The sequence below is a fragment of the Urocampus carinirostris genome, chromosome 1 (genome assembly GCF_059441175.1).
Source record: "Urocampus carinirostris isolate Australia breed hairy pipefish chromosome 1, RoL_Ucar_1.0, whole genome shotgun sequence".
Taxonomy (NCBI): Eukaryota; Metazoa; Chordata; class Actinopteri; order Syngnathiformes; family Syngnathidae; genus Urocampus; species Urocampus carinirostris.
In genome coordinates, this window is record NC_142349.1 from 52,559,706 (window position 1) to 52,631,794 (window position 72,089).

The following is a 72,089-nucleotide window of genomic DNA, read 5'->3' on the forward strand; positions in this document are numbered from 1 at the left end:
TTGCTGTTGAACAGAAAAGTGTGTTGTGTCACTCTGAGCTGAGTTCTTGTGTCCAGTTTCATCTGGACGGACGAAAGTATGACCAACTTGGGTGCCGGGGTGCTTAACTTGTTTGGGCATTTGGGTTGGCCATGGTCCAAAGATGTTTGTGTGTGTTTTTTTGCTACCTTTTCCTTTTTTAATTTTCTTTGCTTTTATATGTGTTTGTCTTGCTGTCGGTCACCCCTCTCGAGGGATATGACCAGGGTAGATTGATGGATGGATAGAAATGGGTTAAATTTCTCCTTTTCTCGCAGTTACTTCTGATTGTTAAAGCTCATACACACCTTCATTTTTTTCAAAAAGATTAGTTTCAAAACAAGATGAAGCTGAGTTATTTTCTAAAAATGTCACAAAATACTGCAAACGACGATACTGCCATATTTACCTTCGGTGCAGGCGGCGCTGTGTGCATAGTTTTCCCCACGCATACCGCTCGCCCAATCAAATTGCTCTGTGTGCTTGGTTGGCGCTTTTGGATTTTCACAGTTTGTTCTGTGGGTTTTCTTCATAAAGTGTCTCAACAGTGAACCTAAATTGTTTAATGAGTCTCCATATAAAGGATTCCTTTGCGAAGTATGGGCAAAGTGGAGTCTGTTTATGTGACACCTTGACTGTACAGTGTACGCTGTAGTTGGGGTTGTGCCATTTAAAGACTGGACTGAACCACCTATACTGTCTGTGTCACGTCTGCTATGCAGTGTTGGGCACGTAACTATAAAAAAGTTATCAGTTATAGTTACTTACTACTTCCAAAAAGTAAATGAGTAAGTAACTGAATTACTCTTTAGTAAAAGTGACTAGTTACAAGAAAAAGTAGCTATTTCATTGCCTTAAAAAGATGTTATTTTATGTCAAATTATTTGATATTTTCTGAGCAGTGTTTGAGTCAGTTGAATAGGTAAGGACAGGTAGTTGTGTTATAGAACCTTGTAATATTTATTGTACCTCAACAGGAACAGATTTATCCAACACTTGAATTGCAACAAATATCATCAGTAATCAATATCATAACACGGCAATTAGCAGTAAACCATATAAGGTGAGTTTAAAAAAATTGAATAGGGAAAAAAAAATACAATAACAAAAGGCACTGCCACTTGGTGAGAAAATTGTGGTCCAAAATTTGTAATTTGGTTGCTGATTAGATCGGCAATGCGGTCGAATAATCTCTTTAAAAAAATCCCATCCATGTAAAATGTATTCTGAGAATTGTGTACTTTCAATTCACCAGTTGTCCTCAATATGATAATATTTTGCGGAATTACCTATTACTTATGTACCTTTATAAAAGGTTTTGAATTGATACAGATTTTTCTTATTTTGAATTATTTTTGGTAATAAAACAGCTTGTGTTTGAGAACACAGAGGTACCGGTACATCTTTCTATTTATTGTTTATTACTTTTTTAAATGAAAAACAAAAACAGACAGTCACTTTAGGTGCTCAGCACCACAAATATACACAGAAGACTAGATAGGACTAGCCCATCTGAGTTGCGTGCCTACTGCGAGCTTAAGCTAGCCGGGTCAAACTATCAGAATCTTCAGGTACATGAAAACAAATCTTGGAAAACAGTCCTCTCTCACAGTTTCTAGACCTGTTTTATAGATAGATAGATAGATAGATAGATACTTAATTCACATTTCCAGCAGTTATAGATTTAACTCTTCATGTGGCAAGTGACATACTGTTGATGGTTACTTTAGTAGACATCAAAACTAGATGAATAACTTAAACTTTGTGATTTTTCTTTTAAACATATTTTTATACTATCGGGATTTTTTTTTAACCTAGACTAGCAAATGACCAGGGTTGGGTAGGGTTACTTTAACTTGATTACTTTCAATTACTTTTGGATTACTCCAATACCAAATATGCAAATAAAAGACAAAATAAACTAAATATGAATACAATTACTAAATTTTGTGCAGGGTTGGGGAGTAACGGAATACATGGAACGGCAAAAATGATGTTGGCAAGCTGCTTGGATTTATTTTCATTTTGTTTCTGTCGCATTTTATGTTAGTTTTGCCGGAGATCAAAGAGATCAAAGCCAGGAAAGAAAACTTACCACGTGTTGTGAGTCATAATTTTATTCATATTTAGTTTCCTTTGTCTTGTATTGGCATATTTGTTATTGGAGTAATCCAAAAGTAATTGAAAGTAATCAAGTTAAAGTAACCCTACCCAACCCTGCAAATGACCATATATGGTTATGTGTATATGCTTATTAATTTACCTTGATTTGCAAAATTAAAAAAAAAAACTTTCACAAGGACACACATAGTTTCTTTTTTAATGAGTTTTATGTAAAGTGTTAAAATTTTAATGCAGTCAGTTGTCACTTGCAATAAATGTTCATACATTGTTTTAATCAATTGTTAGTTTTTGATAGAAAAAAACCCGTTTTAATATCTTTTATTTAATTTGCCGCATTAACAGCACGTGTTTACGTTGACAAAAGAGTTACCTGCCTGAAAATCGATTGTAAAACGAGCTTGTTACAATTTCTTTTTAATGAACAGTACATACATTGCCTGAACAAGGACGTTGACCAGACCAAAATGGCCGCCGTGTAAACGCAAGTTAGAGGGCTACTTCGGCGCGCTGATATCTAGTGTTGTATAGATATCTGTGCTCAGCAACCCAAAACTCTGGATCCAAAATCGCTCCGGATTAAAATTAATGATATTTGTAGAAATTTTGGTATTTTTCGGTAATTTATGTTTTCTACCCTAGCATGCTCATTTTTTTCCTGTGTTTATTTTGTGGTACTGTTTATAATGTTACACAACGTTGCAATGCAATTTTTGTCTGAAGCGTTTTGTTCAATAAAGCATTCACAAAAAAAGAAAAAAAAGGGGAAAAAAAAATAACATTAGTTCCGGAAGTCTGAAAATCACGCGAACGAAAGGGATAAACCACGGATTTCTACGGAACACCTATCTGTGGGATTAACGAGTCGTTAAATGTTTATTATTCCTCTAAAACACAATTCCTAAATGGAGAGGGTTTCGGACACCGAGTACCTTCAACACTTACACAGGCATGGTCAGTATTTTACCAACAATAGTGTGCTTTATGTCAACGTGCACAATTTAAAAATATACAATTTTGTAACTCTTGCAGATCGTAAACAATGGCGCAACTGGGCCGGGTTTTGGTGAGTATCTTGTGTCTCCATACGATATTTGCTGTGTCCGAAACGTTAACAAACCGAGCTATAGGAACCATGTCGCATTACAATAATACTACCATATATTTTCAGGCACTTTAAACATGTCCCCCACCTGCAATTACTTAAGAACGTTGAGTTTTTTTGACATTCATTTTTTTCATTATCAATGGTTACAAAACAAGGTGCAAGCAGGGTGCTTTTGTAAAAATGTCACAAAATACTGGAAACGAGGGCACTGACGTATTTACCTTCCGTGCAGACGGCGCTGGGCAGAGTGTACTGTGTGCAAAGCTCCGCCCACCCTTACCACTCACTTTTAAAATTGCTCCGCGGTCTTGGCTGACGTTTCTGTGTGTTTAAATTTTTTTCTGTGGGTTTTCATTATAAAGCGTCTCATCAGTGAACCCAAATTGTTTATTGAGCTTCCATCTTAAGGTTTTATTAATGACGTACAGCCAAAACGGGGTCTGGTGATGTGACACTTTGACTGTAAAGTGTAGTAGGGAGTGTGCTCTTCATATGCTGCACCGATCCATGCCTTTTACACTTGATACGTCAGCTCAGCGCTTACTAGACTTGATTGTGTCAACAGTGTTCGGGACGCTACTTTAAAAAAGAAATGAGTGACAGTTATTCACTAGTTCTTCCAAAAAGTAACTGAGTTAGTAACTGAATTAGTCTATATTATAAGTAACGAGTTCCCAGGGAAATTAACTACTTCAGTAACTTTAAAAAGAAGTTGTATGTCAAAGAATTTCAAATTTTCTAAACAAATACGAAACATCGCGGTGATGCCCCAATAAGCAGGTAGGTGCCTTGCTTGGCTGACCCCCTATTGGTGTGTTAGTGTGTGTGTGTGTGAATGGGTAAGTGTGAAGCACATTATAAAGTGCTTTAGGAGTTATTCATTAGCTTGAAAAACGCTGTATTAATGCAGACCATTTACCATTTAAAGAGATGGGAATTCTGACTTTTTAGAGAACTGTTTTTTTACCCAGCTCAGCTCACTAAGAAAATGTCTTTTTTTGTGATAGGTTCAAGTTTGCAGATGATATGATAATGGAAAGATGCATATTGTACTTCTGTCTGTCAAGACGAAAATTCAATTGACTATTTTTGTGCCCCCCCTTTCCTTTTTAGGCTGGTCGGATTGTGCAACAACTTTGCATACGTGGTCATGCTCAGTGCTGCTCAAGACATCCTTACAAAACAACAGTCTCCAAACACCACCAGCTGTGTACGTTTGTATTTTGTCATTTTTGATGTTTTGCAAAGCTACTCTATGTTGTCTAAAACAATTGAGACACATCTTTAATGAGTTGTTAGAACACCCAGCATAATTATTTCCAAAAATGTATGTACATGCCACTAGTAAATCTATCAATCGCTACATCTAGCCATCCATTATCTGCACCATTTAGACTCAGTAGGGTCGCGGGGGTGCTGGAGCTCATCCCACCTGAAATGTTTGCCAGCCAGTCACAGGACACGCAGAGACAGACAACTCACTTGCTCATTCACACCTAGGGACAATTTGGAACGGCCAATTAACCTGACATTCATGTTTTTGGAATGTGGGAGGAAACCGGAGTGCCCGGAGGAAACCTACGCAAGCACGGGGAGAACATGCAAACTCCACACAGGAGGTTCGATCTTATGACTTCAGAACTGTGCCGCACACGCGCTAACCACTGCACCGCCGTGCTGCCCTCCCTGCCCTCCCTTCATCTAGTTATACTTAAATTTAAACACTTCACCTAAAGGTGTAAAAAAAAAAATCATCCTTAATCATCCCTAATGAACTTTTAAAACTTTTAGCAATTTTAAAATGTCAATCACTAATAAAAAACAAAACACACATTCAACCTTGTGTGTATGTGAGTATTCCGGTATTTTCTCCCATCTCGTGAAAACTTCATTAGTACAACAATCGGCCTTTTCTCCGTCAGTTTGTTATTTCAGCAATACATACATTGTTACACGGGCTCTACAACTCACTGCTACATATTCTGGAAATATTAACTAGATGTAAACGGACAAAATATGAAAATAAGAATATCCAGGATAAATACAATTTGCCTTAAATCAGTTATCAATTCGAGCTCAGTTCCCAATTATAAATGACTAAGCTCACCCAGACCCTAGCTCCGGTTAATTGAGTGTAAGACCCTTCCATAGTGGAATCCCTACCTAGTACAGCTGCCATGTTTGTCTGGCAACTTGCTGCTGCTCTGTGCTCTTTGGCACTGGTTTTCATTTACTATAGACAATACAGTACCATCTAGTGGTCAAATATTACAGATTGTGGCTTTAAGTATTTACACTTCTTCAATGTTTGTGGCGGGTCTTATTATGTGGTGCGCCCTGTGTGTGTGATGAAGATGTGAAGTTGAGGAAACCATGAGGCTACAAAACACAGAAATACTACAACAAAATGCCCACAGAAAGAATAGGAAGAGTGCAAAAAAGAAGGGGAGATCAGATAAATATTATTTAAAATTTCTTATTTCCTTTTAGTGAAGGGTCTGCAACCATAATCTTATTCTCAGCCCACTATTTGCAACCCACTAATCTTGAATATTTTGGTGGAAATAAAGAACACATCTCAAACCAACCTTGTTTCTTAACAGGACCCTGCTTTAAAAACATTGGCTGTGGAATTTACAGATGTGAATGCTGGTAACAGCAGTCGATATGATTGCAATTCTGTCTCAACAGCGGTAAGTAAAAAATACATATTCAACTTTATTTGGAGCTTTAATGATGAAATATGTATTCAGTGGAAAGGTCAGGAACCTATGGTTTGCGAGCCATATATGGCTCTTTTAATGAGGCCATATGGCTCGCGAGCTATATATAGCTCTTTTCATGAGTACATATGGCTTTCGGGTCATGCGTGGCTCTTTTCATGAGGACATATGTCTCGAAGATAAAATAGAACTCGCGCTATGACTTACTGTATTCTTCAGAGTTCGTACGGGTGCCGTAAATCCTTTAAAATGCTTGAACTCTAATGTTGTTTTCAAACAAAAACTTAATAAATGGGGATACAATCACATATACATTTTAAAAAGAACACAAAACAGACATATCTTTCACATCTCAGAGTTAGGGCAGACAAGTGCTGGAGGCATCTGGCTCAAGCTCCCATAACTTGTCTTTTTAATGCACGGATCAGGACACTCAAGAATGGTGGTCCTGCTGCCTGGGGGCGGACCAAAGATGTTTGTATACGGCACAACACACATCACGTAGCAGACAGTTTCCCCATGAGCACCCAAGGAACTATGTTATCATAATAGATACTCTAATTATACAATATCCTGAAAATGTATGGAAATAGCAATAATGAAAATGATGATGGTAAAATAAGTGAAGGAAGTAGTGATGGTGATAATGATAATGATGATAATGAAGAGATTGTGTATCCACAGAGCCAATGTAAAAATGTTTACTCATAAATGAGCTTTTTACATGTAAATACACAGGGGATCTAGATGTGGGATGAAGCATATGCTACTTCTTACTCCCTTTCGAACATGTACCATAACATTGTTTGTGAGTTTTGTTTTCTTTTTTTGACTTGCTGTTTTTGGTCGGCTTTTGGCCTCCAAGTGGCTCCTCAGATTTGGGGATTTTTTAATGGTGTGTGAGTGTGTGTGTGAATGGGTAAGTGCGAAGCACATCGTAAAGCGCTTTGGGAGGTCTTCATTGACTTGAAAAGCGCTATATAAATGCAGAACATTTACCATTTATCAATAATCATAAAACTTAATGCACAAAATTATGCCGTAATTAGTAATTTCATATGTTTTGCAGGGTCCCCCTGAAAACACAATATAAATTGAAACTTTCCCAGATCTACAACATAAATGTGTAAAATCCAAAACAATTTTAGCTTTTTACACACTGAACAGATTTAAAGTCGAATAACAACACAAAATACCGGAAAATACAAAACAATAGAATACAAATTAAAAATATTAACTCTTCAGTGCTATAAATAAATGATAACAGTCAAATAAAACAACTACCGTATTTAAAATTCTATTTAAACCAATTTAAACACAGATCTTCTGAAAAGCATACAATTTTTTTTATGAGCCACTAAAAAGATTGAAAGATTGAATGCACTCTGCTTCAGAGCAATCAATATCACAGTCAAAATGCGTGTGCATTGTTTAATCAGAATTCCTCTCGGTTCATAGCAGCCCGTTGACACAAAAAGATTGTAGATCATATATAGGCACAGCTCAGAAAAGCACAAAGTACAATATGTACAGTAGAGTTTCTTTATTGCTTTTATATTTCTTTTCCCAAATCTCTATAGATTAACTTAAATTAATGATCTACACAATATATGGAGGTTATTTTTGTCAGTTATATGTCTGCATCTACTTGTAACTGCAGTCTTCTTTGCAAATTTAAACTGTGTAATATGTATAAGGGGTATCAATTACATTATTACATTATTATTATGGCTAAAAATCACACTTTTTCTAGTTCAACTTTACCTATATTTATTTGATTTCAATGTCCTTTGTGGCTTTTCCATGATATTTTTTGTTTTTAATACATTTATTGATTAGTTTGTTTTTAGCAAACCATTCATTGACTGTACTGATTGACATTCTCTCTTGTTTGATGAGGGCATTAGTAACATTCTTTTTTTGTCATACTTTATATAAAGTATGTCATCCAAAGTATTTTACAGGCGTTCTATAACAACAGCCCAAAACCATTAACATCTGAAAATTTAACCCATAAAAAACAAAATAAAATCCCGTAGACTGTTTAAAAAATCACACAACTCTCCCAAGAGCTTTTCTAGAGTACGGTAATACATGGTTAAGAATACAGTATTTCAACCAGCCATCTGCACTAATACTAATAACTAATTAACTAATAACCAAGGAAACGTGAAAGAATTGTATTTTACTTTATCCAAATGAGATCAAATTATTATGGGTTAAATTTAAAGGGACATTAGCGCCTCCTACTGGTAAAAAACTTTGATTTATTAAAAAAAAACAATATTGATTTAAATAAGATTCAATACATGAATGTGGAATTCTTTTTCAAATAATTATAGGTTGAGATATGTATATATATTTTACATAACATGGAGCTCACCTAGAGGGAGTTGTTAGATTGTCTGCTATTTTGTTGCTACAGGTGCTCCCAAAACAAAATACCCTGTGAAAGGCTGCGGGAAAAAAAGAAAAATGGTGCAGTTTGGTCAAATTAGTTCTCTATAGTTTGTATTCTTCTTTGTGCTTTAAAGCACTCGTTTTTGGCTGCACTATATAAAACAGCAACATCTAGTGGTCACATCTGCATAATTGTGGGGAGGAACACTACTTGTTCAGTGCCTTTACTTTATGATGTACTGAACACAATATAGTGATTTTTACTGTACTGAAGTTTTTTTAAAAAGTCAAGTTTATCATATGTGTAAAGACTCTTGATTCATTTTGTTTTCCCTTACAGGCCGTGCTTTTGGCTGACATACTGCCAACACTCATCATTAAGATGTGTGCTCCGCTTGCTATCCACAAAGTTCCTTATGGGTAATTAAAGAAATTATACAATACTTATAATATATGGTTTTGGAAAATATCAAAATGAAAAAGATGTCGATTTTTAGTCATTAGATATAACACATTATATTTTGAGAAGCATATCTAAAACAAAATTCAAATAGAACATTAACGATTCAAACCAGTAAGTTGTTTTACGAAAACACCACATCGTGTCAGTGTCTCTACCTCCTCCCTGTACGCCGCTTCATCCCCATCAGAGAAGAGGCCTTTTTAAATATGCATACTGTATACTGTAATTTAGTTGATTGTGATTGTTATAAGCCGGAAACATGTGTTAGGTTATCATGTTAAACAGCTTCAGTATGTTCACTTTCGTTACAGATTTCGAGTCTTATTCTGTGTCACTATGGCTGCAACAAGTTTCCTTTTTGTTTCCTTCTCTTCAACTGTCTGGATGAGCATTCTAGGTAAGGGACTAAAAAAACTGTTCGTTATTGGGAATAGGATATACAAGTAGAGTTCTTTCCCCAATATAAATACCAAATCCTTTATTTTTTATTTATTATGGATTTATTTTATTTATTATAGATAAGGCTGTATCTTAGCCTGAAATTGTACCTCAATGGTATCACTATCTTAACGTGGTGAGGCACTTTGTCCCTCACATATGATCCTTACCTCATATGATGCTGGTTGGACTACGGAGTGGCACAAATTTGGTGGAATTGTCGATATGAGCTTTAAAATAAAATGCAAACTCCTACCCAAAAACAAAAATGATGGGTGCTGCCAGGCTGTACTTGCCCAAGACACACCACAGGAAGTAGTGTTGCTACGACACTGGTGATTAAGGGATCGGTGCACCATGCGCAGCATTCTCCTTTTTTCTCAGACAACTTAAAAAGCCACGAAAAGGAGATGCTATGAAATGCCTTCAAAGAGATGCGATCAAAACGAACTTGCTGCAGAATACAGGTACAAGTGTAACCCAGGGCGCCGAATCAGGTGCGTGATGGCGGCTGGTGCATGCGCAAGTTGAACCGAGCTGATGGCAGTCAGCCAGGCATGTCCAAAGTCCAGCCTGCTGCCTCTGTCATAAATCAATAATATGTGGCCCACCATAATGTTGACCGCAGTATGAAATACATTTTTACCAAAACAATTCTATATTTCACCAGATGATGGCAGTAGCCCTTTGGGCACTTTGCCCTCAGCTTTCTGCCACATGGTGACTGTAAACAAAAAATGGAAAGTTGACTATCAGGGCTGCAGGTTTCCAATACATATGGAAATTTGAGTAATTTTTTCAACAAAATTCGAAACAACTGCGTTTGCCTAGTTTGCCAACGAACTGTGGCTGTTTTCAAAGAATATATTGACAAGTGGCACTGCCAGACTACGACAAGCTAAATGTACATGAACAATGTAAAAAGGTGAAGGAACTAAAAGCTTTTTTAACAGCTCAGCAGTGCTTTTTTACAAGAGCCTGCCAGTCTAATGAAAATGCTACAAAGACGACCTACTAGGTCAAGTCAAGTCATGTTTATTAGTATAGCCCTTAATATCAAGTAGTCTCAAAGGGCTGCACAGACCACAGATTTTTGCAAACCACAGACTATTATTACACCATCCCCTGATCTAAAACCTTCATGAGGGCAAGGAAAAACTCAAAAACCTCAACATGAGGAAAATTAAGAAACCTTGAGAAGGGACCGCACATGAGGTAATCCCCCTTCCAAGGATGACCAGGCTGCAATGGAGATGCTGATAGCCAAGCACTGCAAACCTTTCATGAAGGGTTATTTTATTAAAGACTGTTTAAATCATGCCCGGGCTGTATAGTCTACCCTCACACATTTTCATCAGATTTTTTGATGGTACAAAACCTGGCCCCCTTTCTGAAAGGTTTGGACCCCCTGCAATGGGCGGTCACAAGCATTGAGCAGTCACAAGTGGTCTGAAGTGGTAGCCTCTGGGACTGCTTGTGAACTGGAGCTTCTGAAAAGTACAATATAGTACATTTAGTAACGTATAGTACGTAAAGGTACTATTAAGTACAGATAGAAAATCTGACTCACTGAAAGACATTAGACCCTGCCAGTCTAATTGAAAATGCTACAAAGGCGACCAACTAGGTCAAATCAAGTCATGTTTATTTGTATAGCCCTTAATCCTAAGGAGTCTCAAAGGGCTTCGCAGACCACAGATTGTTGCAAACCACAAACTATTATTACACCATCCCCTGATCTGAAACCTACATGAGGGCAAGGAAAAACTCAAAAACCTCAACCTGAGGAAAATGAAAAAACCTTGAGAAGGGACCGCACACGAGGTGAGCCCCCTTCCAGGATGACCAGGCTGCAATGGATGTCGCAATAACAGATAATACACAGATATTGTCAACATGAAATATAGGTCATTCAAATGCTATAGAATATAAGTGGGTTTAAGCCTAGATTCAAACAGTTCCACTGAGGTTGCAGATTGAATCTCAGGGGGAGCACCAGGGCCCGAATTGAGTACGCTCTTGAACCCGCGGTTCTCTTCTTGGCTCTTGGAATCACTAGTAGACCAGCATTTTCAGTAATATCTTCAAACACCCGAATGAAAGTTTTTTTATACCACTAGCAGGCACTAAATTTTATACAATGTCCCTTTTAAAGTACAGTAGTGGTAAATTCAGTTTTGTAGGGAAAACAAATTTAAATGTGTATTCTATGCTTCTAGGTGTGGTTTTTGCCAGTACCAGCGCAGGATTTGGAGAGTTATCCTTTCTTTCCCTCACAGTCTTCTATAACAGGTAAATACCTTTCAATTGTTATAACTCTTTTTCACAGAGACATATTTTGCCAGTTAGCATTTGCAGACACATTTACTCATCAATAATTGATTTTGTGCCTTTCATTGTCAAGCTGTGTGTCTGTCTTCTTTCTGTGTAATGTTTCTTAACCAAAAACTTTAACATTATCTTTGCACTTGTTGTAGGGATGTACTTGGGGCCTGGGGTTCAGGAACTGGTGGAGCCGGTATTTTGGGGGCCTTCCTTTATTCAGGCCTGACTCAAGTTGGCCTTTCACCCCAGGTTACACTCTTAGTAATGCTGACCATTCCATTCATTATGCTGATTAGGTAAGTGTGAACAAAATCCATACAAATTACACATTTATAGAGAAAACACAAAAAGAACGATGGTATTCATGACATGAGATCAGCTTCATGACCAATTACATTTGTATTGTTGTTGAGATTGTTTATTATCGCACCATCTCACTGGGGGTGGTATCGGATATCAGCGTTCTTTTAATTGATGGTACAAATGGAAACGTATTGCGAACCCTTTTGTAGAGCGTTGATTGTGACTTCCTTTTGCCTGGGACACCTCAGTTACCACAACGGTCCATATCTGATAAGTAAACGGGTAAAATCCTTTTTTTCTGCCAGGAAATTAACAGCGTCACAGATTATCTTTGTTTACACATCAGGCAAGCTTAATGAAGAATGGACTATCCTTGACTTACCAGTGCTTTTCTATTATTTTCTGTCATTACAATAATGAAATCAAATACATCAAATTTAGTTTAATTAAAAACAATTAAAATAAATAAATAAAGACATAACTAAATTGATTGTATTATTAACCATTTGAACTAAAATACATGAGTGAAGTTCAAATAATACAATGAAATTATTGAAATTAAGTTGATCATTAAATTACGTCCTGGCTGTCTGACTCAATAGAGCACTCTTTTTAATGCGTAAAAATGACGCCGATGGTGGCTCCAGTCCTCATTACCGAGTTGTCATGGGAAGCGTTACATCCCCCTGCTGTCGCATCCAAGATGAGGGGGTTTAACAGACTAGTCATGGAATTTTTTTTTCTTCTTTTTTTTGGGACATTTTATCAGAAATAATAAAACGTTATGGCCCAAATTATTTAATAATTAATAATTTCATACATTTTGCTCTGAATCCCTGCAAAACACATGAAATATGAATTTAAATATTCACAGATCTTCAAAAATTTTTTTAGAATACAATACAATTTTAGATTTTTATCCACTGAACAGATTTAAAGATGAACAACAACACAAAGTCCCTAAAAATGCAAAACAATGAAATACAAATGTAAAATATTTTAAGTGCGAAATAAATTCTAAAAATCAAAAGATCAGCAGTCTCTAAGATTGGAAGATTTAATGCACTTTGCTTTGGAGCAATCCAAATAAATGAGTCAAAATTTGGCTCTTTTTTCTGCTTTTGATACATACAGTACTTTCTTCTTTTTGTCCTTCTCATTGTCCTCCATTATGACCCAACCCCTATTAAGCATTTTCCGTGTTTATAAACAAGTATGACGTATCGAAGCTGCATGTACATTGTTTAAGCAAAACGACAGAAATCAAGTCAGTTAATAGAATCCAATTTACCCCAAAAGATTGTAGATCATAGATAGAAGAAGACGCAAAATAGCTCAAAGTACGTGCTAGCAGCAAGTTAGCAATTTTAGTCATCAAAGCCAACACCAAAAAAGAAGGAAAAAAATTACAAGGTCAATTATTGCACTACTGCACTGATAAACATAGGCAAGATGTTACAACTTTGTAATGTAGAAAGTCATGAATTTTATTTACATTATCATTACTATACATTGATTTATTCTGCGTTGTCTCATCTCCTAGTTACTTTATCCTGCTGGTTCCACCGCCTTTATTTACTCAGTGGAAATGCAGAGAAAATGATGACGCTATCGAGACTTCTGAAGAGCGACAGCAGCTGATGGATGAGAACGAAGAAGAGCAGGAAACAAATAGCAATGGTATGGACAAAAAGTCAACACAAAAAAAGAAATATAAGTTAAGTTCAGTGCTTGGAAAGATCATCTCCCATCATAACTTATTCAATTTTCAATTTACAAATTGTCATAATGGCTTAATTTGTTTAGTTTGTATTTTCCTTAATGTGTTGACTGCAAGCTGTTTAGCCAAAGGTCGAAAACTTTTATGACGCAAAGAGCCATAAAAGCAAATATATTTTGATATTTTTTTATGAGAGAGAGAGAGAGATGCCATATAATAGGACAAGAAACCTGCTAAAACTGCTTTCCAGACACAAGCTAAATATTCAGCACATTTTATTTTACTGTGTGACGTTTGATTTGATCCAATATATGAAATAAGAACATGCCAGAGCATGTGTCCCATACCCATATTAATATACAACTTAAAATTTGTCTCCCTCCCGCAGTAAGAGTGTAGAGACTCATTTTGAACATAGTTTTTGTCCTAAATCATGTTTTCAAAACAAGGTGCGAGCAAAATTATTTTGTAAAAATGTCACAAAATACAGCAAACAAGGATACCACAGATTTACCTTCAGTGTAGGAAGAGTTTTTGTATAGCGCCACCCATTCCTATCGCTCACCCATTTAGATTGCTCTATAGTTTTTGTGTGTTTGCATTTTTTTCTGTGGGTTTTTGTTTTGTTTTAGTTTTTTGTTATTTTAATCATAAAGTGTCCAACAGTGAAGATTATTTAATAACCTTCCAGCTAAAGGTTTCTTTGGCAATGTACAGCTTAAACGGGTTATGTTGGTGTGATAACTTGACTGTTAACTGTAGTTACGATGATGCCCTATATATACTGAACTGGACACTATGCAAAGATAGTGGTATCCTGGCTTTCTTACGTGCTACATTCAGCTGAGCATCTAACATTACAGTAAATAATTGCACAGGTTCCATTTTATCTCTGAGCCAAATGTACTCATAAAAAGAACCATATATGGCTTACGATCCCTGTGTTCATCCAATGCCATACTGGCATTTCCCTATATTTGCCTGTGCCCACCCATTTCTACCAATCTTCTCTTCCAAGGCCAGTCTTTACCTATCTTCCTTTTACCAATAGTTTCTACATATTATTTTGTTAATGTTTTGGGCAATGACAAATTATCTGACATCCCACGTCTAAAGTAAGCAATCATGAAGATCTTTAGGGCAGTGATGTTTTGGCTCTGGTCTTTAAAGCAGTGATGTTTGGGCCCTGCCGTTGGTAAACACAAACTTTCAACTCCCTCCCAAAAATTTCTACTGGATTGAGATCACAAGACTGGCTAGGCCACTCCAGGACCTCTTACAAAGCCAATCCTTTGTTGCCAAGCTGGTGTGTTGGTGATCATTATCAAGCTGAAAATCCCTACTACAGTATACATGTCTACATTACCGTTCAAAGGTTTGGAGTCATCAATATAATAGTGTGTTCTCTATAAAAAAAAAAATCACACTTTTATTTATTGAATGAGTTTTACAATGTCCGTGTTCTTTTGTTGGCCAGTCTCAGATATGGCTTTTTCTTTGCCACTCTGCATTGAAGGCCAGCATATCTGAGTCGCCTCTTCACCATAGATGTTGACACTCGCGTTTTGCCGGTACTCTTTAACAAAGCTGCTGTTTGAGGATCTTTACGGTGTTTATTTCACAAACAGATTCTAATGCACTTGTCCTCTTGCTTGTCTGTGCAGTAGGGCCTCTCACTTCTTCTACTTTTTTGTCCTTTTCTCTGAAGGAAGTAGTACACACCGTTGTAGGAAATCTTCAGTTTTGTGGTAAATTCTTGCATGGGATAGCCTTCATTTCTTAAAACTAGAGAACACGGTTGGGTTTCACATGTAAGTTATCTTCCTTTGGGCCATTCTGAAAGTTTAATCACACCCCATATGCGATTTTTTCCATATACTTGACTAGTACAAAGAAAGGTCCGCTTCTCTAACCAGCTCAATTGATTTCAGCTGTGCTAACATAGATTCACAAGGGTTTTCTTGTTGTCCATTAGCTGTCTAATGCAATTAGCAAACACAATGTACTATTACAACACTGGAGTGCTGATTACTGGAAATGGGCCTGTATACACTTATATAGATATTGTATTAAAAAGCAGACATTTGCAGCTAAGATAGTCATATACAGTACTTGAAAAGGTATGGGGTATATTTATGATTAATGCTATCTTTATTGAATAAAGCAGTGCTTCTTAGCGACCCCATATATCTATATCTATCTAACACACAAACACATATATATATGTATAGATAGATAAATATATCTGTATATATATATATATGGAGGAGTGCCTTTATTCTGGACATAAATAATGAAAAATTATTATTATTCTAACATTTCTTAATATTAAATGAGCAAAATTTCTCTCAGAGGTGCTTTTGTTTATCATTATAGTTTAATAATCATAAGCATCACAGTTTTCCTATTAAGCATGAATACTGCTTGGTTTTAAAAACAATATATATATATATATATATATATGGTAATTGGATTATTTTAAATATTTGAATGAAAAAAGTTTGGATCTTAAGTTGTGTAGTAGAACACTAAACGTTATATTTTTCTTTCAATGTTACAGAGGAAAGGCGGTCTGGGCTGCTTACACTCAGAGAAAAATTGCACATTTTCAAAGTAAGTTCAATATAAACCTCACTGTTAGTACTAACCAGGGGAAGTTTCAGGTTCAGAGCTCTGAGGGTGCCGAGTGTCTGGCTGTTTTTGTTTTTTGTTTTTCGTTTCATTTAAAGTGGTTTAGGATCATTTCACTTTTACAGGGGTGTCACTTCCCTTTTATAAACATCACATTAGACTTTGTGGTTGGCAGAAACACTACTGCTACGCCATACCCAGTTTTTATTCAGTTCCTGTTTGTGTGTATACAAAACATTACTGCTTTTTTTTCGAACCTGTCCAAATTACCATAGTAATAATTGTTATTGCAAATTATTCATGCCTTCATTTAAAATATTTCCCCTGTGAAATAATATCACTCAAAACAAAATTAGAAAGCGAAAAAATATTTACACTGATTTTCCTTTTGCCCATTTTCAGTGTTATTTTCAAAATCTCACCGCCCAACTCTCATATATCTTGCAGGTGTTAATACCGTTTGTTTGTGCTTTGGGATTAGTCTACTTTGCTGAATACTTCATTAACCAGGGCTTGGTAAGTTATGTATCATACCACTATCACTGTGTTTTTTCTGTATTTGCTTTGATATGGCAGGTATCTCATGTTAAATACTACAGGTGTATTGCAAATCTCTTTCCAGATGGAGCTTCTATATTTCAGGACATCTTTCCTTACACATGCAGAGCAATATCGATGGTTAGTAATACCCTTGATATATCCAGCAATTTATTTTCTACTGTTTCAAATTAAACTGGGATTGGGTAACTGTTTACAATTTACTTCAGGTGTCTCAAACTCGCAACCCACCTGATGATAGTTCAAGGCCCTAGCCTTAATATGAAAGTCTAAAGGGAGAGTGCACCTCTTGGTGGGAAAAATATAATTTGTTAAAAAAATAAATACCTATTGAAAAAATAAGCAAACATACCTGACTTGGCTTTGAAAGTCCTTTGAGTGCTTGAATGTGGGCATGAAAAATGTGTACGAACCCTATTCTTCACCTTGTAATTATGGCAGACATTGACTCATTTGGAATTTGATGTTTACCACATGTTTAAAAAAACCTTATAGTGAGAAGGTTTAGAAATGCTTATTAAATCCTGATTTGGAAAATCCAATGGGTGAACTGGCTAACTGGGAACAGGTGGGTTCTATGATTGGGTATAAGGATTTCCTGAAAATTTGCAAAGACATTTGCAATAAGTGGTGACCCTCGCACCACCTTTGTTCATAATGACTGAAATTTTCAGGGAATCAATTTATGAACAATTATACAAGTTACAAAAAACTGCATTGACATGGTAACACTTTATATGAAACTCATCAAAAAAAACTCCCTACAATTCAAAATCAGTGTTAAAAGGATCATTTATTTAACCAAATATAATCACTCGCCCCCCAAAAAATTCTGTATGTATGAAAACATTTTAAAAAAGGGTTATTTTGTGAAAATGTTAAAAAAAACTGCAAACGAAAAGTTTAGGGATGTACTTCCCTTTCGCGTAGTGGACGTGTGTGAGAGACCGGGGGTGATGCTATGTCTGCAGAGGTCCGACCCCCCCTAGCACTTACCCAATCAAATACGCCTACTCATACCGCTCACCCAATTAAATTGTTTTGTGTGGTTGGCTGGCGTTTTTTTTTTGTTTGTTTACAGTATGTGTTGTGGGTTTTAATCACTAAGTATCTAAAGACTGAACATACTTTGTTTAACAGGCTTCCATATTTGGGATTTTTGAGCTTTGTACAGCCAAAACCTGGTATTTTGGACCAAACTACTTGAATCACCAATGTTTTTTTCTGTAATGCACAAACTTTAACTCAACTTGGAGATCATCAAACTTGGAACACTGCAGATAAAATTGGCACTGGTAGCATTTTATCTCCGAGCCATATGTACAGATGTAAAGAGTCATATCTGGCTGCGAGTCATAGGTTCCCAACCCCTGATATACAGTCAGGGTAACATGCCACATGAAGGGTTAAAAGTTTAATATGGTTCTAGAAACCCTAAAAGAGGACCGTGTTACATCATTTTTTTCTTGTACTTTCAAGGGAAATCAAGGGAAGTGAGTCTGGCGAAGTGGTGCAGTCATATTTTTAAAAACATTGCAAGAGAGTCTGGAGCAGCGGTTCCCAAAGTGGGCAGTACTGCCCCCCTGCTGGCTGTGGACAGATCTGCGGGTGGGGCGGTGAGAAAGAAGGGGGCAGTAGGGGGGCGGTAGGGGGCGGCAGTCCAAAGTCAGAATTTTTAACGTTTGTTTGACTATTCCTACAGGATGCGTTAGGGCTGCAGGATTAACCGAAATCAAATTGACATGGCGATGTGATGTAGTGCGGTTGTGAAACCGCAAAGCACTGCGTTGTTTTTCAAAGTTTTGTGGTGTAGTGAGTTTTGGCCAACCACAATTGTTACTGTTCGAGTTTTAAAAGCGCCGAACAATCAGAGGCAAGTTTTATTAATGTCACAAGCCAATAAATGCGATTCAAAGTTTGCAAGCGCCACACTATGCCACACCCACCGTGCAAGCTCTTTGAGTGTCATGGCGGACTCCGTAAACATAGTCCCAGAGTCAACAAACGAGAAGGAAACGAAGCTTGCACCAAAGAAGGGCGGTACATCACTTGTTTGGACCTATTTTGGTTTTTAGGAGGCGGACGTGGAACAGAAGAAAAACACCCGTCGCAGAATTTGCTTTTGCGTAGTCGCTAGGTCCAGAGAAAACACAAGTTATTTGTACCAGCACCTTAGAAATGGCATGTAAAAAGGATTACAAGTAAAAGACGAAGAAGGTGCATCTACAAGTGGACTGAGACGTAAACAAATCTCCATCAAAGCAGCATTTGCGACCTTCACGCCGTACGAAAATTTTTCGCAATGGCACAAAGACATAACCAATGCTGTGACTCCAGCTAAAAATATCTAATGGTTTCCAACCCCAAAACCGCATTATCGATTCGAGGTAACACTTTTTTTTATGCAAGTTAATTCGTGAAACGTTATAATAAAAGTAATAAATAGCCTGCAAAAGTTTGTGAACCATTGGTCTGGAACTACTGAAGCTCTCAACAAGATTAAATAATGAATTTATAAAAAAGGCAAACACATTTTTACCTATGAAAGGTGATTCCAGCTTTCCGGAACTCTACGGTACAGCGTTGAGTGTATCCATAGGCGGCACAATGAGCCGGCATTCTCTTTTTGATGTCCGATAGTTTAGGATCAAAGTAGCCAAGCGGGTCAAAGGGGGGTGTCCTATCTAGTCTTCTGTACATATCTGTGGGCGCAGCAGTTAGTGCGAAATGGCAGCCATGTTTTCTTCAGCCTACCTTAGTGCATGGCATTTGTGGCTACATATGAACACACCTTACAACCACAAAAATATGAGAACAAAAAAATATGATTACATGCCTGAAGAATGTTTCCATTGTGCCTAGAAGAGTGCAACTATAATTTGAATGAGTATTGGGAATGTGTTTTACTGACATCAATCGCATATTCCATTTTGTTGTTTAGTTTTGTCATTTTTTGATAAAAATTCATTGTGGTTTCTTTTGCTGGTAGGTATCAGACAATGTATCAGCTTGGTGTGTTTCTCTCCCGTTCCTCGCTTTGTTGTATGAAGATCAGAAAGCTTTGGGCCCTTGCTTTACTGCAGGTAAGCAAATATGAACATATACAACACAGAATCATGGAGAAAAAAAATTGCATGCAGGGGTGTTACCAGGGGGTCAAAGGTTTGGGCAGAGCCCACACACCAACATGCTCCTCCCACCCAAAGAAAAGTGGATGTAGTAGTGACTGAAGTCTGGGCAGCGCATATGTTTATCCCATTGATATCAGATTGTGAATTTTAGCAAACACTGGTTTGCTAAACATTCTACAGCAAAGTCTGTGCGTCAGTCCCCACGGGAGCAGCCTCTCATGCTCCCCGTATTGAGATGTTAACCTTCGGCCTCCAGGTTGGAAATGAATTGTGCAACTAGCAAAACGGCTACCGTATTTTCCGCACTATAAGGCGCACCATGTTATAAGGCGCACCTTCAATGAATGATATATTTTAAAACTTTTGCCATACATAAGACGCACCCCATTATAAGGCGCTATAAGTGCATGCTGGCTTAAGATCAGGTAATTGTGCAATTTTGTAATTGTAATTCTGTGCAGTCCTTCGAGACATTTTTGTGATTAAGGGCTATTTACGGTAAATAAACGTGACTTGACTTGACTACAGTAGAGGATGTAGTTACGTTATGCAACCTCTAGATCAGGGGTGTCAAAGTCAAATGGACGGAGGGCCAAATAAAACATTTGGCTACAAGCCGAGGGCCGGACTGTCCAATCTTTACTGAAACCAAGATTTAACCTACTGAAAACATAACAAATATATTACAATATGATTGGATAAATAAAGCAATATTTTCTTATGACTCTGTCAGTCATTTTTAATTTCAGCAGGCACAAAATACAAATGTCCTTTATATAAAAAAACATATCTCATAACAACAACTCATAACAATTTTCTATCATTCAATCATCTGAAATTATTAAAAAGAAATATTGCCTCGAAATACAATAAAATAAAGTGCAAAAATCTCTTGTTACTTAAAACCAATAGCAATCAACACACTGGACCTCATCTGTCCTGCTCAAATGTACACTGACTTTCCTTTCTGTGCTTTCTCTGGGTTAGTGTGAAAAAAGGAATTACTGATTAACAAATAATAACAATCAAAAGTAATTTTCTCTGCTAAATAGGAGACAATTTTATCAAAAGACTGTTGTCCACATCAAGATCTATTTTCCATGAAAAGCCGAAAAACAAGAAACACTCCCAGGAACGGAGTCGGCAAACAAAAACAACATAGTCAACATAGACAATAAAGCTTTAAAATTCCCGAGGGGAACAACCAAAAACAAGACCTTCTTTATGTGCATATTTAACTTTTAAACTTGAACGGAGTAAAAACTTCAAATGTGTAATTGCACAGGAAACATTACTGTATTATTACTGTATTTACCTACATTTATATACATTACTGTATTACTACAACACTACATTACTTGTTTGAGGCTGACGCTGATACTTGGCAGTGCTTCATCTTTTGCACAAGTTCATCAATGTTCGGGGTCAGGCTCTGAGCTAAAGAAATCCTCAGAACTGAGTGAAGGTGTTCAGCAGTAAGTCGACTTCTGTGTGATGTTTTGTTCAGTTTCTTTAAGGAAAACAGTTGTTCACACAGGTATGTGCTGCCAAACATACACAATGTTTGAGCAGCCTGGGTGTGCAGCTGGGGCATTGTGTCGGGGAGGAAGCGCACAAACTCCGCAGCACCCACTGCTGCGTATTTTGCCTTTAGCGCATCATCGCATTGTAGCTCAATCAACTCCATTTGGAGGTTTGGCCGTGAGCTTTCCACATCAACGGCAAATGGATTGCTGAGCAGTGCAAACCTGCTTTTTTGTGCTTCAAAGTCAGCAAATCGGTGTCGAAAGTCAGCAGCGAGTATAATAATTTTATCAGCAAACTCTGCGCTCGGGAAAACACTGGTAGATAGCTCATCTTTCATGGTCTGACTGCTAGGAAAGTGACTCAAGTTTTCTTTCCGCATTTGTGCCTCCCACAGAGTCAGTTTGGCTTGAAATGCTTTCACTGTAGTGTACATTTTAGAGATGACACGAGCCCGACCCTGCAGCTGCAGGTTCATTGCGTTCAGGTGACTCGTAATGTCACACAGAAAAGCCATTTCACACAAAAACCTTTCGTCTCGGAGTTGTGTTGTGTCTTTCCCTTTGCTGTCCAAGAACAAACAAATCTCCTCACGAAGCTCGAAACACCTGCGCAGCACCTTTACCTGGCTTAGCCACCGGACCTCAGTGTGATAGGGCAAATCACCATGCTCCGTTTCTAACTCGCACAGAAATGACTTAAACTGGCGGTGATTTAACCCTTTGGCTCTGATAAAGTTAACTGCGCATGTGATGGTGCTCATTACATCTTTCATTTTCAAGGCTTTACCACACAAGGACTCTTGGTGTATGATACAGTGATAAGCTGTCAGCTCTCGTGTGACGTTTTCCTTCTGCATCTTCTCCCGTATCTTTGCCACCAGTCCACTCTTGTGTCCACACATCGCAGGTGCTCCGTCTGTTGTCAGACTCACGAGTTTTTCCCAAGACAGCTCCATCTCGTTTACACATCTTGAGACCTCTTCATACAAATCATGTCCAGTAGTTGTGCCGTGCATAGGACGTAGCGCTAACAACTCCTCTGTCACGTTGAGGCTGGAGTCCACTCCGCGGATGAAAACTGACAACTGGGCAATGTCAGAAATGTCTGTGCTCTCGTCCACAGCCAGGGAATATGCGATGAAATCTTTCCCCTTTGTAACAAGCTGCTCTTTTAGATTGTTATACAACAGGTCTACGCGATCAGCAATGGTATTTCTGCTCAGGCTGATGTTTGAAAAAAGTTGTCTTTTGCCTGGGCAAAGTTCGTCACAGACTTTAAGCATACAGTTTTTGATGAAATCCCCCCTCGGTAAAATGGCCGGGCTGATTTGGCGATCTATTTTTGCTGTTATGCTAATGACTGCTGCTGATCGACTGCTGAATAAATTAAACCGCCTCCCGCTGTGCTCCCGCTTGGTGCGTCCCCGTTGCATTGTGGGAAATGTAGTATTCGTGCGTACTGCGGGCTGCTGGCTTGCAGCGGCCTGCGGGCCGGATCTAATAATATATTGATATCGTCACGCGGGCCAGGTAAAACCCTCTCGCGGGCCTAATGTGGCCCGCGGGCCTTGATTCTGACATATGTGCTCTAGATGGTGCCACGCTAAAGGGAATGTCAACAAAACAGTCAGATAGGTCAGTCAAACTTTATTGATAACAAACAAGCTTTCCACAACTCCATTCACTCCCAAAATAAATAAACAGCTGTTTTGTTATTTTCTCTGAGGTAAAGCATTTTCGTGACACATCTTTAACATCTTTGAACAACATCAAGGCATGACAGTTTACTTTTCCTCCATTTAGTCAACACGCAAAAAAAACGTCTGATACTGTTATGGTAAATAAAAACGTTAGTGCAATCACAATATAGTGACACTCGTAATGTGCAAAAATAATAAGTGCAAAACAATAACAGTAAAGCAATAACATAATAACTGTAAAATGTAAAACGTTGTAGTGGGTTTTACATAATTCACCCATGGAACCATTGTTCAGTTAGCGAGTTCCTAGGGGGACTCTTAATTCTGCCGGCTCGAGCCACTCTCGTGTTCGATTCATTAATGTTAAACTCCCTCGCTGCTGCTCTATTACCGTGTCCTACTGCGTGACTGATCGCCTTGAGTTTAAACTCTGCGTTGTAAGCGTGTCTCTTAATAGGAGCCATTTCAGGGTCTTTATACAAACACACAAATAAAAGCGAATCGTTGTTTAATATTTCCCAGTATGCACGGCGCACTTCTTCTACGCGAAAAATGGAGTCGGTGGCTGCTTCTCTTAGTTGCGAGACCTTGTAATTCAATATTGATCCATATATAAGGTGCACCGGATTATAAGGCGCATAGTCAGCTTTAAAAAAAAAAAACAGATTTTATGTGCGCCTTATAGTGCGGAAAATACGGTAGTTGCATTTTGCAGTGCAAAGTGTGTGTGTGCGCGCGTGTGCCGCGCATGTTGTTGGGATAAGTCCCTGCTAAACCCACACGTTTCAGAATCGAGGGTATAGGAAGGTAGAGATGTATCTAGGATTCATACGGGTGCTTGAAATCCTTGACAATGCTTTAAATTCAATGTTGTGTTTTCAAGGTTTGAAAAGTGCTTGAATTTGGGTGAAGGGCCTGCAAATGCTTGAAATCGTTGCGATGCGTCTTGAAGGTCTGACTTGATGGAACATGCCTGAAATGAAGAAATATATAACAAGTCTGCTAGAAAATGCCAGAGACTGCTCTCTGGTGGCTATGCTTTGCCATTGCATTTCTTCTTCCATTGTAATTTACAGCAGATGGCACATGTTTATATGACGTTGTCATGCGGAGCGTAATAACCCTCTGACTTTGCACCCAAGAGGACAGGTGAAAATACAGAGAGGCCGCGAGGCTGCTGTTTAAACGAACGATGGATAGAAAACGGTAAACAAGAAAGCAATGCCTAAACGTGGATTTTGTCTTATAATGGCACTTGGAAAATTGTCTTAGAAAGTCCTTGAAAAGTCTTTGAATCTGTCTATGAAAAGAAATTGTACAAAGCCTGTGTTGAAAAGATTACAGAACAAGGTAGATTTCAGTATATTTTACACTGATACATTTAAAATTAGGAGATGCTCAGCTTGACTTTGTTTTTGCTCCAGTTGGTTTCGCTTGAGGATTGCTGCGTGAATCGATTTCAACCCATCACCTGGAATTAACATGTTTTCTTTACTTCACAGGTGTTGAATGCAGTGTTGCTGCTGCTGGAAGTGTCTTACCAATTCATTCCCAGTGTATGGCTGGTGTTTTTTATCATCTTCTATGAGGGTCTGCTAGGTGGAACCGCATACGTGAACACCTTCTACTTCATAAGCAAAGAGGTGTGTCCGTCTCTTCCACAGGGTTTGTACGGGTGCTCGAAATGCTTGAAAATGCTTGAATTTTAATGTTGTGTTTATAGGTCAAGAAAATGCTTGAATTTTGGGAGAAATGCTTGAAAATGCTTGAAATTATTTCCATTGCAGTCTGACTCGATCAACCACGCTTTTAAGTGAAGAAAGAAAAAAAAATAGAGTGCATAAAATGAAGCGGATGGTGGTTCCAGTCCTCATTATCGAGTTGTCATGTTAAGTGTTACCGCCCCCTACTTTCGCATGCAAATGGACAGGTTCACAAGACTAGTCATGGGAATTCCTGCTATTTTTTTTAAAGCGTCTCAATTTCTAAAATTAAATGCACTCTGCTTCGGAGTAATCAAAATAATTTAAATGAGTCAAAATTTGGCCCAAAAATGTGCTTTTTATACATACAGTACTTTCTTTTTTTCGTCCTTCTTATTGACTTCCATTATGAACCAACACTTATAGCCTTTTTAGTGTTTGTAAACAAGTGTGACATATTGAAGCTGCATGTGCATTGTTGTGGCAGAATTCATGTCAGTTCATAGCAGCCCATTGACACAAAAAGATCGCAGATCATAAATAGGAACAGCGCAAAACAGTACGTAAAAGTATGTGCTAGCAGCAAGATAGAAAATTTATTTTAGTCGAAGTCAACGCGAAAAAGGTTTACGAACCCTGCTTCCTGGATGGGTTGAATCTTATTCACGCACATTAAAAAATATATACCGTAAATTCCGGACTGTAGAGCGCACCTGATTATAAGCCGCACGCACCACATTTTAAGAGGAAAATCGATTTTGTACATACACAAGCCGCACCTGTATATAAGCCGCATGCGCCCACATTAAATCATGTGATACAACCACAAATTTAACCCAGCTTTCATATAACATTGACAGTCCAAAAACCACAGCCGGCAAAAGGAACAGAAAATGATACAGGTACTTAATGTTTGATGCAGACCTCCAGAGTCCGGGTCCTGTTGAAAATAATTCAAGGGAAAAAAATGTATATTTCCAAAGGTAAGGGTGGGAAAAATATATATCCACTATTGTCCGCTGCGTCCACAAACACGTCTCGCCTTTACTCGACTTCCCATCAGCCCCCGTGTTTTTCTTCTTGATTCGCCCGTGGAAAACATATTAGAATAAGTCTCTAAAATAAATACATTACAAAAATATACAGTTGCAAATACATATTATACATGGTTACACATATTTACAAAGAAAGAAAGACGGTACACCGAGAGAGTTTTCAAAGCTTTAATAATAATATTATAACTTTCATCCCAAACCGTGCCTGTGAAGGGTAGCAAAACGCTACTAGGAACACGCTCGCAACACAACAAATGGTTCTGTTAAGAAATAACCTGTACTTTTAGAAACCACGGCTATCCGTTCTCATCTTCCTCCTTATAATTGACGTCTTCAAAGTCGTCTTCCCCAGTATGGGAAAGAGACTTTATCATACAAATGTCGTCCCACGCTCCCCTATTCAAAATCACGCTCTAGCACCACACCCTCCTCGGCGCATACATTCCAACGGTCTAAATCTTACCTTTTGTACCTGAGCGCCGCTGGCGGCTGTTGGAAAAATTACATAAATTGTCCGCATCGCTGAATAAGCCGCAGTGTTGAACGTTTGGGGAAAAAAGTAATAAAGTCTCAGAAATTAACTTACTGAACGATGTGCAATATTAAATAATGGTTTGTGTCCGTTTTGTAATAACTGTGTCCCAATATGTATGTTGCCCAAATGTCACGTTTTTCTTCTTTTTTTTTTCAGACTGAAGACAGACAGAGGGAATTTGCTATGGCTTCTGCCAGTGTGGGAGACAGTCTAGGAATCACTTTTGCTGCAATCGCTGCTTTTCCAGTCCACAGATACTTCTGTTCACAATGATCCATACCCTACACTGACTACTGTATTTTCACAACCGTAGGGCGCACCGTGTTAAAAGGCGCAGTCTCCGTAGCTGGTCCTATTTCTGTAACACTACACAAGGCGCACCTCACAGTCGGGTGCCTGAAATGTTTCCCCTCGCGCATGCAAAGTGCAAATGCTCTGCGCTTAACTGTACTATTGCATTCCCCAAAAAAATGGAAACAGAAATTTTAGTAACGTTTGCCCAAAGGGGGACACTTTATGCAGGGCGGAAGGAGAATTTTTCAACTTAGACAAGCATAAAAGTGCACGTATTTTTAAATACAGCGATAGCAAAACTGAGTTTGGTTGTGGTTTGTTTAAGCATTGATTATGAAGTAAAACACACAGATAAAAAATGTCTACTTTTGTTTTTCAGCTTCCCCCACTTGTGAACCATCGATGTATTAATCTTCAATTCTCTCGTAGATGCTCGGTTTTTCTTCTTCTGCCAAGTGTAGAAATCAACACACCATTTTGGACAAAAAGACAATGGGGGAAAAGGGAGGTTTTGGACTAGATTCATATTTTGGGGGAAAACTCTTTTCCGCCTCCGGTAGCACAATAACTTTCAAATTGCTAGATACGCTACAGCGTTAGCGTCCATGAGCACTTCCTCAAACAATGCATTGTGTGTGATGTCACGTTTTGTCTTCTGTCACCGGGACACTTGTCGTTTTCAATCAGAAGACGTATAGAAGTCACAGGAGATGGCATTTAGTTAGAAATTTGAACGATCTCATAAAAAAATCGGATTTGACCCAAAAATGTTGTAAGTCTTAGATATGACCTGGCCAAGACTCGAACTTGTGACCTCCCAGTCGCGAGGAGGGCATTAACCCTAAAGCCAACGAGCTGGTCTCCGTTCGCCGCTTTACATGACACACAAGGCGCACTGCATGATCGGGCCCGTCGCACAATTTAATGAAAATCGGAGACTTTTATGTGCGCCTTAGGGTTATAAAAATCTGGTAACTGAAATTAGAGTGGATGCATGAAAACTGATAAAATCCTGCTTCTAGAAACCACTACTGCTATTGATAACGAATGTTGGGACTAATGCAGGGATGTCAAACTTAGTATGTCTCTTGGGCCGGATTCTAACTTTCTGTTCTGAGGTGGGCCAGTAAAAGAATATCAACTCCGAATGTTTAGCTTTATTTTTCAGTATTATGCTTTATCATTCAACCTACATTAGTAATTTACCCTACATATTACGTATAATCAAGGATGACAAGGAATCTTCTAAAGTCAAGTCAAGTTTATTTGTATAGCCCTAATCACAAGGAGTCTCAAAGGGCTGCACAGACCACAGATTATTGCAAACCACAGACTATCATGACACTATCCCCTGATCTAAAACCTACATAGTGAATAGTGATACATTTTGATAGCTGAATCAGGTTTATTAATACTCGAATCCTCTGGAAAATGGCCAGTTTTGCACACGGTTAAGGCAATGTTAGTCCCAATCTTGCGTGCGCTTGTGTGCTTCTATATCTACAGGAGAATATTGGCTGAAGCTGGACTAGGTAGGACATCACCTAAGGCCTAAGCGTGAAATGCACGGCCTGCCACAGCCAGCCACAAACAATGGAGGAAAAATGATTTTCATGTTTTGCACTGAATGTGTTAATTGGTTTATTTTACCAATTGAGTGAATGCACTTTTACACCTGAACCAACTCACCTTCTTAACAAACCCAACACTGGCCTTTAGTGGCTTGCATTTATCCGAAAAAAAAAAAAAAAAAATCCTAACTTTTGATAGAAATGACCTAGAGCAGGAGTCTCCAAACGTTTTCAAACTAAAAGCTACTTTTTCTACTAATTAGCACAAAGGACACTGATTTTAATATGAATTTCTAAAAAAAGCCAACTGAGCTACAAAAGGCTAACTAGATCGCTTGCTAAATAGTTAAAAAGTAGCTTAATAGTTAGCTAGTAAAGTAAAAATGTTCTATAAAGCTCTCTAAAATTGTGAAAAGCCAACTAAGTAGTCAGATAGAAAGCTACAAAATGTCAGAACCCGAACAGATTTAGATTCAGATTCAGATTCAGATCTACTTTATTGTCATTCTAGTACACGTGTATACAGAACGAAATGTCGATACATCTGACCCGCACAGTTTCCTCGAATGTACAGATATAAGTAAAAGTTGTATTGTATTATGGCTACGTATAGTATTTTACCATAGTGCCGATAGTGCAAGAGGAGTAGCTAACCAGATGTGAAAAATGGGCATTCAGGTTAACAAGTCAGGTAAACAGTAACATTAACTGTTACCAGACGGTGGACCCAGACGCGTAACGTTTTCACACAAGCTTTATTTTACGAGATCGATACCAGATACAGGATACGTGAGCAGATACAGGACAGACGGGATCGATACCTGATACTGGATAAACTAGCAAGATACCGGACAGGACGGTACCGATACCGGATATTGGAGGAATATATATCTAAAAATCCAACATGGCGGCGCATGGATACATGCTTGCGGCTCGTTGTCCAGCTAATCTTCTATTTATTGCCGTTCTCTTGTCTTTTTTGCTTTCACTTTTGGACACATGTGTGGCCAAAAACACTTACAGTAGGGACGAACTTATTCGGTTGGGTGGGCATCTAAATTTCGACTTTTCGGGCACTTTTTATAACGCCTATGATATACCGAGCGAACTTCAAAGAGACCCGGCATCCTTGTGGACAGCTATTCCTCTTAATAAACGACGGCGGCGGCCCCGTAAAGAAAGGAAACAGAAACGTGGTTGCCGTGCAGGTAGATGTGTGAAGCGTGTGAAGTCCAAGCAGCAAGATGGACGCGAGGATGTAACTAATTCCACCATTCATTCCTCGCCGGACAACCGACGCTTTAAACTCAGCGCTCACGAACGGCCACAACGCCGGGAGCTTTTGAAGATCTCGACAAAGACTACAAAGAGTTCAGCTAAGTCAAATGATTCAGCAAAGCTGAAATTTGGTCTGTTAAATATTAGATCGCTTGCTCCAAAAGCTTTACTTGTTGATAACATTATTCGTGATTATAAACTTAACTGTATGGGTCTTTGTGAAACGTGGTTACGCCCGGATGAGCACTTAGCGCTAAATTATGCCTCTCCCCCAGACTACGAGAGTAGTCATATAGCACGCACGCTGAAAAGGGGTGGTGGTGTTGCGCTAATCTCTGAAAAATCGCTCAAATTTAATACACGTACCTCTAATAATTACAAAACGTTTGAGGCTCTTGTGATGCGGTCCCCTCAATTGTCAATTGATGTAATAACTATCTATCGTGCACCTGGGCCATACACAACTTTCTTAGACGAATTTGCTGAACTTTTGTCTGAACTAGTAACCTATGCAGACAAAATTATAATTATGGGAGACTTTAACATTCATATGAACTCCCCACACAGTTCACTTACTATTGCGTTTAGTTCTCTAATTGATGCATTTGGTTTTACTCAACTGGTTGACTTGCCAACCCATAAAAATGGGAACACGCTAGACTTGATTCTGACTCGAGTTTTAACCTCAAACACTATGGTGCTACCGTGTACTACTGTTATCTCTGATCATTATTTAGTGACATTTGAGGTGCTAACTAAATGTAGAGTTAATAAAGCTGAGGGATTTAGCGGACGCAATATAAGCACTGGCACAGTTTCTGAGCTCTTTGAACTCCTTCCTGGAGCAGTTGCGTCCTTTCCTAAATACAATGGCTCGATTGACTCACTCATGAATGAGTTCAATACCACCCTGACTAGTGTGCTGGATTCAATAGCGCCCATAAAACTAAAATCACGTCCTAAAAGACGCACACCTTGGTTTACTGATGAAACTAGAACCCTTAAAAAAGAATGCAGGAAATGGGAGAGAAAATGGCGCGCTACCAAGCTTGAGGTTTTCCATCAAACCTGGTGTGACAGCTTGTTAAAGTATAAAGCGGCCCTTGCCTCTGCAAAATCGGCCTACCTTTCGAAGGTGATTGCGTCTCAAAAGAACAACCCCAAAGCCCTTTTTGACACTGTAGCATCGCTTACAAGGCAACAGCCTATCGCAGACAGTTCGACACACTCTGCTCAGGAGTTAATGGTCTTCTTCACTAAGAAGATTCAATGCATACAGGAAGAAATTGCAAAAGATATTGTTAGTACCACACGTATTAAAGGACTGAAATTTACAGATGCACGACAGGGTGGCTGCCCTGGGAAAATGGCCGGTTTTAGTGAACTGTCACTTGATGATCTCAAACAAGTGGTGAATGCGGCCAAACCGACGACTTGCCAGTTCGACCCGCTCTCAGGTTCACTTATTAAAAGTCTTTTTAGCGTCCTTGGGCCTTCAGTTCTAAATATTATAAATACATCACTCTCCTCAGGTGTAGTTCCAGCAGCTTTTAAGTCCGCCGTTATTAAACCCACACTGAAACGACCCAACCTTGATCCAGAAATATTAAGTAATTACAGACCTGTGTCAAACCTACCTTTCCTCTCTAAAGTACTCGAAAGAGTAGTGGCACAGCAGCTGAATGCTTTCATATCGGAGAATAACCTTTTTGAATCCATGCAATCAGGATTCAGGGCTAACCACTCTACTGAGACAGCTCTGATCAAGGTAACAAATGATCTCCTAATGTCAATGGATTCTGGCGCTTCATCACTTTTGCTGCTGCTGGATCTTAGTGCTGCTTTTGACACAGTGCGCCACAATATCCTACTAGAACGGTTGGAAAAATGGATTGGTCTCTCAGGAGCTGTCCTCTCGTGGTTCAAATCCTACCTCTCAGATAGGACGCACTGTGTTAAATATGGTGAAACGACATCTGAGCCCTTTAATGTTACCTGCGGTGTTCCCCAGGGTTCAGTGCTCGGCCCCCTACTTTTCAACATTTACATGCTTCCATTAGGTGATATTATTCGCAAGTACAATATCAGCTTCCATTGCTATGCAGACGACACTCAACTATATCTTCCGTTGGAGGAATCTTCCACACTAAACTGTGGAAATTTGGAGGCCTGTCTCACTGAGATAAAAGAGTGGATGTCACTCAATTTCTTGCGTCTTAACTCTGAAAAGACTGAAATGTTAGTCATTGGTCCTTCTAAATGCCGGGACTTATTCTCAAAAACTGCTGTGAACATTGACAAATGTCACATCACACAGAGTGACTCAGTTAAAAATTTAGGTGTCATATTTGACCCTGATCTATCCTTTGAGATGCATGTAAAGCAAATTACTAGAACTGCCTTCTTCCATCTTCGCAACATTGCTAAAATCCGTTCAATACTGTCTCAGTCTGATGCGGAAACAATAATTCATGCATTTGTTACCTCCCGTCTCGATTACTGCAATGCACTACTCTCCGGTCTCCCGAAGTCCAGAATCAAGTCTCTTCAGCTAGTACAAAATGCCGCAGCGAGGCTCTTAACCAGGACAAAAAAGTACGATCACATAACACCTAACCTGCATTGGCTCCCAGTTAGCCAGAGATGTGACTTCAAAGTTCTCTTAGTATTGTACAAAATCATACATGGACTTGCTCCCTCTTATCTGTCAGATCTGATCTGCCACTATGTCCCGGTCCGAAGCCTACGATCTGAGAGTGCTGGTCTTCTGATGATCCCGAGAGCAAAGAAGTCTTCTGCTGGTTCGAGAGCGTTCTCCATCCGGGCACCGGTGCTGTGGAATGCTCTTCCCCCTGAGATTCGATCTGCAACCTCAGTGGAAATGTTTAAAGCTAAACTTAAAACTCACTTCTACTCCATTGCATACGAATAACCTACTCCTCTTGTCGGTTGAAAATAGTTTGTGTAATATAGTGTAACAATCTGCGAAGCCCTTTGAGACTCTTCGTGATTTAGGGCTATACAAATAAAAATGACTTGACTTGACTTGACTATTGGACAGGACACAGGGAATCCATACCGGATACACAAGCAAGATACCGGATAGGGCAGGACAGGCGGAATGGATACCGGATACTGGATACATGAGCAAGATACCGGACAGGACGGGAAAGACGGGATCGATACTGGAGACTGGAGCAAGATACTGGACAGGACGAGACAGACGGGACCGATACTGGATACTGGAGCAGGATATGGGACGGAGTCAAACTACAAGTCTTGCAAGTGCAGAAGTTTGTTGACGGAGTGAATGGGAGCACTAAGTTTAAATAGAAGGGGATCCAATCAAGCAACGAGCAGCTGCTGGCGCCCAACGAGCAGGCCCTCAAATATGGTAGATTAGAAACAATATTGCAAATTAGAGTGGGCCAAAATTCCTCCACGGTGTTGTGAACAACTCATTACCAATTATCGTAAACATTTGAACACTTATCGCTGCCAAAGGTGGCCCAACTCACTAGCCTGATAGGGGTGTATTTTTGTGCCTTAATAAATGGAAATAATATTTAAAAACTGCATTTTGTATTTCCTCGGGTTGTCTCTGTGTCGTGTTACATTTGTTTTGATGGTCTGAAACCTCCGTGAGTGATAAATATGCAAAAAAACCACAGACATCAGGGAGAAGGGAAACAAATTCTCTAAACTGTACATTGTGCTCATTAACATTGTAGATGAGCGTTCATAAAGCACTTGCCTGGAAAAGGATACGCCCATCTCGACCGGCAGACATTTTTACATTTTTCTGAAAGCAACCTCACCCTTGAACTTGAATTGGCAGCCGGCATCGAGCTGAAGCTCGACGAAAAGTACATGCTATTTTCTTACTGCACACACGGGATTGGATCCTACATTCTGGACTAACCCTTAGGGATGCCAGCCCACTGTTTCATGTGGCCGGAGGAATGATGGTAACGCTTGGCGTCGGTTCAAGCGGTATTCAAGACTTGTTTTGGCCTTCTCTGGGCTGAAATGGATCCCGACTGCACTTTGTTTACATCTGGCCAAGATAGTGGAGTGACTATTAGTCTGGGAAACTGACTTTATTGTCAAATTCAATAGAGACCTCAACCCAAACTACGGGCCACAAACAGCTCATTCAGACCTTTACTCCACTCAATATAATTCCGTATTTGCACACTTCTTACACCATCCACAATACCATTTTTGAGGTTCCTACACCTTTTCCATGACCAAATTCAAGCACTTTATAAGGAATTTCAAAGCCAATTTTCCATTTTCTCCACTTCTATTAAAATAGGGATTCTGGTGTGAATTCTGTGTTTTTCAAGTCCGCAAATATATTCACGGTTTACGTATAACATTTTCAGTCTTGGGTCTGCATTTATCAAGCATGTGGCAAACTGTTAGAATAATAATAATAATAACAATGATAGTCATATGGTCAAGCCAGTGTCTCAAACTCGTTACAGAAAGTTATCGGACACCAGGGCAGAAAACTGAAAAGTTTCCTGCCCCATTTTTCACAACTTGAAACACAATAAGATGACTAATTGCAAGAAAACCCCATTGTTGCAAAGTAGATAGATAGATAGATAGATAGATAGATAGATACTTTATTCATCCCCTAAGGGAGATTCACATTTCCAGCAGCATCCCTGAGCTGAGAACAGTACAATAAAAAAGCCAAAAGAATACAATATACAAATACCCAGTGTGACGTGCAAATGCCCTCTGTAGCGTGTTCTATAGAGTAACTAAATAGTGCTACACAGAATACATATTGCAGTAAGATTCGGTAATATCCAATGTAGGTGGTGTGGTTTAATGTGGGCATTTACTCTGCCGGGTGGTTTGGTTTGAACAAATTTATTGACACTAAAAACAGAAAACAATCATGACAATCTGGAGTTAAAGAGCCTCATGGCATGAGGAAGAAAAGATCTAAGTGTTAAGGATTGATAACCAAAATATATAACAGAACAACACTTTAAAAGCAAGTTTATTATAAATCTACTTATAACATTCATGGCATGGATGGGGGGGTTTAGGGGTTTTAAGGGTTATTTAGCTTGTTCATAAATCATTATCCATTATCCGTTATCGGTCAGTTCATAATATGACATCGCTGTTTTCCATCTGCCTTCAGTATGTACCTGTATTTACTCATCTTCATTCATGCAATGTTTGCGTTGCGTCGTCGGCTACAAGCCACGTGAACTCCTCTTTCCACGATGCCTTTAATGTACGTTTACGTTTTGTAGCGTCATAAATTTTGTTAGTTTCTTCTGAATATGTCTTCTGGGGCAGAGGTTTTATCTTGATTCCTCATCACGTATTTTCTTTTGTTCTCTGTTCGTCTACTTTGAAACCTTGTTAGAACATGATATGGTGAAATTGTGAATGTGTTTAATTGCTGTTAAAAGTGTTGATAAAAATTGTTCAAACCTCATATTGTTAGAACATGATATAATGAAATTGTGAATGTGTTTAATTGCTGTTAAAAGTGTCAATAAAATTGTTCAAACCAAAAACTTTGGAAAATGATATGCAAATGCGCGAACTTATAACGCTCGGGAAAGTCCGGAAGCACAAAGTTATTCAACGCGGGCTTCTGATTGGCTGCCGAGTATGCAAATTGCCAAACCAAACGAAGATTTCGAAATCGGAAAAAACAAACAAACGTTTGATTTGATAAAAAAATAAAAATGAAATATTTTTTCTTTCTTTCTTAAAAAAGTTGTCGGCCTCCCGGGCGGAGACGTTGTGTAAATTGTACGCCCGACGTAAAAGATGCACGCCCCGGGTGTCCGGTCAGACGTTATTTTAAACACTGGGCCAAGAAAGTCATCTCCATGATTTACCTTTCATATGATTGGAGAGAGTTGACACTTCTATTGTGGGGAGTTGGATCTCTTTTTTTGCGTACTGTTAAAAACGTCATATTGGAATATAATATTGTGAATGTGCTTAATTGCTGTTGAGACTGTCATGATTGTTTTCTGTTATTAGTGTCAATAAATTTGTTCAAACCAAAAAAAACTATGCACAAAAAAATATCCCATTTTGTGTCTCTAAGATTTAATACAAAAGTATTTTCCATTCTGTAGCCATCGTTTATCAAAACGGCAGCCTTGCAGCATCTTACAACTCTTGGACGGAACCTGTAGGGGGCAGTAACGCTTCAGATGACGACGCCTTACAAAGTAGAGGTAAGGTCGGTTAGTAAACACGAAATGTTTTTATTTTATTGGTGAGGACTCAGAAGAAGGAGGAAAGGGTGATTTTAGCCAAGTTTGTCCCTGCTAAGAGCCCGTTTCTCTGTATCCGACAGTGCTGCCGAGCGTCCAGTTTTGTTTTGTATCCTATGATATCAATCATCAGGGTTGGGTAGAATAGAATAGAATATACCTTTATTGTCTTTGTTACAACATGGGATATATTGTGACAACGAAATTGGACGTGGCACTCCAGTCCACATTTTACAGTGAGGATATAAGGAAAACAAAGAGATAAAGGAAAAAAGAAGATGTTTGTACCGTCCTTGTTGTATAAGCTTTGTTTTATGACTCACAACATGTGGTAAGTTTTCTCTCCTGGCTTTGATCTCTTTGATCTCGGGCAAAACTAACATAAAATGGGACAGAAACAAAATGAAAATAAATCCAAACAGCTTGCCAACATCATTTTTGCCGTTCCATGTATTCCGTTACTCCCCAAGCCTGCACAAAATTTAGTAATTTTATTCATATTTAGTTACTTTTGTCTTTTATTAGCATAGTTGGTATTGGAGTAATCCAAAAGTAATTGAAAGTAATCAAGTTAAAGTAACCCTACCCAACCCTGTCAATCATAATATTTGAAATAATATAAATATTACCGTTTACATTAAAAATGTGAAATAAATGCTTACAACTATTGATGGAACTAAAATATGATGCTCTAATATTTCTTGACAATAGTTAACATTTAAAATTACCAATAGTTATTATTAATATCATTAACAAGAAAGAAAATTTCAATATTATTATTTACGAATATTAAAATTATTTATCTCATCTCATTAGCTGCACCGCTTATCCACAGTAGGGTCGTGGGGATGCTGGAGCCCATCCCAGCAATCATCGGGCAGTGGGCAGGGGACACCCTGAACTGGTTGCCAGCCAATCGCAGGGTACACAGGGACAGACAACTCGCTCGGTCATTCACACCTAGGGACAATTTGGACCGGCCATTCCACCTGAAATGCATGTCTTTGGAATGTGGGAGGAAACCGGAGTGCCCGGAGGAAACCCACGCAAGCACGGGCAGAACATACAAACTCCGCACAGGTAGGCTGGTAACTGGATTTGAACCCACACAGGAGGTTCCCAAGACCTTACAACTGTGCCGCACACGCGCTAAACACTGCGCCGTCGTGCTGCCCCATGATTCAAATAGTTATGGCATAAATGATATAAATTGAATACAGTTTTTTTCTCTCTCTCTCAAACAGCTCCACATTTAACAGAAACAAGGGGTGACATTTCACATATTGCTATGTTTTCTAAATGTTTAAATAAATAAGAAAATAAAATGCAATACTTGTAGTTTTTTGCAAATCCTCAAGAGGACGTAAGCTGACCACTTGATACTTTTTCCCTTGAATGAGGTTTGAACTGCAAAGTAGCAATACTGTAATGACTTTCTCTTTTTCTCCTAAAAGAAAAATGGAAATGTCAATCACTTATTCAGTAAAGTAATAATAATAGTAAGGAAAATAAGAGGTGCAGCGAGTAAATCTCCACCTGTCCCATTAGCCCCTGCTCAGGCTACAGCAGGTGAAACAACGCCAAATACCTTGTTCCAGAATCAACTCTTATCCATTTTAGCTGTTCTCCCTCTAGCCTGCAATTAAGTCTGACTGCCCTGTCCGTCAAAAGAAGGGCGGGATGCTTTTAAGGTGCATTCAATCACTTTTTGAAAGTCGACAATTTACAGCGTATAATTATATGATCCTTGTTGCGGGGAAAGCAAACGACATCCAAAGATGGTTGACCGCTGAAAAATGAACCCGCTTTGAAAAGAACTGGATAAACATCTTTTTCTTTGCCCTGGCTGACTTTAAGCATTCAATTTCAGAGAACAGACACAAACAAAATCTTGGGTTACTAAAAGACTTCGCGAGTACTATATAGTGCCCCCGAGTGGTGTAAAAATCTCAATTGATTAATTTAAAAAATGCATTTGATTGAAATATTAAGATAAATCCCCCTGTACTATCTCATAAACATGATTTTAGGTTAGCAACTTGCTCCAACAAAAGTTTGACTAAGGATTAGCTTATCCCGGTGCTGCTTTAAGCACACAATTGGCCACTGTTTCCTTCTCTAGCCACTTGACTCACTGCAAGCCACTATTGTTAATGTAAATATAAAGCATGTTCCTTCCTTCAGGGTCACTTGCTTTAAACAGGTGCTCATGCAAGCGAACACAGTCTAGTCCTGGCTTCTACTTTTTCCTTTTGTTTCCTTCTCTAGCCACATGCTTTGTCCTACAGCTGGTATTGTAAGTGAATATCGCTGAGTTCTTTGATTCAGCCATCTTCGATTTTTTTTCCCCGCTGATTCCCTCTCTAGCCAATCATATTAGCCACATGGCTGCCGGATGTGGCTCGCCACTACGACTATTATTTCATCTTCAGTCTCATTCCCCTTTTACAGCTAGAGTTTAAAGATTCAGTATCCTGAGGTGAGACAATTTTGACCTTGTACTGACGAGGTGGAGACGTGTTGGCCTGGAGAGGGATGGGCGTCACCAGGCTGTACTACAAGCCCCGCAAAAATACAGTATGATATCTTTTTAATAAATCATAAAAGAGCATCAGAACATGAAACTAATACATGTTAAAACTGGATCACCGCACACTAAACATACATCGATAAGCACATAATGTAAAAAAACAAAGAATAAAAGTAAACAATGAAAATATGATTTTGTTTTTTGTATCACGTTTCTTGAAAAACTGATCCAATGACATCTGCTTTTGCCAGCTTTTGACAATTGGTCAGAAATGCGTGAGGCAGACATAGCGATAGCCCGACATGTCAACACTTTTTCTGGGTGATTCCTTTAAACAAATTCCGAGACTTCATGGAATTTTGCTAAAATTTCTATGATTCGGGCTGATTGAATGATTGCTGCGTCCTCCTCCCCCACTATCTTGCCGGAAACCCTCCTCCTTGTCGTCTCGCAACTCAGAACTCTGACAGTGACACGAAGAGCATGCTGGGTGCACACATGTGCACTGGGTTGCCAGGTAGATTTTAAGCAATAGCCAGTTTTTTACGTTCGGGGAACTCCAGGAGCGGCAAATAGAAGTGTATACTGTACTGTATTTTTTTACTTACTATATCCTGAAATGCCTTTATAACTGGAAGCAATATTTGCCTGTTGAGGTACTGCTTATCCCGAAGCTTTCTTTACCCTATTTTAAAGTCAGTCACATCTCCTCGTGGACGAATGTAAACGTAAGAAGGGCTCACAAGTTCATCGTGTTTATTTTTAAACAAATTTGCCGGCGACGCTTTGAGCGGGCGCGTTTAACGGCGCAAATAAAACCTGACGACGATACGAGGCATTGGTGACAGCGCCGAGATGGATGGCGCATGATTCTGGTTTGGCCTCCTCCCAGATGTCGACTAGCTAGAGGGGGGAACCGCAAGCCGGCCCGGCCCAAAAAGCTCCAGCTACTCATTATATCGTCAGGATGCCTCGCTCGGCTTGCGTAAATGTCAGCCGGGCGTTGGAACGCTGCACTTATGACATTAGCGAAGACGGTTCGGCCTTGCAAATAACAAGGATCTCGAGTATGAATCCAGCAACGCCAGACAGACAAACAAAAACAGACCAAAGTCGGGGACGGGTTGAAAGTCGAGTTTGAATCCGATATCTTTGGATTTGGTAGGCATTTCCCTCAATGAAGTTATGGAAATAGAAATGAGGAATTCAAATTACTACTACTTAGAAGAAATTGAAACAAACACGGTTTTTCTTTCTTGTTTCTTATTTCTATCGCTCTTTGCATTTTTTTTTTTTTATATTATACTTAAATTACTTCATATTTCATTTTCAATTGTGTTATTTGTTATTGCAACATCCATTGCAGCCTGGTCATCCTGAGGTTTTGGAGTTTTTCCTTGCCCCCACGTGGGTTTTAGATCAGAGGATGGTATCATAATAATCTGTGGATTGCAATAATCTGTGGTCTGTGCAGCCGTTTGAGACTCCTTGTGATTAAGGTTATACCAGGGGTGGCAAACAAGTTTGACACAAAGAGCCGAAATTTTTATCTGTGAGAGTCAAAATTAAAATGTCACGTAAAAAATGGTTCAAAGAAATTTTATTCAAAGTGAAACACAAAAAAACATTTGAATGGATGCACAAATGTTGGGATTTTTTATCATTAAATTTTGATACTTAATAAAAAATAAACAATACAATTTTTATACTAACTTCTTTTTACCTGGCTTTTCAAGGTGCTCAATTTTTGCTTGCGTAGTTCAGTACCTCTGGGGAATTACGTGTCAATATTAGCATGGGCTGTGCTAAAATGACGCTGAAGATTTCAAGTCTTGAAATGGGATATCATGGTACTGCATAATAAACAGAGTGATTTGCCATTCTGTTCAAGAAAATAGTAGGCATCTTCCCATTCTTCCTGAAATGCCCTGTGTTCATCTTCATATTTCCCTTTCGCTTTGCATTTTGCCATTTTCACCATGAAGGGAACAGTCTGCCCGCTCATGAAATGTTTACTTGATTTCACGGTGTAGTGCCTAAATCCGACTCCCCTGTAAAATCCTCCCGCCTTCGCGTGAACGTAAGTATTCTGCTGCACTTCCGACAAAAGCGATCGAATAATAAGTATGTTAAAACAATAAAGCGGGCTAAATAAAACAATTAAGCGATCGTATTATATTACGCGTTTATTAAACTTTTTATGTAGAATACGATCACTATTGTCGGAAGCGCAGCAGAATGCGCGTTCACGCAAGGGGGGATGATTTTGCAGGGGAATCGGATTTCGGCACTACACTGGCATTAGAAGTAACCTACGCAGATGATTGGCAGTCAGTTATGTGTCGTGAGCAGCATAAAAACCACAAATCTGCCCAATCATTTTAGAAATATTATTTATTATTTGTTATTATCTCTGATGGATTTAAGTGTGTTTTAAGAGGGGGAAATAAACTAAACATGAAACGAGGCAAAGAGCCACAGTACATAGAAAATATGATGAGGCAAAGAGCCGCATTCTTATTGGCCAAGAGCCGCATGCGGCTCTATAGCCGCGTGTTCGCCACCCCTGGTCTATAAACGTGACTTGACTTGATTTTCTTCTTTTTGCTCGCCTCATCCCTGATTAATCAGGGGTCGACACCTATACACAAACATATGTATAGTGTATGGTAAATGATGCGACAATAGTCATTAGGTGACCATACATCTCAATCACAACCCCAAATGCTGAGCTCCAAGCAGAGTGGCAATGGGTACCAATGATGTAAGTCAGGGGTGTCTAAACTTTTCAGAAAGCCGGACAGATTTGGTAAGCTGTAAATGTTTTAGCGCCGACCATTAGGCCTGGCATTCCTTGAACAGGCTATAATGAATTTACCATCGATCAAATGTTTGCAGTGCTTGGCAATCAGCGTGGAGACCTCGTGGTTCTCCTACGTAGCATTTTCATTTGATCCGCAGGGTCTCCATAAAATAACTTCCAGTTGCTTCACCAGTCGTCCCAGTTAGCTGTTTGTAGTTAACGTGTTTGGATGGCAGTGTCTTTTAAAATTATATTCATTGAAAACCTTCACAGTCTCTTGGCAAATTAGGCAGACGCAGTTGTTTTGGATTTCGATGAAAAAATACTCAGATTTCCACATATCCTGGAATAGACGGCACTCACTGTCAACTTTCCTTTTTTTCAGTCACCATGTCTGAAATTTTCACAGAAAGCCAAGAGCAGGGTGGCCAAAGGGCTACTGCCATCATCTGGTCAATTGTATGACGAAGGCCGCAAGCAAAAATTTGATCACAAACCATAACCTGGGCTAGATTTTGGACATGCCTGGTCCTAGAGACAAACCAGTGACCTCCCAGTCCCAGGGCGGATGCCTTGCCCCACAGTTCACCGACCTGGTAACCTCAAACACGGTTAATAAAAATTAATATATATTAACTAAGGTTGTCTCAATTTAGACTACAGTATACCCCTGGAGGGCTGCACGGCGGATGAGTGGATGACGCGTCCGCGGCACAGTTCTGAGGTCTTGAGATCGAACCTTCCTGTGTGAAGTTTGCATGTTCTTCCCTTTCTTGCGTGGGTTTTCTCCGAAATTCCAAAAACGTGAATATCAGGTTATTTGGCCGGTCCGAATTGTCCCTAGGCGTGAATGAGCGAGTGAGTTGTCTGTCTCTGTGTGCCTCGCGACTGGTTGTCAACCAGTTGAGGGTGTGGGGGTTTTTAAGGGTTATTGTTCTATCTTCGTTATTCATTATCCATTATCCGTTATCGGTCAGTTCATAATACGCTACAAAGCCTAGGAGCCGGGACACTTACTCTCAGCCAAAAGGCCAAGCTAAGGTCCTAGCCCTAAAGCATTGCTGCGATCATTGCGAATGCTCCGTTCCCGGGAGTACTGCAATACCAGGCTGATGCGTGGAGTGGACAGAGAAAGCTCTTATTGGGGTTTGGGGTTTTTAAGGGTTATTGATCTATCTTCGTTATTCATTATCCATTATCCGTTATCGGTCAGTTCATTATACGCTACAAAGCCTAGGAGCCGGGACACTTACTCTCAGCCAAAAGGCTAAGCTAAGGTCCTAGCCCTAAAGCCTTGCTGCGATCATTGCGAATGCACCGTTCCCGGAGGTACTGCAATATTCCCCTGCCCACTGCTCGAAGACAGCTGGGATGGGCTCCAGCACCGCTGCGACCCTACTGAGGATAAGCGGTATAGATAATGGTTATACCCACGGACCCCTTAAAGCTTTTTGTCCACGATACAAAATCAGTGAACGATTTTGCATGTCCAAAAATTGATCAAATTCCAACTTTGTGGAAGTGTGTAACGTCTCTAAAAACCCTCTTTGCTTTTAATCAAAGTGCTTGGTCTTTTGTGGTTTTGCATCATAAAATGCCAGTATGCCATTGGCTGAACGACTTCCCACATGCATTTCTCTTCATTCAGTTTAAAATTTGGTGTGCTTCATAAAGACTTTGCGAGTTGACGATACAATACTGTCCTTTTTCTGTATTTATTCGCTATTGGTCCCAAATCTAGCAGGGAAAAGAAAAAACATGATAAGCATGGAAACGATGCTTGCGTTTATCAAGAAGTACAAAGAAGCTCCATGAATCCGTTACCCTCGCCAAGGGATGTGATTGTGACTGATAGACCAGTGGTCCCAAAACTACAGCAAGCGGGCCGAAAGAGCCTGCCTCCACATTTGGTCCGGCCCCATGAATAACGAAGATAGATCAATAACCCTTTTTTCTTACTTTTGTTCTGCGAAGAATCCAAAAACGTTGTTTGATTGTGGGATTCTGGAAAAAACAAAAACACTTTTATAGTAAGGCATGAAGGCGCACACACTTTTTTTAAACTGACCTCTGCCTTTCATTAGAAAAGGGAAAAACTTATGTGGCCTCCCCTCACAGAAAATACACTGGGGACTCCTGCAATACATGATCGGTAATATTATTAAAAATAAGGAGGCAATTAAAACAAGGACATTTTCTAAGGGCATGACAATTCTAGCGAGTTTTAAAACCGGTTTCATTTTTAATCCCCTCTCCCCGCTTCCCTGCATCCACCTGCTACTCAACGGTACCAGCTCAAATCACGTCACAAAATAAATTTTTTCCTTTACATGTGTATTTATTTATAATTTTATTTAATCATATACATGTATATTGCACATACGTGGTACCTATTATATGCTATTTATCCAATGTTATATGTGAGACAGCAAGGATTTTTTGAACAATTGGCATGGGTTTCTATCCCTCGCTACATGGCAATTTCACTTTACGAGCACCCGACCAAAGAAGGAATAAATGTCATATCCCGGGAGTCTACTGTATCTGATATGAGCCCAAAATTGGCCCAAAAAACAGTATTGGATGTGATCCATTTTATTCGGAGTTGAGTCACTGTTGTTGTAAATCAGCTTTAGTCTCTTAAATGCTTTTAAACATATTTTCCGTGATGTTGATGCAAAGGAAGTAACACTGATTGGCGGCTGACGTTGTTCCTGGAAGTCAAAGTTGTTAGCTGTCATGTTGAAATGGCCTCAGGATGTATGTGTGTTGCTTTTTACGTGCTGAAATCGAATCTCTAATCCAATATGGCACAGTGCTGACACTTACGCATTCACAAGTAATCAAATCACTCCATATGGCTGACCTATGCAAAATGTACACTTGCACAAATACACACCGGGCAGAAAAAAAGTGAGCAGCAACAGCAGCTGCTTCAAAATACTGCCGCGGCTTGTGTCACTGTGGGAAGGTGAGCGTGAACTTTCTTGGCTCAATGTTCGAGATTTTTACGATCATCGACAACATTTCCATGAAGGTGATAATCGAATTGGAAACAAAATATAGGACTTTTGGAGAAATCCGAATGAATCGTTCAAAAGACAAATAAAAGGCCTTTATACATACGATTTGCAAGTATTCTGATTACAGGAGAGAAGCGGGAGCAAGATCAATATGCAAATACGTGACGTCTAAGCATTTAACTTTTAACATGAAATGAAAATTTCATTCATGGCACACACCCAATTCAGCAAAACAAAGTGCCTTTTTCCTCCAAAACGTCTGTTTCATTGCAAGGTGTGCTATATAAAGATGGACACAAATGTGCCATCTACTCTAAGATTGGATACTCCAGTGACATTTTTACCGTAGGGACAGAAAATTAAGCCGTTATGTACCATATATCAACCAAGACACAATATTTTTTTGACAATTAAGCCAGAGTTAGTGTGTATCATTTGTCCCAGGGCTTCAAGTCCCACAATTCTTTGGGACATCAAAATATCCTTGTTACAGATCAGAAACGGACACAGGACTCACTAGCTCACGTTTCTCAGTTTTTATTTGAAAGTAAGGCTTGCTTTCTTGCTTGATCCGAGGACTGACGGACAACAGGAGCGAGCAAGACGGGAGTGACACTTCCGTGTCGGACGAAGACAGGCAGGAATAGTGAGTCGTTAGCCGGGGCTGGAGATCAAAGGCGATGTCATGTTCGTAAGCTAGGTCGTTGGCAGGAGGTAGGCAGGTAACGGGGCAAAACGTGTCAGGTAACAGGAGGCAGGAGGAACGGGCGTAATCAGGTCCAGAAACAGGTCAATAACGAAGATAAGGCAGGAAAAAGGCTTAGCAAAAGTGGAGTGGGACGAGAATGCTCACTGAACAGTTCGCAATGATCTGACAGTCACTGAGAGGAAGCCAGAGGTTTAAAAAGGGAGTGTCCACCAATCAGCTGTCCGGGCTGTTGGTGCCAATCAAGCCACCGCAGGTGCTCCAAATTGGCGATCACGACAATCCTAGACGTGGGAAACTACGAGTCCACCGGAATAAACGTAACAGATTCGTAAAGGGCGGCATTGTGGCCCGTTTAAATTAAGGCTCACAGTTTGGCCGAGATGTATTTTATCCAGTTGACTATTTCTGAAAGGCGGGTGGGGTGTGGGGGGGAATATGTGTCATGACTGGCGACTTGTTTTCCTATTCTTCCCCCCTGAAATGAATTGCACCCGTGCAGCGGCGATTCATCAACTCCACTGTCCTATCCCTGCAAACAGAGGACAGCAGGGTGCATTTCAGGTGGCCCTTTTTTGCTGTTCTGTCCATTAAAATGTGAAGTGCTCTCTCTTGGCCGGGATCCATTATCCCAGATTGCATATTGCTGCACACTTTTGTCAGGTCTGAGGGCCTTTTGCTGTTCCTTTTGTCTCAAATGAACTACATTTGTGTGGCTGTCATCCGTTATTCCCAAACCCATATTGCTGAGAGCAGGGAACGGCAGCGTGCACTTTTGACAAGCCTATCGGCTCTTTTTTTTTTTTCTGTTATGTACCCCTAAAATTAACTGTACTTGTGTGGACCAGATCCATTTTCCTTAATTCACTATTGCTGCGAGTGGCGACTAGCACTTTTGTCGGGGGGCAGGCCCTTTTAAAATGCAGGGTTGTGGCCGTGATTCATTATCTGCGGGCAACTATTGCTGAGAGCAGGGGGCAGGAAAGCACATTATTTCTTGATTTGGGCCACTGGAATGAACAGTACTGTTTTGGCCAAGATACATAATACCTAGTCAACTATTGCTTAAAGTAGGGGTTGAGAAAGCATATTTGTGTCATGCACGGCGTCTTCCCCCCCATTTTTTCTGCCAATAATAAACATCACTTGTGCGGCCGGAATCCATTATTCACAATCGAGGATTGCTGCGATTAGGGGCTGGCAGAGGGCATGTTAAGAATGTGTGGCTACCTTGCATATTTTGTGTTTCCATGAGGGGGGCCTCGTCCTCAACAACCACAATAAACAAGTAATTACAGTAGATCGATCCTACTTTGCTGAAGTTGACATTATAGGGTGGTTATAGAACGGATTAACTGAAAAAAATCGAGGCAGTTCCATATCATTTGCCATCCTTGCTCTCCCCTCACCCTTTCCTCGGTTGTGAAAGCATTTTGAGCGGGCGACAGCTGTTGGCATTTCCTGCGTGTTGAGTGTCCGGCTTGCGGGGCTTGCTTCCTGCTCTTTTGCTAGCTGCTAATATGGAGAAATGACAGAAATGTGGACCCTCGTAATCACTCACACACACTTTTCTCGGTCAGTCCCAGTTGAGATTTGCTGACATAGCATATTTCCTAGCCACTTACCCAAACCTGATTGGCTAAACCAGGGTTGGACAAAATACAGTTCATGGGGCATATATGGCCAAACAGGCTTTCTATCCTGGGCCACCGAACAAAAATGGAGAATAAAAGTACTATAAATACAAATAACAGGGTTTGTACATCTTTTACATGGCCAAACTCAAGCACTTTTAACGACTTTCAAAGCCATTTTTCCAATTACTTCAGTACTGTTAAAATGACAAATCCGGTGTGAATCATACACTCTGCAGAGCCACAAATATATCATCAATTTACATATGCAATATTTAATCTTGCATGTGCATTTATCCAGATATATGATTCTTGGGGATGTGGAGTATATTGTGAATATATTCTTTTATGAGACAAATATCTCCCTATGTAGGGATTGGGTAAAAAGCGGTAATGTGCAGCTTACATTTTTAGTTGCAGGAAGTTCTTCCTATTACAATTTACCACTGGGAAACTCAACCTATATTTTTTGCATGGCCCATAATTGATACGTAATTTCATATTGCACTGTTTTGGTGTAGCATGCACCAGTCCCCTTGGGCAAACACGACAATCCCATACCAGCTGCAGTTAATCATGAGGGAAGAAGAAATGCAATGGCAAAGCGAAGCCACCAGAGGGCAGTGTTTCATGAAAAAAAATCTCCAATTTCTACTTGTCCTGAAAGCGACGGCCCTCACAGTCAACTTCCTTTTTTTATTTACAGTTACCATGTCGGAAATGGGGTGGGTTAAAATTCTCGCAGAAAGACAGGGGCAAGGTGGCCAAAGATAGATAGATAGATAGATAGATAGATAGATAGATAGATAGATAGATAGATAGATAGATAGATAGATAGATACTTTGTTCATCCCCGAAGGGAAATTCACATTTCCAGCAGCATCCCTGAGCTGAGAACAATCGAAAATAACACGGGAGCTGCTGGAGTGGCTGCCATTCGTGACGGCGCCGGAAGAAAAGATTCAATTTGAATCATGTACAAACAAACAAACAATTGAATCATGTACAAACAAACAAACAAACAAAATATTCATAATAAAATGGGGGGAAAATAATTTCTGATACTGATATAACCAGGTAAAACTAATTTTAAGTTACCTGTCCAAATGAATGTTGTGCCATCTCACCTTTCCCACTCTCTCTCCTCTCACCTTTCCCACTCTCTCTCCTGCAGTTGACTTGCTGCTGCTCGCTCCTAAAACTAATACTTACCTCTTTGTGTATGTGCAAAGAAGTTGAATCCAAGACAAACGTGATGGAGCAGTAATGTCATAATTTTCTTTTGTTTACTTTAGGGAAAAACCATATGAGAGCAACATATTACTAAGATGCCAGTCAGTTATTGGTCAATGTCTTATGAGATTTTGGTCTGCATCACGGCACGATGAAGATGCTCATGCGCTATTGGCTGAACTCACTCCCACAATGACTTTCTCTCTCTCTCTTTTTTTTCACCACAGAATCTTGTATAACAAATTTGATTTTTTGTTGTACAGGGTCCCAAGACTTGTAATGATGCTATCAAAAGACGCAAAAACATGATAAAAATGGAAATTAAGTTTGACATAATAAATAAATATGAAGAAGACTCACGCATAGTTACCCTTTCTAAAAACATGTCCATAAGGGCTACTAATCATCTGTTGAAATGGTCATTTATTCCTTTTATACTGCATTTCGGGCGGCTTACATATTATTAATTTTATGACGGTGGCCGTGGGCCAGAGTACCTCAAATGCAGGGTTTCGATTCTTTTCATTGTATGCTTACTTCTACTATTTATGTATCCAAACGTGGTTGCCAGGTCAAACATTCTCCTCCCCCCTTCCGAGGGCTCCTTAAGCCCCCTCGAAAACTCAGGAAACTTCTTAGCCTTAAGTAAACCAACGCTGGAACGATGGCAGATGCTTATCGACACGCGCACAATGGCGCAATGCAAAGAAAAAACCCCCACCCTCCAAAAAATAGACAAGAACAAGTTGCTGCACGTCTTAACATAATCCACACAAAAGACTAATCACCACTTCCTAAAGTGAGTTCGATTGAAGACCAATGAGTGATGTGGGGGAGGGTCTCAAAGGATCGAGCATTAACAGACACGAGTGGAAGTAATACGGTTTTTATTTGGAAAAAAAAAGAAAAATAGACAATTGGATTTCAATTGGTCTCCCGCTTGTTATGCTTTGTTTCATTCTTTGGTAATTAAGTATTTATATAGGTTTGTAGTGTTCTTAAAAGTGTGGCGTGGTGATGTATTATGACAGAATATGCTCAACTTTATAATTTATTAACTGCTTTGTTTAGAATATAGTAAAATATAGTAAAAATATTGATCATATCCCCTTTCGGCTACAGGTATGTAATGCAGTAGATCTCGGGTTACGACGTCCTTAGCTTATGATATTTTAATGTTACAATGTGGGCTACAATGAATTTTCAGCCCCTTGTTACAGCATTTTCCACACATCAAAAAATATATTTATCTGCATGCCCGAAAACGTTGAGGTTTTTGAGTAAACGAACCGTTACAGCCCAAGATTTTTATCTGCTATTGGTTGACTTCAAATAAGATGCCGGCCTGCTATTGGTTTACGTCACAGCATCATGTAGACTGTGATATGCTATTGGTAGAACTCCCTCCCACAATGCTTCTCTCTCTCTTGGTTCACTTCAAAATCTATAGGCTCCAAGTCTTGCAGAGATGCTTAAGGGGAAGGCAAGAAAATTATAACCATGGAAATTAAACTTGAGACAATAGATACTATGAAGGTGGCACACCTTTGCTAAGGAATAATTCCACGATCGGGACAAATATTGAGAATAAGACAACAATTGAAGCAACAAAGTCTTCTAAGGCAGGGATCTTAAACAACACGGCCCGGGGGCCAATTGCGACACCCAGGATAATAGTTTTCATATGAAATTTAAAGGGACAGTGTGTATCATCTACCCACCAGATGCCACTGTATTCTGTTGTGCCACCAAATAGTTTATCCTGGAATGTCACATCTAATCTTGTTGTAAACAATGTCCACTAAGTTGCCATGGCGGACTGTGCATTTCACACCTAGGCCTTCAGTAGTTCTGAATGAATGCAACCCTCAATAACTTTTTTATAGCTATAAACCATTTACTGCAGCTACAGCTAAGACACATATAAAGTATCAAAAATAATGAAATTGCACTATTATTTATGAATATAACGACCTTTTACTTACCCAAAATTATTTTCTTTGTGCAAAAAAATCCATCCTCCTTTCTTTCCTCAAGATTTCAATCACTGTACAGATTATCAATGTGTTTCAGTTCCATCAAGACGTTTTTACTATGGCATTAGAAACTAATAGAGGTCTAATTTTTCAATTCCGTTAGACAGAAGCAGTTGACCCGGGAACATTTTTATTCACTTTTTCGTAATTATATTTGTCACCACCCAAGGCTATCATAGTTTGTGAAACCGCTGACATTTGCTTACACCTGCTAGAAGGCCCTCACTCCGCCAACTCGAAATCTAATTGGCTAACCCAACAGCTTTATCAACACCTATGTTATGCCTCAGGGCCTGCAGAACTATTTGTGAAGGCCTCCGGGTATATTTCTGACTCTGGAATCAAGTGACAGCTGAAATGTTAATTGGTTAAATTCTTGAATATGAAAGCACACATGTAGCAGCACAAGCAAGGGAAAAGCAATATACAAAACTGACAGACAATTATTTAACAGGTGTTTATGGACAAAATAAAACAAAAATCACATGATTCAAATATTTTAAGGCCAGCAGGGAAGGCCTTGCAGGCTCTGACGGCCCACCCAATGATATATATTCATATTTTGTGTTTTTCCTCTTATGTTTTGCAAAATGTTGCTGCTTATGTCATTGCACTATTTCCATTGCACTGTTTTTTTATTTAATTGCATTTTCGGCCAGTCTGCAAGTATTAACATTTAAATATTACCTGTATTGGTATTATTTTTATCTTATTTTGATTTGTTTGAGTTTATTCTGGAGTGCCACGTCTAATCTCATAAAAAATGTTCACTATGTGGTTTTTAATGTCAATAAAACAAATTTTAAAACTATTTAAAAAAAATTATTTATCAAGGCTGTAAGACAACAAAGCGCAACTCTAATTTTGATTTGTCGAACACATAAGTGTTTTTCGTTGTGAATTACGTGGCACTTGAAGCCCCCACCCCTCCTTGCCTTCCACACGCAGAGTTTAGTCTGCACCTCCTTCAGAGCGCCGGGCCGACGCAAAGATCTTGCTGATTAAGTGCCGTACAGGAAGCCGGCATGTAAACAGCTGCGGAAGACAAGCTGCTGGCTTGTGGCCTTTCATCCTTCCTCTCCTATCTCGACCCCTTCAAAGTCAGAACCCCCCAAAATTCTGATCTTTGTCTTGTTGGGAATTCCAGCAGTCAGACGGAAAACGAATGTCGAGCTATCCAGACGGCGATGTTGTATTTAGGTGCGAGGGACACGGTGGGCAGCTCGCTTCCGGAAGCAATCGAAGGCCACACAAGGAATAAAAACACGTCTTGACACGTAAAAGGAAATACTTAAGCACAAACGCCTGCACGGCAGCAGATATAAATCTAAGCGCACGGCCCTTGACCACAAACAGTCAGACATGCGAACGCTCGGCTCATGAAAACAAGCTTTCGGTCAACAGATCCAAAATTTCCTTCCTGGGCTTCGACCACAAGTACGGCTGGGATGCTAAATCTGGCAACGCCTGGGACCGTTGAGGGAATTTGGGTTTGAAACTGCAGGATTGATTACAGAAAAGTCAAAGCCGATGATCGGAAAGAACGCAATACTGTAGACCCCCGGGATACGACATGAATCCGTTCTAAAGGTGGGGTTGGCAAAGGGATATTGTCGTACGGCAGGCGATAGAAACCTACATAAAAAGTGAAAATAACAAAATAGTATATGGTTAGTAATAATAATGTGTAATATAAATATAAATGTGATTATATCCATCCATCTATCCATCCATTATTGTTGTGGCAAATACACTTGCAAATGTAGAATGGATTTGCATACATGTAGAAATTTAGAAAGACTTGCTTACAGTAGTGGGAAAAGGTCGGGTAGACATCCTTGAAGATACTCTTGGCAGACATTAAGTTTCCTTGAAGATAGCGTGCAAGGGACGGGACGCTCTGTACTTGATACGTGATACAGGACCGCCTTTTGGGGTGTACTCAATCGAAGCCTAATCGTCACTACCAGCTTTAAATACATTGTCATGTTCCTAGCTCTGTGAGATCTTTATTGACGCATCAATAAAGTGACATCTCCCTCCATAACGAAGCTGGCTCCTGTCTATTTCTCTTATCCACTTATGAGAAGACTTTCTCTCGATTATCGGACCTCCAATTTCTACAACATTTGGCGCCGCAACGTGGACTGGCACTAATTAAATAAACAGAAAAGGGAAAAGACTTCTCAGTGGAACGGTCTCGAATGAGCGGTTGAGGTAAGGATAGTTTTTTTCTCTCCTTGTTTCAATTTGCTTGTCGAGATTCGTGGGAGGACAGGAGCCTGTGACGTCGGAGCTAAATTATGAAAATGCGTGCACGTGGAATTTTCCGTCTATAGTCAGGCCCAAGTTCGGACGGATGAGATATATGGACTGAGTTGTGGTTTTTATGTCCGACGGGATTCTGAGCTCAGAGAGTCCTGTTTGTTTTGGGACATAGGCTGCTTGAAAACGGAAAAAGGCTAATTTAACCTGGATAAGAGGTTGCAGCGGCGTCGGTATTTGTATATTTATGATTGTCTTGAGATCTGTGTAAAGCTGTGATAAGACGTCGTCATTTGCTAAAGTGACAGTTCGAGAGTAGACGATCTATGTATGGTTAATACGGGGCATGTTTTATGTGTTTCCCTAGTCGATTGATGATTTGGGAGGGAAATGTAACCTTGCACTTAAGAAAAAGTGTGGTGCATGGAACCTCGCCATTTTCTACAATCTGAAAGGTTATACCGACGTTAGAAAAATGAGCAGTAATCAGATGTTGTATTATTAAGATATATTCGCATAGAAACAAGCGATACAAAGAATGTGTGAGAATTGCTGACATGTTTTCAGTCTGGGAGATGTCTCATTCGGAAATGTTGGTGTGTGTGCCAGCTGGCGATAATTGTGCGTGTGTCTCTGTCTGTGGATGTGTGTTCTGTTCGGTTCGGTTTCTCCCCCGCCCGCCTGAGTGAGTGTGCGCGGGTGATTTATACTTAACTGTTTTTTGTTTTTTTTTGTTTTGTTTGGCGTTGGGAGAGGAGTTAAGGAAGCATGGATGAATGATGGAGTGACTGCTTATTCTACATTTTACGGTCTTGTATGTGCGTTAAAGTGTCTTGCTTTTTGTGGGTTGTTCTCACACCCAAAGCTCACCCCCACCCCACCCCCGTCTTTCCCCCGTCTTTCGCTCCTTTGCTGTATGGAAAATAAATAAAAGTGGAGGGATTACTTAATTCGTCAAGTGCTCCGTTTGCGTGTGGCCTTTTGATTTGTGAGATCTTGTTCCGATAAACGTGATAAGTATAGTTTGGGTAAATTGAGGAAACAATTTGGCAAGCATTTTCAAAAGACAATGAGGGGCAGATTACTCGATCTTGAGGAAGACCATGAAAAATTTAAGAATTTAATTGCTAAGGTGATGTCTTCATGGTCATTTAACCTAGACTAAACATCCGAGTTTGTAAACATAACCGATTTAACAGGATTCAGAAGTCAGACGGACTGTTGAAAAGGGCTGAAGATGGCAAAAAACAAACAAAGACGTTCACTCATCCGTTGTCTGCGCCGCTTGTCTACAGCAGGGTCGTGGGGACACTGGAGCACATCCAGGCTGTCCTCAAACAGTGAGCGGGGGGCAATCTGAACTGATTGCAGCCAGTTTCGAGGAGAAAGAGGTAGACAACTGGGCACCAAGGTCAGTGTGGCACTGATAAAGCTCATGGCACATTCCTGCAGCGGATTGCGAGTGGAACGTCACGATGGACTGAGCCAGACAGCCAAGGCCGTCGACGAGGCGGTGATAACGAACAACACGAGTCTGCATTGAATCACGCTAGAATCTTGTTGATTGACGTAGTGTTTACAAATCTGAGGAATATTGATACGTTTGGATTGTGAATTATTTTATTTTTAACACAGAAATAAATAAAATTGTATTTTGAATCTGCTTTCCAGGAAAACGGTGATGTGTCTCCAGATGCAGGAGCATCAGGAGGATTATTAAGGAGAATAGGTAACAGGGGAATACCTTTGACTTTATATCAGATACAAGTGCACAATTTAAAAATATTATGCAAGGGGGGGTGTGAAATAGCTGAAAAAACAAGGTTACTGGTCTCCGTATTTACAGGCCACGGTAGACGGAGAGAATAATAATAATAGGAGTAATAGGAATAATAGGAGCAGTGCCATCAAAAGATCTAGGTGCGGGAACAGTAATTAGGTTTTTGATTAGAGAAGTTATTCCGCGATTTGGCATACCGTCAGAAATAAGCTCGGATAACATTTGTTCAAAAGGTCGTGAAGGGCATCTTACAAAAACTACACATTAAACAACGGTTCGGTGAGGTTTATCAACAAAGTCAAGGGATGGTGGAAAAGAGTAAATGGAATATTAAAATCAAAGATAAACAAGATCTTTGTGAGTACTAGGCTCAACTGAGGGGATGCGCTACAGTTAGCGCTGATGAGTTATCGCATGCAAACTCATTGGATCACGCATTTAACACCGCATGAAATGCTAACAGGCAGGCCAGCACCGCATCTGGGAGGTCCCTATAAGGGGCCGCCACTTGAGCAACTACAAAACACTACAAACTGAACTGAGAGACTGTATGAGACAATTGACGGCTGTCATCTACTGGCTGGTTAAGAGACAAGGGTCCAGGGTCGAACAACCATTTGAAAAGACGTCCCAGGGGATCTCGTCTACATCAAGGTTTCAACGAAAGTGGAACCATCCGAGGCGTGAGGGACCGTACACCGTCGTGAGGGCAACGCTGGCCGCAGTCCAGGTCGAGGGCAGCTCAAAAGGGTACCATCTGAACCACTGTACCACGGCTCACGCTGCCGCCGTCAACGAGACCAAGCAAGATCAACAGGGCAGTAACGTTAAATTAGGAAAACAAGATGTGGATGACAAAGCTGTGTGTGATAATAAATTGTCTGATATGATTGTTACTAGGAGCAGAGCTCGAGAAATCGCAGCGGCCAATGGAAATTGCGGGTCCGGAAGTGCAGCCGGAGATCCAAAAAGCGACGCTGCAGTTGCAGACCACGACGCATCCTAGAGACAGCGGCCCGGTTAAGTGTGACACTACTGTATAACATGCCAAAACGGTTGAGGATTTGGAAAGTACAAGTACATTTTACCTCATGAAGGGCTCACTGGCCCTGAGGTATGGAAGCTCGAAAGTACCAAAATTAAAAATATTACAGGAAAAAAGAAAAAATGTGAGATATGACGAAAATGTGTAAAATATAATTTTTAGAATATGGTTTCATAAGAAACATGCACTCGGAAACTTTTAAAGGGACAGTGTGTATACATTGACCCCAAGATGTCTTTGCACTGTGGAGTGCAACCGAAATAAAAGTGCTGAACAGGATAAATAAGGAGAGTCACAGTGCCCAAAGAAGCACTATTTTCTTCTAATTATTGTGTCATATCCACTGCCTCTAGGTGATGCTCGTGTTATGGGAAACTCAGGTAACTCCAGTTTACAGTCACGTAGTCACACCAGCGGTCCCTGTTTTGGATGTAAGTTGCTAAAAATACTTTATAAGAAAGCTAATTAAACGATTTAGGTTCACTATCAAGACATTTCTAATAAAAACTCGCAGGAAAAAACCTTAACCGAGAACGAACGTTTTATCCAGAAGCTGTAGCAAAGAAACTCAAACGTTTTGATTGGGTAAGTGTTAGGAACTATAAACAGGACATGCGCATTTTGCTCCATTGCCCAGCGCCTGTGCTAAAAGTAAATACGTAAGTGTCTTCAGTTGTAGGGATTTTTAACATTTTCATTTTGGAACAGAGTGGCAGACAAAATGAGCGTCAGCACTCATAAGTGATGGCGGGAGGGAGTCGAATTTTAAGTCACTCAACACTCAAGACGTCACACAGTGAAAATTGAAATCGCTGAATGAAAGTACCGTAGAAATACTACGACAGTAATACGGTAATAGAGGAATGCCCCTAGAGGTATACTAAACAATATCACAAAACTAACGATTCAATATAGTACTTTAAAACAAAGACATAGTACACTACATCAATTAAAAATAAAATAACTACAGAACTAAATACCAAGTTAAGTGCAAGAAGGGCATTTATGAGCTGGCTCTCTTCAATAAATTGAGAAAAAAGCAGTTTTGTCTAATGAAAAAGACTGACTTAACCAATTACCAACAACAATGACGTAATCTCGAAGCGACGAGATCTCATTAGCTAAGATCGGCGTGCAGAAAAATAAAATCTCATACAGCAATACAGAGTAACGATGAAGCTTGCAATGCGTTGATCTTTGTTAACGAGGAATTAAATGATAATGACAATTTAAAGGAAAAGTTTGCGTCCCCAGCATGAATGATGCATCTGGGACACAGGTACATGGTGAAATGAGAGCACTGAGTGTATACAAGATAATTATACAGAATAGTTTAAAAAGAAAGAATGTTTAAATAACAAAACTAATCATCTCTCGTTGAATATGCGAATGGCAAAAGGGTAAGAATTTTTAAGACGTGTAGTTATGCTCCTAATACAGCAAGGGCGAGTAAAACAAAGAAGACGACTGGAAACCGTCCATAATTTCAGTGTCCATCTTTTCGTTGGTTGTAAATGGACAAATTCAAAAGAGGCGTAATACGTAAAAGGATTGTTTCCTTAAGTTTTCTCATATTCAATAATAGATTACTAGTGGTAAGAATGATTTCGAATTATCAAAAATTGAAAGAAGTTTGAAAATGATGACGTATTATCACAGGGAAGAAAATTCGAGACTAGAAATCATTAATAGCGTAGCTGGAGCTATTTCAGTCACTGAATGAAATATTTCTTTTAAAAAGAAAAGAAAAAGAAAAACGAAGGGAACTAAGACAATTGCGTAAAAAACGAAGATTGTTGCGCGGAATAAAAGATTATGATAGTAATATAAAATAAATACGATTCAACAAGATAATTCATAAGTGACAAGTAGGTATTGCTTTATATTGAATCAACAATAAGAGATTATGATTACAGAGGGATGAAAAGACAATTAGAAATTTTTGACATTGAGTTCGAGTTGGCAGTTTTTTAGGACAATTGATTCCACACTGAATTTTTTAGAATGAGTGTTACGTTCGACAAATGATTAATAAATGTGAAACAATAGCTGACTTATGGTTTGGTTAAGTTAAAATGAAACATTGTCTATGGAAAAGAGCATTTTTTTTAGAAGACAATGAGAAAAAGATTGATCAATCCTGGAAAGGATTAAAAGAATTAAAAATAACGGATTAATGGATTTCGAGACATATCATGGTGATTTAAAAATATAACTGCATGGGAAATGAATGGAAATCAATTAAACTAAGATAATTAATGTCTACTAGTACTTAACTTTAGAGAAAAATTTAGAAATTGAATAACCTGGCTAATTCACTAAAACAGGGGTGTCAAACTCATTTTAACTCGGGGGCCACACTAAAGAACAAACATTCTCTCGGGGGCCGGACTAGTACATTAGAGAGAAAGAAAATGAGAAAGTGCAAAATAGAGAGAAAGAGAAAAAAAAGAGAAAATGAAGAGAGAGCAAAATAAAGTAAAAAGACTGAGAGAAAAAGAGAGACGAGGGGAGTGAAAGAGAGATAATGGTTGAGAGAAAAAGGGAGGAAGAGAGAGAAAGAATATACAAGTACAGCGTTTGTGAGAGCCACCTGGCTTTGCCATTATCAAGTTGACATATTTCAACCTGCAGCTTGTTTTTCTCTTGCGCTTCACTGAGTGTTGTCGCGGGCCGCCTGTTTGACACCTGTGCACTAAAACATCTCAGTACGTAATCACGATAAAACTTAACGAGACTCTAAGTGCCCCTGAATTCCACAAAAAAAGTTAACCTAGTATATTGTTTTGCTTTAATTCTGAAAGAAAAGGAAAAAGAAACACTAAGACAAACATACAACATAAGTTATTTAAATAAGGATAATTTGCTGAAAATTGGGTATGAAAGACTTGAGACAAAAGTATGAAAAACTACACATTAGGTAGTGTTTTTGGAGTTCCCCAGGGTCTTGAAAAGCACTATATAAATCCAGACCATTTATGATGGAATGGAATATACCTTTACGGACATAGTTACAAAACGGGTTCACATATTGTAACTGACAATTAAATTTGGCATGACACTCCATCTTCAGAGTTAGGTAAAGGTTCGGAAAAGATAAGGTTATAGTTATAATTAATACAATATTTACACAAGAATGTGCATTTAAAATGTTACATACAGTTGAGGTTTGTGTAAATATGCATTTGGTGAAAAATAGTCATTGTAGTGCAAAAAAGTTGTCAGCATTGTGCAAAACATATAACAGTATTTTTATAGATAAGCTATAAAAATAAAAGGAAATTAAAAGGATCAATATCTAATTGAAGGCAAATAAACATAGACATAACATGTTGTTTTGCTTTAGAATAGGAAGATACGTACCACGCAATACATAAAATTTTATTATAGAAAAAGATGCTGAGCACAGGGGTGAACAAATTAATCAGATAGAACCGATAGCACGTCTCGTTAGGAATCGAAAAAGTTCGTTTTTTTTTAGAAATCGTTTTGACGCTAAGGGTGTGCAACATAACGTCCGAGAGCCTATGGAATTCCCAGAAAAATAAATGTTTTTCAGTTGGAAAACGATGAATTTAGAAGTGAAAAGTCTAGAAAAGTATGTTTGGTTATTTTAGGTGCTTTAGATTATGTTAATGCCAGAATAACACCAAGAAAGGATAGAATAATAACAAAAAGAAAAAAGTTAACCTATTCCGGTTTTCAGTTCAGAATTGGAAAATTAAGGAATGTGAAGACGAGGAAGAATCCAATTGAGTGAGCTGGGATGGAGTAATTTGAGAATGAAAAGCATTGTTGTACGAGAATAGTGGAAAAGCGTGAGTAAATTCTTTCTTTTCATTGAATATGGAGGGAAAATTCATTGAGTCGAATAAAAATGAGTAAGATGAATCATTGTGGATCAATGCACGTCATTTTCACATTAAATAGGTGAGGCTAAGATAGTAGATTGAATTGGTTTGGAAAGAAAAATAAAAAATAAATAAATAAATAAATGAATAAGTGAGATGGTTATATGTCAATTTCCCATTAAACTAGTGGGCTAAAGAGCATGTGTTAGAGGGCGTAGGAGAAGGGAAAGTTATGTGGAAAATGGATTGTTGGCAGAGCAAGTAAGGAAGTTACAAATACAGAAAGATAAAAGTTAGTGAAAGAAGGTAAAAAGGGGAAGAGATAATAGGCATTGAGGGAAAGAGAAGAGGGGGACATGCAAGTGACAAAAGAAAGGAATGTAAAGGGGAAAAGGTAATTGAATGAAATATTTTTGTTGACAATTGGCCGCAGTATAGAGAACATATATTCCGGGTGGACGTGTATATCTAGATACCATCAGACAACCGAGAGGAATTCCAGAGGAATTTAAAGTTAGGAATGAAATTAAGTCTGGATTAGAATCAATGTTTATCTGGATAACTCCGAATAAGAACGCAGAATGGATTAATTACATTTATTACAACCAGCAACGTTTTATTAATTACATTAACGAGGCCTTTAGTGCAGTAGGAGAGCAAAGCGATTTTCTCTTAGCCAGTAAAGGAGGCGTGTGTCATATGATAAAGGAGGAATGCTGTACTTATATACCTTTAAACACAGCCGCAGCAGGAAGCTTCACTAAAGCACTGTCGAAGATTCGTGAGTTGAGCAATGAAGTGACAGTAAATACTGAAAAGAACAGTATCTCTTTTGATTGGTTCTCGTCTACATTTGGGTACTGGGGTGGTATGTTAGCGAAGGGGGAAATTTTTGTACTAACTGTCGTAATAATTATGTGTTTGTTGTGTTTCTGTGCCATACCTATTCTTAAAAGAGGAATGCTTAAGACTTTTGGAGAACAAATGACAGTAGTGGCTAATACTAGGGTGGCAGAAGCTCAATGAGCACGGTTAGTGATTAAGTATCCAAGCCTATTCCTTAGTGAGGAAGAACAGATGACTCAACTAAATTCAACGCCTTGAATTTTATCTGGCAACGTTAATAGTCAGTCTACATTATAATAAAAAATGGAGCATCTGCGGAAAGAGACACATGTGATGATCTGGACTGAATACGATATCAATTAGCACTATTGTTAAACACGCAACGCACTATATAGCACTAGGAATAACAGCAGCAAATATATTGGTTTCTGATTGTGATTCTTTTGTTGGTATGTCACACTGCCGGGGAGCGAGCTGCTGTCTGGGATGGTCAGGATGCATCGTCGCTTCCGGGTTTTTGGCTGCATGGAAACTGAGCGTGATGCCTGCTGAGATGAACAACACTCCAACATCTGACTTCACGACACCCGTTGACGAATACGACAGTGCATGGTCTTCAAATTGTTCACGGGGGTCAGGCCAAAGGCCAAGGTGTACACTGTATCACTATCCTGTCATGCACTCATCTTGAAATGTATCGACGACTGTTACCAAAATTTGTTATCACTTATCAGTTCAATTATTCATTTACCTTTATCACGTACCGATCAACCGTCGACGGTCCACGTGTATAATCCAGTATGTACGGATAAAGATAAATGAAGGGGGGGTTAGTGCATGGGTCAGATGTTTGGAGTGTTGGGGGTTTTTGTAAATGAAACATGAACAATGAAAGTTAGAATGATCACAGCAGGCTGACCGCCAGAATTGTATTTTATTTTCGATTCGCGTAAACTCTGTCCGTGTATTGATATCTATGATTTGTAATACTTTGCCACTACTCTGTATTGATTTTCAATTTTAATGTCCATTCAAAATGGGAGTATAAACTCCCAAAAGGGGGGATGAGGTAACAGAAGAAAAAAAAAAAAAAAAAAAAGGGGGGATATGTTGTGGCAAATACACTTGCAAATGTAGAATGGATTTGCATACATGTAGAAATTTAGAAAGACTTGCTTACAGTAGTGGGAAAAGGTCGGGTAGACATCCTTGAAGATACTCTTGGCAGACATTAAGTTTCCTTGAAGATAGCGTGCAAGGGACGGGACGCTCTGTACTTGATACGTGATACAGGACCGCCTTTTGGGGTGTACTCAATCGAAGCCTAATCGTCACTACCAGCTTTAAATACATTGTCATGTTCCTAGCTCTGTGAGATCTTTATTGACGCATCAATAAAGTGACATCTCCCTCCATAACGAAGCTGGCTCCTGTCTATTTCTCTTATCCACTTATGAGAAGACTTTCTCTCGATTATCGGACCTCCAATTTCTACAACATTATCTGCACCACTTATCCCCAGTAGGGCCGCGGGGGTGCTGGAGCCCATTCCAGCTACCGTCGGGCAGTGGGCAGGGGACACCCTGAACTGGTTGCCAACCAATCGCAGGGCACACAGGGACAGACAATTCGCTCGCTCATTCATATCTAGGGACAATTTGGACTGGCCAATTAACCTAACTTGCATGTTTTGGGAATGTGGGAGGAAACCGGAGTGCCCAGAGGAAACCCACGCAAACACGGGGAGAACATGCAAACTCCACACAGGACGTTTGATCTCATGACCACAGAACTGTGCCGCACACGCGCTAACCAGTGCACCGCCGTGCTGCCCATGTGATTATATAACAAAAAATAAATATAACTGTAAAGGAAAAAAGAAATTTGACGTGACTTGAGCTTGTACAGTAAAGTTAGTGGATGGATGCAAATGAAAAACGATTTTCAAAACAAGGATTGACTAAGTTGCTTTAATTGCCACTTTACTCTTAATAATTAGCCAATCGTCGATTGGTTATGAGCATATTCCTTAGCAAGGGTAATGATGTGTACCGTGACTTATTCTCAAAAACTGCTGTGAACATTGACAAATGTCACATCACACAGAGTGACTCAGTTAAAAATTTAGGTGTCATATTTGACCCTGATCTGTCCTTTGAAATGCATGTAAAGAAAATTACTAGAACCGCTTCCTTTCATCTTCGTAACATTGCTAAAATCCGTTCAATACTGTCTCAGTCTGATGCGGAAATTATAATTCATGCGTTTGTTACCTCCCGTCTCGATTACTGTAATGCACTACTCTCTGGTCTCCCGAAGTCTAGAATCAAGTCACTTCAGCTGGTACAAAATGCCGCAGCGAGGCTTTTGACTAGGACAAAAAAGTACGATCACATAACACCGATTTTGGCTAACCTGCATTGGCTCCCAGTTAGCCATAGATGTGATTTCAAGGTTCTCTTAGTATTGTACAAAATCATACATGGACTTGCTCCCCAAGAGCAAAGAAGTGTTCTGCTGGTTCGAGAGCGTTCTCCATCCGGGCACCGGTGCTGTGGAATGCTCTTCCCCCTGAGATCCGGTCTGCAACCTCAGTGGAAATGTTTAAATCTAAACTTAAAACTCACTTCTACTCCATAGCATATGAATAACCTACTCTTCTCGTCGGCTGAAAAATAGTCTGTGTAATATAGTGTAATAATCTGTGAAGCCCTTTGAGACTCTTCGTGATTTAGGGCTATACAAATAAAAATGACTTGACTTGACTTGACTTGACTTGCACGGAACTAGCTAATTAGTCCATATCTGGGTGACAGATGTCTGGTTAATGAAGGAGCGCTGGAAGGCGTCCACGCTTGCTAGCTTGCACGCTATCCTCCCAGGATTGGTTTCTACGCCAATCAGGTGCCAGAGGCCAACCGCATCCACATTATCAGCCCGGTGCACGGCGGCTAAATGAGCTTAGGGGCGCCTTGTTGAGACTAACTGTGAGTTACTGACGCCGGAAGCGCTATTGTGATTGAATTAACTGTTAATTTTGTCTGGTGGGAAATTATCACACTTGCTGCCTCAAGGATTTCAAACGGCGGCTTTCTGGAGCTGCAGATGTATTTCTTGGCCCCCAAAAAACTAAATGGAAATTGAAAAAAAAGATAGGGGAACATTTCCAAAGTATATGGCACGGCAGCTGAGTAGTTAGCGTGTCTGTGACAAAGTTCTGAGGTCATGGGTTCAAATCCAGCTACCAGTTTTTATGTATGTAGTTTGCATGTTCTCCCCATGCTTGTGTGGATTTCCTCACATTCTAAAAACGTGCATGACAGGTTGATTGGCCGGTCCCAAATTGTCCCTAGGTGTGAATGAGCGAGTGAGTTGTCTGTCTCTGTGTGCCCTGTGACTGGCTGGCAACCAGTTCAAGATCTCCTCTGCCCACTGCCCGAGGACAGCTGGGATGGTCAATTGATGCTTTTTAGGCCCTGAAAGAGCACACATCATCTTGAAGTCACCAAAAAGGCCCGAATTACGCATTGGAATGTTATGTAAATGATTTAATTGTTGAGAATATCACAGGTCACAATATAAACGTCATCTCGTTGTCATCACCATCTTAAAGAAGATCAGCATTGTTCATGCAATGCAGGGTACGAAATGTGATTTACCTTCAACTAATTAACCTAACTTGATGAGAATCGTAAAAAAATGGTGTTATTGCTACAAGCTTTTATTAATCTAAACTTAGCTTAAAGCGCTGTGTTAGCCTTGTATTTCTTTCTTCCTCCTAGTGTTTCTAGATAATTGCTAGCTTTGTTTCCATGGTTATGATGTTTCTTTTCTCCCTTTGGCATCACTGTTTAACAAATCCAAGTGTCACGTGGCCCCAGAAGTCTCTACATTCATACCACTTTGTAATTATTACCACAATACCATACCTGTCAACCTCCACGGCTCCATGCCCGTACAAACTGTTGCATTTTTCCGTACAAAATACAAAATAATCGTACACCATATATATATTTTTTTTTTTCGGAATGATGCATGGTTGGAAATCCCCAGGCGGCAGACGCATGCACACAGGAGCATCCAACCGCTTGCTTCGTCTGCAACGAAAAAACAAAACAAAAAACGATACCAAGATAGAGACTTCCGCGGCAAACTACTTTGTCTTGATTGATTTGCCGTTTCGTGATAGTCGGTGTATACCGGATGGTACCCATCATTGACAAATTTGCGTTTTTCCGAGCAGATTTCCTTGTAGGTCGTATTCGTCTTAAAATGCATAAAAAACGTACTTTGTAAGGCGAAAACTTACAGGTTGACAGGTATGCAATACTGTAGGAGAGAGAAGATAAAATAAAACTGCCCACACTATTATTTCAATGCCGTGATATTAAAAAGGCTTTTTATTGGAGGTGGAAAAATAATATAACGGATTTTAAGTAGAAAAACATAAGTGAAATTAACACAAACTTGGTATTATCATTTTATAGTCTTTTTTTCAACCATGTCAGTAGAAAATCACTTGGTGATTTAATTGAGCAAAATTCAAGTAAAGTTGAGCACAGTATATAGTTCCATTTTAGTTGAAGCGTTGATGAAAAGTTTCAAAAATGTGAAATAGTTGGAAGTGTAGCGATTAACCTCCAAAATTGTGTCGATTCCTTCTCCTTGGTCAGCTCACATAAAGTGTTATTCTCAGGCTTTTGCACTTTTGTTAGGCATCCATTCTTTTCGGGAAAAAACTAAAACCACTCTGAACATCAGATTGGGTTTTTTTGCCATCTTAAATGTTTTTGAATCGTCTGTGACGTAATGCATTGTGGTCTGCGTAGTTCACGGTGCTATTTATCATTTCGGTCTGCAATTATACAAAAAAATAATCCATTTCATCTGTTTGATTACAGTAAAAGGCTCTACAACAAATATTGTCCCAAAATCATTTCAACGCCTCAAATGTGTTCAGCTCTCCGACATATTGACCAGTAGATAGCACAATGCTTCCTGTCCTATTTAGTTCACAACGCTGTCGATCACTCTGATCAACGATTATACAACTACGAATCAATTTAATTGCAATAATGAATTATGCTATGAATCGTGGCGGAAAAATGTACATTTTTTCCTTCCTTACTGAATTTACAAAAGACTCTGTTTTCAAATTTGACAAAGACTGTATATTTTCCGGTGTTGTGCCCTTTTCCGACTCCTCTGCAGATTCCTCCCCCCCTCGCGTGAACGCGCATTCTGCTATTCTGCTGCGCTTCCAACAAAAGCGATCATATTCTATATAAAACGCTTATTAAAACAATAAAGCGAGCTAATTATAACAATTGGGAGATCCTAGTCTATATAACGCGTTTATTTAAACAATAAAGCGCGATATAACGCGTTTATTTAAACAATAAAGCGCGAAGCGCGATCGTATTCTACAAATTGCGTTGGCACAACACCGGCAGGCACTGCATCCCGATACGAAACGTTGATCCAACAAGAAGTACTTGCGGCAGTCGAGAAAGAGAGGAGGGTGTGTTAAAAAGTCTGTTGTTGTTAACAACCCATCAAGCTTTTCCTTTTCCTCTCAGTTTTTTTTTCTCTAAATAATGTGTGTCCATGAAGGGTAAGTGACCTCACCATTTATCTTGACATTTTGTTAGTACTGACGTTTAAGTGCTATCTTTGAGTGTAAGCTTACGTTAGCATTAGCTTATATCGCCCACCCTGGATATGTGATGTTATACGTTTATTTATGATTATGAATTTAGTGAATTTTAATTGTAATACCTCCTGCTTACTTTTGTAATTTTGATTTTATTTTTTGTTCAAAGATAACAAACTTTCAGCAAACTCTTAGAAAGACGGCTATGGAGGCTTCCGAGGGTCACGTGACTTTTTAAGCGGTCGCCATATTGGATTAGAAATAGAATTGTATGTATTGTCATTGATAACAACGCAGTGAACATTTTTGTAACCAGATTAGATTTGCCACTCTAGGTTAAACATGTAGTAAAAAACCCAAAAGAGAAATATGAGAAGCAAATAATGTTAAGATGATTAGGCAGGTATGGTATCTAGCGCACACCTTTCAGGCTAAATGATGCATGTAATCAGAACTTTACACCAAAACCAGTGACATGTATCTATGGTGACTTCCAGTGACTTTTTGAGCATCCACCACTTTGGTTTACAAGTGACGATTGAACAATATGATACTACAAATCAACGCGCTTTCTCTACAATTTTAGCCAGGGTTTCCATGACAAAATGAGAAGAAATTAAGGAAAATTAACAACATAGACATTTAACCAGTTCATTAGTGGCTGGGTGAGAGAAGCCAAATCAACAAAGATCAACGGTCATCATTTAGTTCTTTAAAAGAGTAAGTGGTTTAGATTTACAATCTTTCGGAAACCTGATTTAGATTTTATTATCTTTTTCGGCCAAAACAGTAAGTCTGCTCTTGGTTATTTAAGTCAGAAAAATGTTCAGTTTATCCTTAATTATTTTCTTTGAATATGCCATTTTGTTGTGAAAGGATAGTGGGATTGTGGACGCGTTCTTAAGGATGGGCTGGGCACCCGTATGATGCGGCAGGGGTAAACCAGTAAAACTGTCGGGCCCTGCTGTTAAACAAAAGGGTGTGTTGTGTCACCCTGATCCGAGTGACATGGCCGCTTTCTGGTGTCCCATTTCATCTGGAGGGACCAAAGCATGACCAACTTGGGTGCCGAGGTGCCTAACTTGTTTGGGTGTTTGGGCAATTGGGTTGGCCATGGTCCAAAAATGTTTGTGTGTGTTTTTTTTTTTTTTTTGCTATTTATTTCCCTTTTATTTTCTTTGTTATTGTATGTGTGTGTCTTGCTGTCGGTCACCCCTCTTGAGGGATATGACCAAGGTAGATAGAATATGCCATTTGCCTCCAAAATGTTACTGTGAAATTGTATGCGTGTATCTGACTTTCCAAAGCAATAATTACGTTTCGCGCCACTCCACTTTTCTCCTGTCACAAATCATCTTTGTGGGCGGTGTCCCACAGCCGCTCAGCTTTAGCCGTCTCATTAGCGCCGCTTATTATCGCTCTGGCTCAGCAAGGCCACAAAAGCAGCGCTAGCCCTTTTTGCGCTTCGGACAGCTTCAATAAGTGTCAAAGCCCCCAGAGAGGGCTTACGTGTATGCTAATCACCCTGGAGAATATGGCCAATTGATGCTAATTGGTTAGCTTCCAATGGCGGAGTGGATGGAGTGGGGGCTAATCCGACGTACAATGATGCATGCCGGACTATAGCGAGGAAAAGGCTTTTTTGACTGAAGGGTCTGGGGCTGAATGAAATTGGGAAGGGTATGAGGAGGGAGTACTGGTTGCATAATGGATGTGCTGCACTCCCACTCTTGCATTGCTCATGAATGATTTTCGGACACAAAGCTGCAAGAGTTTCTGTGTGTCCAAGGACAAAGCCATTAACTCCAAGGTTTGTTCTACGGGCAGCTGCTCCCTTCTGTTAGCTCTTGCTAACCTAACGTTTGACCCGCCACGCTCCTCAATAGCGTGACCTGATAGTTAAGTTTAGTTTATTCAAGCTACCTGAACGAGCCTCTGTAGAACTCTCATTAATCGTGTTTATGTATTGTCACATTTGTAACCATTTTAATTATCCCATTAGGTCCAAACAAACATTCCTTGTGATGATAAGATCAGAATTTGCTGTCATTGAGGTTACAAAAATAGTTGAAAATTCGCAAAAATAATGCCAAGGTTTGTCAAAGACGTATTGAATAAGTGAAAGTTGAAAAAAGTACTTTTAAAGATGTTGGCAACAGGTCTTTGTGGCTAAAGTTACGAGACATTAGAGGTGGGGAACTAATTTTGATACTTCCGTTTTCAGAATAAGCCATGTTCAAAACCTACTTAAATAAACCTTAAACATTCCGTATAAAATGAGACATTAAAGAGCAAGGCTACCTTTTGCAGACGAAATTACATTAGATAGATAGATAGATAGATAGATAGATAGATAGATAGATACTTTATTCATCCCCGAAGGGAAATTCACATTTCCAGCAGCATCCCTGAGCTGAGAACAGTACAATAATAAAGCCAAAAGAATACAATATACAAATACCCAGTGTGACGTGCAAATGCCCACTGTAGCGTGTTATATAGAGTAACTAAATAGTGCTTCACAGAATACATATTGCAGTAAGATTCGGTAATATCCAATGTAGGTGGTGTGGTTTAATGTGGGCCTTTACTCTGCCGGGTGGAGTTAAAGAGCCTCATGGCATGAGGAAGAAAAGATCTCTTCAGTCTGTCCGTAGTACAAGACAGTGACAGCAGTCTGTCGCTGAAACTGCTCTTCTGTCTGGAGATAATGCTGTGTAGTGGATGCGATGGATTGTCCATGATTGACCTCAGCTTTTTCAGTGCTCGTCTCTCAGCTACTGTTGTTAGGCTGTCCAGCTCTTTGCCCACAACAGAGCTCGCTTTCCTAGCCAGTTTATTGAGACGAGAGGCATCCTTCTTCTTGACGCTGCCTCCCCAACACGCTGCCGCATAGAAGAGGGCGCTTGCCACTACTGTCTCATAGAATATTTTCAGGAGCTTTTTGCAGATGTTGAAGGAGGCCAGCCTTCTGAGGAAGTAAAGTCGGCTTTGCCCTTTCCTACATAGAGCTTCTGTGTTGGCAGTCCAGTCCAGTTTGTTGTCCAGCTGCACACCCAGGTATTTGTAGGTCTGGACAAATTCTACACATTCTCCCTTGATGGTTACAGGAACCGGGTGAGTTCTGGTTCTCCTGAAGTCCACCACCATCTCTCTGGTCTTGGTGGTGTTTAGGTGCAGGTGGTTTGCGTCGCTCCATCGGACAAAGTCCTGAATCAATTTCCTGTACTCCTCCTCCTGCCCGTTTCTGATACATCCCACGATCGCAGTGTCGTCGGCAAACTTTTGCACATGGCAGGACTCAGAGTTGTACTTAAAGTACAACTCTGAGTCCTGCCATGTGCATTAGATGTTGTTGAAACGACAACAACTATTCTCAGACTAAATTTCTTCCACAATGAGCAGGCTAAACACATTCTACTTTTCTACACCTCATTTTTGGGCGTCATCATGAAAATAAATTGACCAAATTTTGCCAGAAACCTAATGTCCAAAATACGTCCGATCCAGACAAATTTTTTGCCTGAAAGTGACTGAAAAGAAACACAGTTTTTTTCTTGATCATAGTTAGTCGGCTTGGGTTGAAATGTTTTTTTTCTGCTGCTTAATACGTTGAAATATGTACATATCACTTGGTGTTTGTCGAGGAGAGAAAAGTGGCACTTTTTTTTTTAGATTAAGACACTTGTTTGCGGACTTGCTGTGAATCTGAATAAAATCGGTGTTTGTGCACAGGGAGTGTGTCAAATAAAGAAAAAAACTTAACACATTTTTATTGCTAAAGCATCCACAATTAAAATACATTGCAGCTGATCTTGGCTGAGATCTCCTGAGCCTTGCCAAATTGTGAAGAGGTTGAGAGGAGGCACATCCAAGTTGTACCAATCCTAAAGAAAAAAAATCATAACATATTCTAATGAGGATCATAAATGTTTCCTTTTTTTATCTTTTTTTAAAGCTCTCCAATTCCTCACACAATTATGAAGAGGTAGAAAGAAGACAAGACTAAGTTGTGCCATTACTTCTCAAGAATATAAAAATGTATTCTCATCGGTAAAATAAATGCTATGAATATTGGCCAATTTTTTTGGGTGACTCATGCACATTAATGAAGGTAACGAGGACACACTACCAAGTTGTGCTTCTTCTTCTATAGAAAATCGAAATATATTCTAACGAAGAACATAAATCTTATCTTGGCCAAGTGCTCCAATTCATTATAAAGCGGTAGAGACACAGACAAGACATGCTTTCTCGAGAAAATGAAAAAAATTGTAAAAAGGCACATTTTTTTCCAAAAAGTAGTGTCTGCGGATTGAATATTGAAGCATGACGTCAAGTCACTCATTATCCCAGTCTTTATTGTGTAATAATTGTGCTTACTGCTATAACTTTGATGTAATATTTGGCCATTTTTTGGTTCGATAATTACAGACGCTCCCCTACTTACGACCGTTCGAGTTACGAAAAACGTTAGACACGAACCTTTTTTCCGTGATACTTAAAAATACTTGGACATTGCTGTAAGTTATATTTTGTATTGTGTGCACCTTTTTCCGAGTAGAAGACAGTACTGTAGTGCTTCTTTCTGCTGCTACCGGCCGGCAGGTGGTACTGTGAGATGTCACCCAGCATCCACCCCGAAGAGGAAATCCGGGTTTCTCTTCCTAGTTCAGCGCGCTAAGAACTTTGACATTTTTATTGATTAATATCTCGTGCATCCATTCAATATGGTTAGTGTAAAGAAGAGGCGCGCCGTTTCGTATGAAATGAAAGTGGAATAAAAGAGCTTGATGCGGTTAAGAAAATTGATTGATCGCTTTTTTTCGGCCTCTTTCTACCAGGGAGGAGGAAGTCGCCTATCTCTTGAAGCTCATCTTCCATAATTAATTGAAACTTACCATAATTTAAAGAGCATATTATTTTATTAGATGTTTATCTGTTAGTACAAAACAATACAGGTTACTTATACAAGCCTTAAACCTACTTAAATAAATCTTAAACATTCCATATAAAATAAAGCAGTGAAGCAACTTACGAACAAATTCAACTTGCGAACGATCGTCTGTAGGCCAGCGTCTGTAGTGTGCATCCCTAGTCAGAATTGAAGTACTTTTGTCACTTGTATTCAAATAATACCAATCCACAATCCCCTTTTTTCCTTTCAGAACAAGGACATTATGCCTTGACAAAAAGAAAGATCACTCGTTCTTTCTTAGTAATTGGCATTATCGTACTACTTATCCTTGCTACCTAACTTCAGCCCGATAATCATCGTCCTTCCCTAGCCACGATTTGAAACCCATTAGTTCAGGTCCAACTTGAAGGCTACCAGAGTGATCTTCAAACAAAAATAAAGTTGACGCAATTTCCTAGGTAAAGATTGATTAGAACACATCCCTTCTCTTCTTACAAGATCTTCCGTTTCCGTAGCAACGCCCCGAAAGGTGCTCGACACAAAAATTCGGCGGCTACCAGAGTGAAGCATTTAAGAACATTTCCTCCACTTTTGTGTCCGACCACAAAGCCTTCATTCATGGCCGCCCCCCCTCGCAAAAAAAGCTGATCCCCAGAGTTTGTCCGGGAGTGCCGGAGCTCTTTTTGGCTGCTCCGGTTTCTCACTTCCATTTGAGGCCCGTGGATTGGCTTTCAGCGGCCGAGGCGCAGGTGCCCCCCTGGGTTCGGTTTCAGGCCCCTTTTTTTCTTTTTTTAAAGGCGCACCATTTGCCATCTGCTTCATCTGACCGAGTATGCGGAGACGATAGTCGTCGGTGGACGGAAGGCTTCTGCTCTTATTTCAGTTGCTTTGTGTGGAAGCAGATGGAAGTGGAACATGTTTGAGAGTGATTTTTCTTTTCTTTTGGGTCAGGGAAACGTCTTTTCATGAACAACATGTATTTGTATTAGGTGTCTCACTGAGTATAAGACCAGCAGAGAGAAAAGCATGCTTTCTGATTACTAGCACACTTCTCCCTCTTTTTTGCAGCGATTGCTTTCCAGAAAGGTCCCGCAATAGTCAAAACCCTTAATGCAGAAACCTTATATTTATGAATTCATTTATTTATTAACTAGGCTATTATATATTGAAACAAAAAAACGGAATGCATTAGACTGCGCTTACTACCCCAGCACTTCTTCAATTCCCTCCTATACCTTTTTTTATGTCATTATTACTCTCTTGTCCATTAAAAGCCAAAATGACCCAGAAAATGTGTACTTAAAAAATGCTACAGCGAGACTGTGCAGTATGGCAGCTACGATTCATTTTTCTTATTAACTTTACTGGAAGTACAAAGAACTCACTTAAGCTATTCACAATATTTTTGATCTCGCAACAGTTATACTTCTTCTATTCCACTTTGTTGTCTGGCTAGATTTTTTAAAAGCACTTTATATTTTGTTGTTTTAAGATAATTTCATTATGGAAATAAACAAATTAGTATTTTGCAATATGCCTGTAAGTTTTTTGTCATGTGCAATAAAATGTATATATATTTTTCCCTCGGCTAAATAATCTGATTTGCTGTTTTCGGCATTTCTGCCAAGTGTTACACGTATTTAGTTTTGGCCCTAAATTTGAATTTCAATGCATTCCAGTTTCTTGGGATAATATGTTCCAGTTTTGCACTTTGGGTAATTTCAGCCAATCGTTCCACAATTTCTTTTTTCAGTTGAGCCCCATTTTTTTTCCCAGGTGAATCCTTAATTATTACTATTACTTTTTTGAGGGGTCATTTTTTTAAATTTTGCTCTTTCTGTAGTTTGTTCAATCATTACACATTTGGGTTTCAACCACTGACTTTAATTTCCCGAC

At 39.5% G+C, this 72,089-nt stretch overlaps 1 protein-coding gene across 1 annotated transcript; it reads left to right on the forward strand.

Moving 5' to 3' along the window:
• Positions 1-2,924: 2,924 nt before the first annotated feature.
• On the forward strand, positions 2,925-27,900 carry cln3 (CLN3 lysosomal/endosomal transmembrane protein, battenin). The gene is made up of 15 exons (XM_088344913.1): positions 2,925-3,093; positions 3,172-3,205; positions 4,361-4,457; positions 5,851-5,940; positions 8,711-8,790; positions 9,145-9,230; positions 11,491-11,563; positions 11,749-11,892; positions 13,443-13,579; positions 16,180-16,232; positions 16,698-16,766; positions 16,873-16,928; positions 19,798-19,891; positions 24,668-24,808; positions 26,615-27,900. The coding sequence occupies exons 1-15, from the start codon at positions 3,045-3,047 to the stop codon at positions 26,729-26,731; spliced, it is 1,320 nt and encodes a 439-aa protein (XP_088201039.1). The 5' UTR covers positions 2,925-3,044; the 3' UTR covers positions 26,732-27,900.
• The last annotated feature ends 44,189 nt before the right edge of the window (positions 27,901-72,089 follow it).

Bases quoted from the DNA above. Each gene is read 5' to 3' on its own strand.
- cln3 (XM_088344913.1), top strand. From the start codon at position 3,045: ATGGAGAGGGTTTCGGACACCGAGTACCTTCAACACTTACACAGGCAT. The intron at 16,767-16,872 runs GTAAGTTATGTA...ATCTCTTTCCAG, and splicing joins ACTTCATTAACCAGGGCTTG to ATGGAGCTTCTATATTTCAG. The intron at 24,809-26,614 runs GTGTGTCCGTCT...TTTTTTTTTCAG, and splicing joins TCTACTTCATAAGCAAAGAG to ACTGAAGACAGACAGAGGGA.